General features: G+C 36.4%; 4 protein-coding genes and 1 long non-coding RNA gene across 9 annotated transcripts; 3 read left to right on the forward strand and 2 right to left on the reverse strand.

Moving 5' to 3' along the window:
* Positions 1 to 31,883: 31,883 nt before the first annotated feature.
* On the forward strand, positions 31,884 to 36,715 carry mmp9 (matrix metallopeptidase 9). The gene is made up of 13 exons (XM_052563442.1): positions 31,884 to 32,203; positions 32,330 to 32,568; positions 32,666 to 32,814; positions 32,900 to 33,028; positions 33,806 to 33,979; positions 34,121 to 34,294; positions 34,372 to 34,545; positions 34,625 to 34,780; positions 34,913 to 35,117; positions 35,217 to 35,350; positions 35,448 to 35,598; positions 35,708 to 35,811; positions 35,921 to 36,715. The coding sequence occupies exons 1-13, from the start codon at positions 32,069 to 32,071 to the stop codon at positions 36,019 to 36,021; spliced, it is 2,025 nt and encodes a 674-aa protein (XP_052419402.1). The 5' UTR covers positions 31,884 to 32,068; the 3' UTR covers positions 36,022 to 36,715.
* A 359-nt stretch (positions 36,716 to 37,074) lies between these two features.
* Positions 37,075 to 51,432, forward strand: LOC127963501 (zinc finger protein 335). 4 transcript variants are annotated; one of them, XM_052563438.1, is made up of 28 exons: positions 37,075 to 37,794; positions 39,428 to 39,626; positions 39,725 to 39,995; positions 40,125 to 40,190; positions 41,275 to 42,201; positions 43,295 to 43,429; positions 43,502 to 43,660; positions 43,783 to 44,041; positions 44,190 to 44,367; positions 44,525 to 44,637; positions 44,823 to 44,841; positions 44,945 to 45,061; positions 45,228 to 45,304; positions 45,396 to 45,556; positions 45,644 to 45,861; positions 45,940 to 46,039; positions 46,159 to 46,232; positions 47,064 to 47,347; positions 47,430 to 47,571; positions 47,663 to 47,869; positions 47,946 to 48,088; positions 48,251 to 48,390; positions 48,521 to 48,621; positions 48,757 to 48,843; positions 49,187 to 49,270; positions 49,452 to 49,517; positions 50,290 to 50,380; positions 50,518 to 51,432. In XM_052563438.1, the coding sequence occupies exons 2-28, from the start codon at positions 39,435 to 39,437 to the stop codon at positions 50,637 to 50,639; spliced, it is 4,533 nt and encodes a 1,510-aa protein (XP_052419398.1). In that variant the 5' UTR covers positions 37,075 to 37,794; positions 39,428 to 39,434; the 3' UTR covers positions 50,640 to 51,432. The 4 variants fall into 4 exon arrangements, with proteins under 4 accessions (XP_052419398.1, XP_052419400.1, XP_052419401.1 ...); XM_052563440.1 differs by having other exon boundaries at positions 37,649 to 37,794; positions 47,433 to 47,571; XM_052563441.1 differs by having other exon boundaries at positions 37,649 to 37,794; positions 43,783 to 44,026.
* On the reverse strand, positions 42,725 to 43,908 carry LOC127963503 (uncharacterized). The gene is made up of 2 exons (XR_008154850.1): positions 43,768 to 43,908; positions 42,725 to 43,686 (listed from the first exon to the last, which is right to left on the reverse strand). It is a non-coding gene; the product is annotated as an uncharacterized LOC127963503 (long non-coding RNA).
* A 3,021-nt stretch (positions 51,433 to 54,453) lies between the features above and the next one.
* LOC127962994 (uncharacterized) lies at positions 54,454 to 57,208 on the forward strand. Of its 2 annotated transcripts, none has more exons than XM_052562634.1 (6): positions 54,454 to 54,796; positions 55,095 to 55,403; positions 55,584 to 55,713; positions 55,796 to 55,911; positions 55,989 to 56,026; positions 56,394 to 57,208. In XM_052562634.1, the coding sequence occupies exons 1-6, from the start codon at positions 54,757 to 54,759 to the stop codon at positions 56,565 to 56,567; spliced, it is 807 nt and encodes a 268-aa protein (XP_052418594.1). In that variant the 5' UTR covers positions 54,454 to 54,756; the 3' UTR covers positions 56,568 to 57,208. The 2 variants fall into 2 exon arrangements, with proteins under 2 accessions (XP_052418594.1, XP_052418593.1); XM_052562633.1 differs by having other exon boundaries at positions 54,458 to 54,796; positions 55,793 to 55,911.
* Positions 57,209 to 57,861: 653 nt separating this feature from the next.
* On the reverse strand, positions 57,862 to 60,700 carry prok1 (prokineticin 1). The gene is made up of 3 exons (XM_052562818.1): positions 60,360 to 60,700; positions 59,235 to 59,360; positions 57,862 to 58,338 (listed from the first exon to the last, which is right to left on the reverse strand). Exons 1-3 carry the CDS (start codon positions 60,429 to 60,431, stop codon positions 58,219 to 58,221), a joined length of 318 nt encoding a protein of 105 aa, XP_052418778.1. The 5' UTR covers positions 60,432 to 60,700; the 3' UTR covers positions 57,862 to 58,218.
* Between the last annotated feature and the right edge of the window lie 984 nt (positions 60,701 to 61,684).

Below are 61,684 nucleotides of genomic sequence, written 5' to 3' on the forward strand. Positions count from 1 at the left end.
CTTGAGAACCAACGTTGATATAAAAAAGGCAGTGCAGAGGTCTGTGAGCTTTAAAGTTCTCTTTCTCTGACTTGATAGATTCCTGCAGCAAGCTAACAAATATGTGAAAGCTTGTGAAAAAAATTTTTTTTGGCTTAATTGAATAAAGTGTTGAAGTCCTTTTGGAAACCCTGCACTATTTTTTATTGCCATATTAAAAAGAATCTTAACATTGACAAAGCATAAGTAACATTAAATATTCATGCTCATTTACACAATTTATTGTGCATTGGATGGTGCCGTCCCATTGCTTAAAATGTGTTGAGATACTCAGTTAAGCAACAAGATCTCAGCAGATCTCAGGTTCTGTGTCCTCATGTCCTTCCCAGTGTGTTCTTTCAATGTGGCAAGTCTGTTCTTTGCATTCTAGGAAACTGAGGAACAGCCCATGACTCTTTGACATTAAAATGAGCAACATTCTGTAGGCCAACTACGGGATCACCTCATGCTGAGAAACGTTCATCATGTGTGGTATTCCACCCAATCAGTTGCTATTTATTTAGCAGTGAGTTGGATCATGTGTGTACTGTAAAAAACATAAAGGTATTCTGTGGGAAGCTGCAGTTTAGGATTAGCCATTCAATATCACATGTTAATTTGAGTCCACTTCACACAGGAGATTGTACAGTATGCATGTATGCTATTAATGTTAAGGATTAATTAAAGGTCATCTGGTTTATCTAAACAAATGCAACAATTCAATTATGCTGCCCTAATTAACCTATTTATGTTAGTTCTCACAGAAAGGATATCAGTCTCACGTCACCTGTAATTAGATTGGAGCAATGGTTTTCGATAAACTGTCTATGTTCAGCCTCCCGTGAGGTTTATCTAATGTTCTGACATTATTTACTGATGGTGCAAGCCAACACACACACAGCAGTTAACGATTTCTACTCGATAAGTGAATTACTACAATTACATGTTGAGCACCAGAGAACAGACACTATTAAACTGTCAAGTCGTGTAAGTAAGAAGTAACAACACTTGTTTTTTTCAGCCGGGGAAGGCAAAATATTGAACTCATCCAATCACTGTCATCTAAAGATGACTGCTGATCACTAACAGTAAAAGAACTTTCCAACTGGCATTGTAGAAATGAAGTGAAATAGATCTTGAAATGTTGATGTTGTAAACAGTGAAGGTTTTCCTCCACATGAATGCCACAAGAATATTTAATCATTTAAATAAGTCATTTGTTTTATTATTTCTAAAGTATGGTGTTTTTTTGTGTGTGTTTTTTTATTTTATTTTGCTCAAATATTTCAAGGGCTCTTCCGATGGAACAGATAAATTCAGTGTCCTCCATTTACAAAGCTCAGACGTTCTGTATTACATCTTTTGCTGTGGGGTCAAAGGTCACAGATTAGCTGTAATATTGATTGCACATCCTTCAGTCTACACTAAAGTGTGTGTTGAGCACTGAATTGAGGAGCTGTGAGTTAGTACACACAGCAAAGAGCCCTAGGATACTGGTGCAGAAAGATATCCGCTGGAGCGGAGTGGCCTCCAGGTTGACAGGCAGAGTCTTCCTCTGTATTTATATCAGCGTGAGGGCTTGAGTGTCACGGTAAATGCCATTCTGATGTTCCATTTATCTTCACATGCTCGCTTTATAAAAGGAACATGACATACTCTCCCATTTCATTGAATTAACCGAGCTGATCTAATAACAAATGAGGTTACAGAGAGATTATAGCCAACAATAAAGACCATTACACTCTCAGGGAGACATTCATTAATGATTTATGTATTAATTTTTTAATATTGTACTCTTTTTTTTTTTTTTTTTAAGGACGGAAGCGATAAAATACATTTAGTTAGAAAGAGATATAATTATCTTCATTTTAAAGGGATAGTCAACCCAAAAATGAAAATGAATATTTACTCATTTTCATTTCATTTCAAATCTGTATGACTTTCTTTCTCCTCTGGAACATATTATTCTTCAAAATAAAAATAAAAAACATTCCCTGTGTGTGTGTGTGAGAGAGAGAGAGAGAGAGAGAGAGAGAGTGAGAGAATTTATTTATTTATTTATTTATTGCTAACATACAGGTTTGGAACAACATGAAGGTGAAAAAATTATTTCAAGATTTTCATTGAGTGAACTGTTCCCTTATTATGAGAAATATATCACATTTTGGCTTATTTGTCATATATTATTTCACATTTTCGAAAATAAAAGATTTTTTATAGTAGGATACAATAAGTGTACAAACAAAAGTGCAAACAAATCTAGTGCTCACTTATATTAATATTAATAACTTATATTAATTTCAAATATTCATTTTGGCCAGGTCTCCATGTAGTCCTGCCTCCATCTCTTTGGATGAGGTCCCGTCATGTTGAGGCAGTATGATCAACGGGAGTTTAATCACAGGGTTTTTAGTGAACGATACTTCCAAAATAACCTGCAACAGAAACAAACAATACTGTAGATGATTTCACGAAAGAAACTTTGAACAGTAAAAAAAAAAAGCATAATTTTTTGAGCATAGTTTTTTTTTTTGAGTGACATTATCTTTTATTTCCAGTCCTTTGTTTCATGAAAACACAAAAGCAGACTATAATATAAACAAAATGGTAGCATTCATGAATACGAAGTACATTAAACCATTTTTGCTGCTGAAAAGAAATCAAACTCTTTTGGAGACCTGTCTTGTTTTCTGGTGCCTACCTTCAGTCTGTATTCGACCTTGAGGATTCTGCAGTTCTGGATGGTGGTGCTGATTTCTGTGGGAAGGACTAATACTTTCGACAGATTCTGTCTGGTGGAGGACACTAAAGGCTCACCTTTATCCTTCAGTATTTGGGTGGTATGAACAGCTCTCTGGCCTCCAGCAAAGAAGCTTTGCTTCTGGTAGATAATGTACTTTGGCACAATTTTTCGAGTTGAGCTGTTTACAATCTCACCGTTGACAACTAGCCTTTCACCTGTTTGAGATATAAGTATTGTTTTACAGCTTGTCAAATTAATCAAAGCAGTTATCTATGTTGTATGATGTTTTTTTTATTTTTTATTTATGAATCCATTAATTAATCAAAATGCTGGGTATATTGCTTGGGTTACCTTGCTGGTAGCCTGTCTTTGGCAGGAAAATATTCATCGAAATATTTCCAGAGGCAAAAAATATGACATCTTTGTCTTTACTGCCATGTTGAGATGCCTGCAGAGTATGAAAGTTTTAGGATTACTTAATTAACATTTATAAAGTTATAGTTACACCTGTTATTTTAAATTTGTTTCAACAACAGGAAAATTTAATCTTTTGGGCCTTTTAAGGTAGGGCGATATACCAGTAGACATGATTAAGTGGTAGAAATTTGTCAACTGGTAGAGATTTTGGACTATTATCTCTATCATGGACATGGTTACATGCTAAAATGACATTGCTGTGCTATGTGGCCATGAAAACGTATTACTCATTTCGCTATATAAGCTCACTGTCTGAGAGACTGTTTCTGAGTGCTGTCTGAGAGGATTGCGCACATGAAAATGGTTCTGATAGAGCAGGTATTGAACTTGAGTTATTTTTGCCGCTATATATGTATCCTTGCAGTAATTTAAGTCTTATGTGAAAGCAAACAGCTAAGAAAGAAAACACATTATATTGGATCCAGGAAGCTCTTAAAGTGACAGAAGTCTAATATTCCTGCTGTCTATCATTTTTTTATTATTATTCAGGCTAGTATTAGATTTTGTGATGTTGACACTGGTATGTATGGTATGGTATGTCAACTTTTGATATCATAAAGGCCTTTTTTAAAGATATATCGCCCACCCCTATTTTTTGATAAAGTTGTCATATTGATATTATTATTGGTCCATATATGTCTGTTTTGTATTTCATGCACTAAAATGAGGCTTTGAATATTTTCTCTGGTCTAACTGATAAAAGCTGTCATCATACCATAAGTGTTGACTGGTCATAATCAGCTCTGGCAACGAAGGTAAACTTGGCTTCAGCTTTACTTGCTGCACGCATAGACCTGCTCAACTTGGCTGAAATCTGGTAATGAATTTTACCATGAGCACCTTTAAAAGATGAAGGCAGGCCCCTGAAAGAGAGAGGTTTGGCATCGATGACTAACAGTCTTCAGAAAGAATCTAGCATCATATGATATGATCAATATTTCAGCATACAGGATATAGCACATTGAAGTATTTGCTACATTGCAAAAAGTAACTGAGATTGTTTCAAAGGAAGATTGATTTTCTCTCAGGAATCAATAAAGTATATACTGTCTATCTATAAGTCACATCTATCAAGCAGACTGAATTCCTGCAGGGCAAGAAGGTGATGACTTACTGGTAGGGAAGCTGAAAGGCAAAAGGTAAGGCATGTCTGCCAGCCACAAGAGTTATAGAGCCTAGCAAAAAGATTCAGACACATTACATAATGTTGTCCTTACATATAGGTATTTAATAATACACTACCATTCAAAAGTGTGTAGTTGGTAAGATTTCTTTTTTTTACATTATTTGAAAGAAGTCTCTTAAAAATAATAATGAAATATTACTATATTTGAAAATAATAGTTTTCTATTTTAATATATTTTAAAATGTAATTTATTCCTATCATGACAAAGCTGAAATTTTCAAGGCCAATACTCACATGATCTTTCAAAAACATTCTATAATGCTGATTTGTGCTCAAATAAATATTTATTATTATCAATGTTGAAAATACAAAAAAGTTGAAAACAACATAAATGACATATCAAAAGTTTAAACTGAGAAAATTGCATAATTTTAAGGGAAAAATAAGTTGATTTAAAATTTCATGGCATCAACACATCTCAAAAAAGTTGGGACAAGGCCATGTTTAGCACTGTATGGTATCCCCTCTCCTTTTTATAACAGTCTGCAAACGTCTGGGGACTGAGGAGACAAGTTTAACACTAGGAATGTTGTCCCATTCTTGTCTAATACAGGCTTCTAGTTGCTCAACTGTCTTAGTTCTTCTTTGTCGCATCATCCTCTTTATGATGCACCAAATGTTTTCTGTGGGTGAAAGATCTGGACTGCAGGCTGGTCATTTCAGTACCCAGATCCTTCTTCTACACAGCCATGATGTTGTAACTGATGGAGTATGTGGTCTGGCATTGTCATGTTGGATAATGCAAGGTCTTCCCTGAAAGAGACGACATCTGGATGTAAGCTACCCATGCCACAAGCACTCATGCAACCCCATACCATCAGAGATGCAGGTTTCTGAACTGAGCGCTGATAACAACTTGGGTTGTCCTTGTCCTCTTTAGTTCAGATGACATGGCGTCCCAGTTTTCCAAAAAGAACTTCAAATTTTGATTCGTCTGACCACAGAACAGTTTTCCACTTTGCCACAGTCCATTTTAAATATGCCTTGGCCCAGAGAAAACGTCTGCGCTTCTGGATGATATTTAGATATGGCTTATTGTTTGACCTATAGAGTTTTAGCCAGCATCGGCGAATGGCACGGTGGATTGTGTTCACCGACAATGTTTTCTGTAAGTATTCCTGTGCCCATGTTGTGATTTCCATTACAGTAGCATTCCTGTATGTGATGCAGTGCCGTCTAAGGGCCTTACGCACAGAGATTGTTCCAGATCCTCTGAATCTTTGGATGATATTATGCACTGTAGATGATGATAACTTCAAACTCTTTGCAATTTTTCTCTGAGAAACTCCTTTCTGATATTGCTCCGCTATTGTTCGCCGCAGCATTGAGGGAATTGGTGATCCTCTGCCCTTCTTGACTTCTGAGAGAAACTGCCACTCTGAGAGGCTTTTTTTTTATACCCAATCATGTCGCCGATATTTTGCATGCCATTTAAAATTTTCTCACTTTCAAGATTTGATATTTCATCTATATTCTATTGTGAATAAAATATAAATTTATGAGATTCATAAATTATTCAATTCCTTTTTTACTCAGAATTTGTACAGTGTCCCAACCTTTTTGGAATTGGGTTTGTAGTTGTGCTGCTTAAGTTTTGTGGAAACTATTTTTTTCAAGGTTTTTGATAAATAGAAAGTTTAAAAGAACAGCATTTAAACAAAATATTTTTTCTAATACTTTTGTAATATCATAAGTGTCTTTACTTTCACTTTTGATAAATTGCATGTGTTCCTGCTAAATAAAATTATTATTCTTGTAAAATGAGAAATCTTACAAACCCAAAACTTTGAAACAGTTTGCCTACAAATAACAGACACACACCACAGTACACAATCATAATGTTGTCCAGTATTTAATGTTTTTCCATTTCTTACTGTCTTTGTTTTGCACTATAGAATAAATGACATTAAATGCAAAGATTGTTTTGAACAGATGAACATTTATAACATCATCTGTCACATTAGATATTACCTTCGTTATCCTCCGGTAAAACAGACTGAGTTTGTGAGAAATACTTTTCTTTATCCCAGTGCGTCACATTGTCTTCCCCTTGCGTCTCAGTCCATGACACATCAGCCTTGCCTTTCACCTTGAAAGTCAGAGCCTTGATTTTGGTTTCCTTTGACACTTCCATGATAACTCTGCCCACCAAAGTATCCCCATTGCTGAAGGTGTTGCGATCATTTAAGGCGTCATACTCAATAGCAAAGTTACGGATCGCCATTTCCTGGGATAACAGGTCCAGTCTGAATTTGTATTGCTACTGTTAGTGTATTTGTACGACGCCCAGAGTTGTAATGATCCATTCTGTTTTCTATATTTGTCTTTAAAAAATACACCTTTCGGCATCTTTCTGACGGAGGGCTTACAAACTGGCTCAACAGGTTTCACCTTGAAAAGACACACCTCTTGTCAACAGGTCTAAACTGAAAGTCAACCACTATGGTTCTATGGTGTCAGACCAAGGAGTCTATTGGGAACAGGTGTTTTTAGAGCATGGCAACATAAACAGCTGTCTTGAGAGTCAGGAAACATGAAAAGCTGCGAACATGGTTCTTTAAAAAACAAAAACAAAGATCCCTCTGCTCTTGGTGCACCTGCTCTCCAAACCTGAGCTATAATCAGTGTAATCTTTTTTTTTTTTAAAGAGAATTGAACCGCAATCACTTTCTATTGTGTCATAATTGCCCTTTTTATTTAAACATTATGAACATTTGCTCACAGTATTGTTAAGATGACAGTGAGCAAGTGTTGTTTAAGTGTTCAGCGGAAATAGACAGGATTCCTAAATGGCAGCTTATGTTTGCCATAACTCATTTTTTTTCTTTCTGCAACCACATAATACTTATGTGGTGGTAATGAAATTGTTAATAATGAAGGGAGGACACTGAATAAATTAAAAGACAGTTAAAAGCTATCCTTGTTCACTAAATCCTGTTCTTTTTTAATAGTTTAAAATGTGATACATAATCTGGCCTCTTTCTTTGCCCATCAAAAAGTTCACTGTAAAAAATTTCTGTAAATTTACAGCATATTAACAGCGTAAATATACAGTACTGAACTGTTTTCTAAAATTACGGTGTCTTACCGTAAATGCACACGTGATCGGTGGGAGAGGGGGAACCAAACGCTAGCTGAGGCATGGAGGAGCATGGTTTCAGTCAAAGTTTTATGGATTTCATCTCAAGTTGAGGCTCATTTACAGGTAAGCAGATCAAAGTCTGAATAAATTTTTATCTTAAACTGCAGCGTTTTTTTAATGTGGGCACAATATTTTAATTTACCTTTGACAAATCTTGCCAAGACGGTGAACTAGCATGTATGCAATTTTTAAAAATTTCTCCTGAAAGTTAAGTGTGTATGTGTGTGTTTGTGAAGGATTTGCATCGTTTTTTTTCTTTCCTGGTGTAAACTCCTGTAAATGTTAAACTTGTAAATAGTTAAATATAAAATACTTGCGTTCGCTGATTATTTCATTGGATATGAATTGAACATATTGGGCAACGGTAGAAGATGAGCACGTGATCGGTGGGGGAGGGGAGCAACGGTTAGCGTGTGATACCAGAGAAAAGCATAATCAGTCTCAGTGAATAAAACGGATATTATCTCAAATATAATCTCGATTACAGATTGCAGATAACGAGGATATGAAGTAAGTGCGTTTTCCTGATTTTCTGAAACACTTACTTACACAATTATATTTACATTTTGCATTGGCGCCAACCCAGTGTAGTTTAAAATGGAGGATTTGTTTTATTTGCATTAATGTTGCTAAGTTAGGTGCGTATAAAGTTGGTAACTTATATACTATCCTTATATATTGGGAAATCGAAAATAGGCCTGTAAACTTAATTTTACTTAGGAAGCATAAACTCATCGCCTTTTGCATGAGCACTTGACTGGATAGATGGAAAGAGAAGCGTTATGGTGAGAAACGTTTTTTTTTTTCGGAGTGACACATTAGTCTTTCAATATAAGTCGTATCTAAAACTAGTTAGAGTGTAATCTAAATATATTCTAACTTATTGTTAATAAAGTGCGCTTTGTATGTGAGCACATTTAAAATTTAATTTTGCACTGGATTTATTGGCACAAATCTCTTTATCACAGAGGAAACGTTACTTCATTCACTTACATTCTAACTTGCTCCTCAGCCTCAAATACAGTTTTGTGTGTGTGTGAGAGTGTGTGTGAGAGAGAGAGAGAGAGAGAGAGAGAGTGTGTGTGTGTGTGTGAGAGAGAGAGAGAGAGAGAGTGTGTGTGTGTGTGTGAGAGCGAGAGAGAGTGTATGTGTGGTGTGTGTGTGTGTGTGTGAGAGAGAGAGAGAGAGTGTGTGTGTGAGAGAGAGAGAGAGAGAGAGTGTGTGTGTGTGTGTGTGTGTGTTGTGTGTGTGTGAGAGAGAGAGAGAGTTAGAGAGAGAGGAAGAGGAGAGAGCAGTAGACAGAATATTTTTAAGTGTTTTTAATGAAAAGTTGAAGGATGTCCTAGGTTGAGAACATAGATATGGTACACCTGCTTGTCAAGATTCTAACGTTAATGTCCCACTTCCAGGAACACGAAGATGGACTGGATTCGCATGCAGATGTAGGTATTTAATTTTCTTCTTTCCACTTCACCACATTATATTATGTAATATTATTATTTGTGTATTGTGTGTTCTCTACAGGTTGCAGCATCTGCATCTGAGGTTGAGAAGACACTCAATCTACCTGCCAATCCTCATCTGATTTTGCTGGGTTAGTGTGTCATTGCGCATGATGAAGAAGAAACATTTACTGATGGCTGAGATATAAAATTGTTAACATTGCTGTTGTGCACAATTGTTAAAATTGCTTCTTTTTTTCTGTTTTTTTTTGTGAGTGTCCAGTCAACATTTTTGACTGCAGTTGCAACAGTGTTTGCTGTGTACTACATCTTCAACCTGCAGTATCAAGAGGCAGCTTGTTGCACATTAGAGTTTTTTCAAAGGTAAGTGTTTTCCTTTTTGCGTATGTTTTTATCACTCTCTTAGAATCTGTGGTAACACTTTATAATAAGTATACAGTAGTAAAGTAATAAATTATTTGCAAACTAGTTAGCTCAACCTTTCTCCTGTGTTCTACTTGTGTTCTTCCATTTCAGTTTTTTCAGTTCATCATCTGAAACACTGTCAAATGTGGTTTTATTCGCATGCCAGACACAGAGAAAATAGGAGAAAGGCATGTAGATCCACATTAAATCCAAACGAGTCAGAATATATATATATAGATCGTTTGCAAATGATTTATAAGTGCTTTATTACTTTATACTTATTATAAAGTTTTACAAAATTAATCTAAATTCTAAACCAAATTAATTAATCAGAATTTTGAAAAATGGTTATTATACACTTCGGTAATGTGTAATGCAACTTTCCTTAGATGATTCTATGGAATAAACCCAGAAAGAGGCTCAAAGACCTGCCGAGGCAAGGTAGTCTCCAAGAAGACGGGGAAGGTGGTGAATAACAAGTCCACTACAGTCAATCCAAAGGTTGCCACTGTACAAAAAAATCGAATGGACTTCAAATGGGACTTCATCTAGGCAAGTGAAGTTACACATACATTTTCATTAAATACAGTTCAGTTAAATACAGTTAAATACACTTAATACAACTTATTTTACAGTTTACACACATAGAATATTTCTCACATTTAAACTTTTATTCTCAAATTCCATTTTTATTCCTGTTACAATTAAAACATGGAATAACAATTGTGTAATTATTCCTTAAAACATCATTTTTAATGATTATTATTATTTTTATTACTATAATTCTTATTTGTATTATTATATTACTTTGAAAATGACATATTCTACTGTACAAAAGTGATATATTTCCGTCACAATCACATCACATTAGACCAAACCTTTATTTTGAAGGATTGATTTGAAGACGCTTGATTTTTTTTTTTTTTTTGTTTGTGTATGTGGGATAGAGCTGCAACTATTGATTATCTTTTCTGTAAACTAATGTGACGTGTGGGCGGAGCTAAAGAATCACAAGCGCCAGTAGGCTTTTGCATTGAGAGCGTTTGGAAGTTGTGACATTAGTGTGAGGAAAAAAAACCATCATCCAAAACAAACCATGGCTAACAGTCAGATTCAGCCGTTTATTTATGATCCAGAATCAGATCCCGAGGCTGAAACTGAACGAGAGCAGCAGCAGCAACGACTCGCTCGGAGCGGGGCTCGAACCCGGGTCTCCGATGGGAGGCGGACACACTAACAAGGAGGCAGAGATATTTTTAGCAGTTTTACTCACCGCCTGCGGTTCCAACACACGATCGTGACCCTTTTTCGTTGGGATTGCATCATCCTTAAGAAATAAACGATACGCAAATCCGTCGTCAGACTGGGCCTTGTTTGTAAAACAAGCATCTTCGAAATGCAGGGAACAAACAAAAACACTTGCACAACTCCGTTGATGCTCTGTAAAAATAAACTCCATCCACTGGTCCCTTAATGCTGTTTCTCTTTTGGTAATCTGTGCAGGGTTGTCTTGCCCTGGCAACCAAAAACACACTTCTTTTGTGACATTTCGCGACGCTCTCGCTCTGATCAGTGAATGCCTCTGCTCTCAGTGCTCTGCTATACGGGAGCGAGCGCTCTTCCGGGAGAAGTGCCCTCAGGACCCATATAAGGAAATTCCACTCCATCTAACGTCACACAGAGCCATACTTGAAAAAAACTTTCCGAAACTTGTGACAAACCGGAAGGAGTATATTTGGAAAAAAAAAACTCCTTCAAACATACAACTTAATTTTTGAAACCCCCCCCCCCCCCCCCCCCTTTAATCTGGTGTTCCTTTTTTTGATTAGCTAATTAATCCTTTGGATAACTTTACAAAAATTATAAGTACAACTTCTAACATAATATTGCAACTTTTATTAATTAATACACTAATCCACATCGCAATTTCAGTTAGTGTACAACACTATTTTATTGTATTCATCACAAATGTGACAAATTCTGTGACAATCCACATTATTTGCCTAATTCCGTTTTCATGATTGGATTCCTTGATTGCCTCCATGTTTTTCACATCGTGGAAATCGTAGGGTCCTAAGTTTCTGAAATGTTTTATATTATTATACAGTATACATGTTTTTGTTACGTTCTATTAAAATTCTGCTGATGTTATTTTAACTTAAAAAGGTTTTTTCTCAATGTTTATGTTTCAGACTACACCCCTCCCTGGCTACACTTGCATCAGAGTTGGTGACAGTTTTATGCTTCTGAAACGTTCTTGGACTGTTCTACAAATCCTTGCCAGGTTTTGACTTATTACACCAAAATAAGATTCTTGTTCAGAAGTTGTTTGCCATTTCTTAAAGGCTGTTTTTAGGTGAACGTACACTCCAAGCCCATGCCCATGCATTGTCATACTCATAGCACAAAGCTAGACCTAAAATGGCTGCTTGTTTTGTGTTTTATATGGTCAACTTAAATTAGTTAAAATATGTCCACAGACTTCTGCAGGGTTCATTTTGCACATTGTCTTTTGTCTGTTTTGTAAATTGGTTAATTTTCTTCTCTCTTCATCTCATCTTTCTCTAACACATACAAAGACTGATTCTTCCATTTTGATTGCTTATTTATTTTTATTTTTTTGAGAAAGCATTTGAATTATTGGTTGGGCACTTAAATAAATAGTGTTCTATAAGAAATACCCCCTTGGTCTTCTCTTTTCTGTCTATTTGCTGCCACTTTTTAGTATAAATGAAATGCCAGTTTGTGAATTTGTTAAAATACAGATATTTTTAATAAAGTTAATGATTTGCAAAATTGCCATTTCTACGGTTTAGAAAAAAAAAAAAAAAACTAGAATACAGTAATGATCCTGAAAAATTACGGTACACCGCTGGAAACCCTGCTGCCAGTATATTACTGTTAATTTACAAAAAAAGCTGTAATTCAGAAAACTGTAAAATAACGGTACACAGCTGGAAACCCTGCTGCCAGTATATTACCGTTAATTTACAGAAAAGCTGTAATTCTGGAAACTGTAAAATTACAGTACACTGCTGGAAACCCTGCTGCCAGTATATTACCGTTAATTTACAAAAAAGCCGTAATTCAGAAAACGGTAATAAAACTGTAAAATTACGGTACACTGCTGGAAACCCTGCTGCCAGTATACTACCGTTAATTTACAGGACAATTTTTTACAGTGTTTCTCATTTGTTGGCAAGTAAGCTTGATTTTAATGACATCATCAAAATCTAAATTAATTTTCTTTTTGTTGTTGAACAATTCCATTGCCTTTGGACATTGCAATATCTGTAGGCCAGGTTGATGAAATAAATATTGCAGCTCACATATTTATTTGTTTATTTATTGAAGAATCTATCATTTTAGTATTTTTTTTTTAATTGTAGTATTATATTTCACCATGAAGTAATTAGTTAATATTATCAAAATCTAAATTAATTTAATCTAATCTAATTTTTTTTTTTTTTTTTTTGCAATTTTCCATTACCATTGACAGGTTAATTGCTTTCATAAATGTGTTTAATGTTGGATTAACAAAAGTGTGGGCATCAGTCTCAAGGCCCATGGCAACAGTGTAATGTATGGAAAGGAAGTTGTCTTATGTTATACCTGTGAAGCTATATGGAAGAAGGGTGATATTTGAGTCTATAGATTTAAAAAAATAAATAGCCAAACACACTAACTCACTTATGTAACATGATTCTAAGATCACATATTCATGGATTTTTAAGGGCAAGGTCATTAGTCATGATGAATATAAATTTCACATTCAGCTCGTCATTAAATACAGATTAGAATGAACAGTTAACCTGTTAACCTGTTTATTATTATTTTTTTTTTAATTGTATCATATTTAATGTGAATGATTGAAGCAGGATAACTTGTCGAAAATATGTAAGGTTGAAGCAAAATGATTGGATGTTTATAGCTTCTGGGCATTGCAATGAGTTAATAAAAGAAGATTCATGATTTCATGTCATAATGTCAACATAGCTATCAGGCAGGAATTTTTAAGTGCTTTAAGATAATACAGCATTGCTATTGCTTATAATCCATTACATATTTAGTCTTTATTTACTCGTACTCACATGTGACTGATGCAGTGCTTACTGTTCTCATCACCAGAACAGACAAAAGGTTTTCAGTCCATCTTCCCTGTGTTTTCTAATTAAGGTCTACAGTCTAATCTTAAATGGCCTTCAGTTGGGCATAACAGAAACTGCACTAACACATGAATGCCAGCTTATCCAACTCAGTTAGGTCAGCAGGCATGAATGAGGTAAAAGGGTTTCTAGTTCAAGCTCCAATAATTTATTCAGGCTTAAGCTTAAATAAACATTACATAAGAGCAGATTAAATGATGCTGAAAACTAAATGTTCCGCACTGGAACTTTTGGCTGCTTTGGAAGCATGAGAAAGATAAATATCTATCCTCTTGGATTTGAGTAAGCCCCCAAAGTTTACTGACCAACACAACATGAACAAAATATTCTTAGTTGTAGATGTTTTCATGTGGCAGATTTTTTTTAAGCATAGAGTTTTTAAGGTATTACAGCTTCAGGACTTCACCAGGCTTTGTCCTGAATATCTGGATAAAAAGCGCTCTGAGTCCTAGATTCTCTTTAATATGGATGAATGTTGGCCTACAGTTTTTCAAGATAATATCTGACAAAAAAGAGGCCCTTTTGGCCCTTATATCTCAAAGATTGTTTAAACAAGCACCATGTAAAATGATGAGCTTACAGAGATGTTATGGGCCAGGTTTTCAACAGAGCAGATCAGTAGTACAGTGCAAAATTTATGGAGCAGACGTCAGGCTTAAAAAAGGCCAGAGCAGACAGAAACAGTGGAGCAGAGAGACCTGCAATCAAGCCGATCTATAAACTGCTATGAGGTATCATGTAGAAAAGGAGAACATTAAATTATTATTTTTAATTGCAAGGACACCGTTTTACCAAAAGTAATTCTTCATACACATTCATTTGATACAAAGGAATGATAACAAGCAATACATAAACAAAGAAGAGCTTCTGCTATCAGTGTAGCACACATTGAGGGCAGTGCGGTCACAGCTGTTGGTTTAATGAAGCACTTCCTCCAGGAATTCCAGCACCTCAGCATCCATTGGCACCCTCACACTCTCACACTCCTGTGTACACACACACACACACACACACCCACACACACCCACACACACGTAAACATGTATGTTAATGTAGCAATCCAATTGTATTTAGAAGAATGAATTCATGTGTTATACATTTCACAACCATTATGACTGGCTATGTGTCTCTATCTGTTGTGTGAGCAGTAAGTGATTTGACATCTGAAAGATGTTTTTCTTTGTATTTCTAGAAACAGAGATTGACAGATTCATTTACTTGGTAAACAGTACAAATTTGCTTTTTGAAAACACAAGTTGCATTTGTTCTTTTGATAGTTTACTTTGAAAAGGGATTATTACAATACATGTCAAAATTTTGCCTTGTTCATAGTCATTTAGCCATTAGTCATTTTGCAGATTCTTTTATCCAAAGCGATTTACAAATGAGGACAATAGAAGCAATCAAAATCAATAAAGAGCAATGATATGCAAGTGCTATATAACAGTTAGCTCAATGCAGTATAAGTATGGCAAGTTTTTTTTTAACCATATAATGAATAAAAAAAGAAAATGAAAAAAGATAGAATAGGAAATAAATATAGCAAGCTAGTGTTAGAGGCATTTTTATTTTATTTTGTTAATTGTATAATAAATAAAAAGAAAACAAATAGATATAATACAAAACGATTAGAAGAGCTAGTGTTAGTTTCTTTTTCTTTCTTTTTTTTTAAAGAAAACAAGCTTTTAGTAAAGAAATAGAGTGCATGTCTAAAAAGGGCATTTTTTAAAAATAAAATTAGAATATTACTAGAGTTAGAGGGTCAAATAAAGATGGAAGATATTCTTGATTCTCCGATTCTTGAAGATGGCTAATGACTTAGCTGCTCGGATTGAGTTGGGGAGGTCATTCCACCAGGAGGGAACATTTCATTTAGAAGTCTGTGAAAGTGGTTTTGTGCCTCTTTGGAATGGCACAATAAAGCGACCTTCACTTGCAGAACACAAGCTTCTAGAGGGCACATACTGTAAGTATGTAAGTATGAAGTAATGAATTTAGGTAAATGGGTGCAGAGCCAGTGGTAGTTTAGTAGGCAAACATCAATGCCTTGGATTTTATGCAAGCAGCTATTGGAAGCCAGTGCAAATTGTTAAACAGAGGTGTGGCATGCATTCTTTTCGGCTCATTAAAATGTATCTTGTTGCCGCTTTCTGGATTAATTGTAAAGGTTTGATAGGACTGGCTGGAAGACCAGCCAAGAGAGCATCGCAATAGTCCAGCTTGGACAGAACAAGAGCTTGAACAAGAGTTGTGAAGCATGTTCCGAAAGACAGGGCTTGATCTTCTTAAAGTTGAATAAATCAAATCTGTTAGATAAGCTGAGATGCAAGCAACTATAGTAGGATACACACACACATACACACACACACACACACGCACACACACACACACACACACACACACACAAAGGTTTGTGTGTTAATGATTTGTCCACAAAGTTATACAGAGATACACAGTGCCCTCTACAGGTATATTCATGAATACCTGTTAAAAAAAGTTAACAAATGAAATGAATGGAGAAATAACATTTAATAGGCCAATTAATGCAAACAGACAATTAGACAGAGAAGCTGGTAACCACCTTTGCATCCTGACACACCTGAGCGTGTTTGGATTAATTCAGGTGTGCTTGTTGTGGATTTTTCCTTGTTCAAAATAAACTGCTAAGAGAGGATTTGAAGCCAAGATAGTAGACTTTACTGACCACAACAAAGCCGAGTTGCATTTGCCGAAGAAAACTCCAGAACATCCTTTCCACACATTCCATATATATATATGTGTGTGTGTGTGTGTGTGTGTGTTAGGAGCTCTTTATATATTCAATGTTGTATTTGTTGTAGTCCTGAACAGATTCTTTCCATATATGCAGGGTCTTCGAGTTTTAAAATAGTTCACTTTACTGCAGCTTTTAACACAGTTACTCACAGTCTCTATAAATAATAATAGATAATAGTAGACTAGTTTCTTCCTACAAATAGGCATACTTCTATGTATTATACTGAATTAAGATCACTGAAAATCTTCTACATTCTCCCCCCTCTGAGGCTTAATTAAGCCTCACTCACCTAACTTTTCCCTGAGCGTTACTTCATAAGTTAGGCTTTTGTAACATAGTGACTAAATGAAGTCACACATATTCATTACCAATGTCCCAATTATGCAATCGCGCTCTGGAGGATATCAGAACCAAACATCTCCCCTAACCATTCTTAATTGGATTTGTTGGGAAAGGGAGTAAAAGATTCTGATTCCTTACCTTTAAAAAAAAAAAAAATAAATAAATAATATATATATATATATATATATATATATATATATATATATATATATATATATATATATATATATATATATATATATATATATATATATATATTGGGGGTATGATCAATAGTTCACATTCTTTAACATATATAATATATAACACAAACTCAAAAATCAGAGCATGCATACAGTAAGTTTTCTTCAACCCAGATACAATGCGCATCGTAAAGGGTCACTCTTGGGGAGAGGTTAGGCTAGCACATACACCCAGAGTATGGTTCATCTCATCATTTTCATCCTCACTTGTGGTACTGGAGCTCTCATTCAATATTTGCAAATTTACTTTGTCCAGCCATTTTTGATAATATTAATTTAAATTGTCTCTTGTAATCATTTGCTTATTATTTGGATATGCTATCATTTCCATTTGTTTGACAGTCGCATTAACAATTAATGTCCTTAATATAGGTAATACACAACAAAATAATAATCCTCCTATTAATATGGCAATTCCTAAAAACATTCCTAGTTTAGCAAACCAGGCTCCCCACACTCATTCTACTTGTTGCATGCACTTGGTCTCCCAACAATGTTAATGCATCATCAGTATAATTAATGAATCTTTGTTGATTATAATAAATATAATTAATCCATTCTGTGTTTTTGTTTTGTGAAATCCAAATAAATATTGATTCAAAACCTTCTTACTTCTAACTTCATCTCTTGCCTTAAATTCGCGTTGAATTCCTCTAGGTTGTCCAATTGAATATATATGTATATTAGGGTCTGGTATATAAGCTCTTCTAATTCTGTTGTTTTCTGGATTTGCATTTTGTTCTGTTCCCCATTGTGCCATGGTAGTTTCTTAATTACCCAATAGGTAAAGAAGGCAATAATTGTTAATTTCCACAAATCCAAAAGAAATCTGCTATTATTAATGATTGATCTTCATATATTTCTATAGAAGCTAGGGCAATAATTTTGTTTTCACATTCCTTGAGTGCTATTTTAATTCCCTTGGTTATTCCATTTATTCATTTACATTTATTTATTCATTTAGCAGACGCTTTTATCCAAAGCGACTTACAAATGAGGACAGTGGAAACAATCAAAAACAACAAAAAAGAGCAATGATATATAAGTGCTATAACAAGTCTCAGTTAGGTTAACACAGTTAAGCATGGGCTTTTAAAGAAAAGAATAGAACAATCTAGTGTTAGAGGTCTTTACACACACAAACACACACACACACACTCACACACACACAATTGCATAATAAATGAAAAGAAAATAGAATACAAAAAGATTAGAAAGGTAGTTCGATTTTTTTTTTTTAGAATAGTGAGTGTTAAAGTTAGAGGGTCAAATAAAGATGGAAGAGATGGGTTTTAAGCCGATTCTTGAAGACGGCTAAGGACTCAGCTGCTCGGATTGAGTTGGGGAGGTCATTCTACCAGGAGGGAACATTTAATTTAAAAGTACATTTAATTTCACTTGCAGAACGCAAGCTTCTAAAGGGCAAATAAATCTGAAGTAACAAATTTTGGTAAATGGGTGTAGAGCCAGTGGTAGTTTTGTAGGCAAACATCAATGCCTTGAATTTTATGCGAGCAGCTATTGGAAACCAGTGCAAATTGATAAACAGAGGTGTGACGTGTATTCTTTTTGGCTCATTAAAAATTTATCTTGCTGCCGAGTTCTGGATTAATTGTAAAGGTTTGATAGAACTGTCTGGGAGACCTTATACTATTCTAAATCCCTCCAATGGATTAATTTTCCATATTGTTTCTTTGGGATAATGATAGACTTCTTTAGATATAAGGTAATGTTTGGGCATGTGTTATTAAATGTATTACAGTATATATATATATATCATTATATAAATGTAGACATTGTATATCATTATTTTTCTATTTAGCTATTTATTCATTTATATAATCATTCATTTCTTTCAAGTGTACCAGTCAATGGGCCCTATTTCAACGATCTAAACGCAAAGTGTAAAGTGCACAGCGCAGGTGCACTCAGGGCGTGTCCAAATCGACTTATGCTATTTTAACGACGGGAAAAAAGGTTGGCGTGCCTGGGCGCATGGTCTAAATGGGTTGTCCCTATTCTCTTACTGAGTAATGGGTCTTTTTTGAGTGTAACTTGCAATAAACCAACCAGAGTCTCATCTTCCATTCCCTTTAAGAGCCAGTTGTGCCAAAAACATTGCACAGACTTTAGACCAGGTTTGAGTAAGTCTATGGCGCAGTCTATTTTCAGCTCCTTAAAAAAGCAACGAGCCAGCAATGCGCCTCTTTTTCAGACCAGCACGCACATGGGCGCACAAATGGGCGCAAATGCATTTGCAAATTAAACGACATGGCACTGGACAGGAAAATGCAAACAGCGCTGGACTAAAACTAGCAAACACACTTGCGTTGCGCATTGCGTCAGATTGAGCCGGGTGTATGATAGGGCCCATAGTGTCCTTCTTATGAAGATATATCTATACAAAGAGTCAGACGACAACACAAAAATAATTTTACAATCTCAAGTTGTCTTTGCTTACACAAGTGTGCACACACAAACAACATATCTTTCTCTAGTCTCACTCCCTGGTGTGAAATGTCAACACCTTTCAACCTTCCACTTAAGCATGTTGACTTCTTTCCCTATCTTATAAAAACGAACACCTTTCTAGTCCTTATAGTGTCTGTTTGAAATATCGACACCTACCAGACCTTCCGCGTAAGTCAGCGACTTTTTACAACACAAACGCAAAACAGTCTTTCAGGATTTTACTAAAAACTACCAAACCATCTTTCAGGTTTTAAGATCATCTTTCAGATCTTTTAATAAAATCTACCTAAGATCACTATCAGATCTCTACTAAAAACTAGACCACTGTCTTTCAGGACTTTTACTTAAAAACTATAATATCACCGTCTTTCAGTAGTTTTTCTAAAAACTATAATATAACCATCTTTCAGGACTTTTTCTAATAACTACAAACCCGATTCCAGGTTGGGACACTGTACAAATTGTGAATGAAAACTTCAAATTTCAATATTTTATTCAGAATACAACATAGATGGTGTACCGGTTTTCCAAAAAGAACTTCAAATTTTGATTCGTCTGACCACAGAACAGTTTTCCACTTTGCCACAGTTCCTTTTAAATGAATCTTGGCCCAGAGAAAACTCCTGCGCTTCTGGATCATTTTTAGATATAGCTTCTTTTTTTGACCTATAGAGTTTTAGCCTGCAACGGCAATTTACACGGTGGATTGTGTTCACCGACAAAGTTTTCTAGAAGTATTCCTAAACCCATGTTGTGATTTCCATTACAGTACTTGCTCTGTCCAATTTATTAAGACTGTGTCTGTTCCCCGAATAGTGAGGCCAAAATATACATTTAATGTAAGGATCTAGAAAACATCTTATCGTGATTAAACCAGAAAAATGTCAAATAAATTAAAAAACAATTTTTAAAGTTTGGGCTCATAAATATTAGATCACTCACACCCAAAGCAGTTATTGTAAATGAAATGATCACAGATAATGGTTTTGATAAACTCTGCTTGACTGAAACCTGGCTAAAACCAAATTATTATATTGGTCTAAATGAGTCTACTCCACCAAACTACTGTTATAAGCATGAGCCCCGTCAGACTGGTCGTGGCGGAGGTGTTGCAACAATAGTGATATTCTCAATGTTACCCAGAAAACAGGATACAGGTTTAACTCATTTCAAATACTTCTGCTTAATGTTACACTGTCAGAGATGCAAAATGTATAAACCACCAGGGCCGTTTACAGAATTCCTAAGAATAAAGTGGTTTAAGAATTTGCAGATTTCCTCCCAGACCTTCTGGTTACAGTTGATAAAGCACTAATCATGGGCTGTCCTGCATCTTCAATAAACAAGCTACAGGTAGTCCAAGATGCAGCAGCTATACAAGAAAATGTGATCATATTACCCCAATTCTCGTTACAATCCAACACGCTCCCTAAGGTCACAAAACGCTGGACTTTTGGTAGCTCCTAGGATAGCAAAGTCCACTAAAGGAGGAAGAGCTTTTTCACATTTGGCTCCCAAACTCTGGAATAGCCTTCTTGATAATGTTCGGGGTTCAGACACACTCTCTCTGTTTACATCTAGATTAAAAACACATCTTTTTCGCCAAGCATTCGAATAATGCATCTCATAAATTGTGACTGCAGTTGCATCTAATCAAATGCCCTGTAACACTTTTACAAACTTCATAATCGCAGGAAGAAGGAGGTGGGAACCGGTGGACACTTGACACAAATGAAACTTTAATAAAAAAATAAACACATAACAGCGCCACAGCCCCTCGTGGATGACTGTCACGCACAAACAAAAACAAAACACAACATAAAGCCCAGACCTGGTCCTCTCTCATCCTTCACTGTCGTCGCTCCTCTTTTGTCTCCTTCCAATCTCCTCCGTGGGACTCGAGACCAGTGAGTGTCGCAGGTGAAATAAAAAAAATTGCCGCTCGGCCCTCCACCAGCTGGGTGAACTCCTCCGTGGTGCCTGCCGGTGGCACTGGATGGCCCTCGGCGGACGGTACGACACTCCTCCCGCCCGGTGGATGCAGATGGCTCTTCCGGTTTTGGGCAGCCGGCAGGAGTCCCCCATTTACTGCTCCTCCCGATTCCATCTCGGATGGCAGCAGGCTTCGGCTCCCTGGCAAACGAGGGCAACTCTTCCGTTCCCTCGCGGCCGGCAGCGAGTTTGTCCGTCCCCGGCAACTCAGTCCAGCCCACCGCCTCGAGAGTCCCCAGTGCCAGACTGCTACGCCTGCTCAATGGCACCGCGGATTCACCCCAGCAGCGAGCAGCGAAAATAAAACACATAAATGCGCCACAGCCCCTCGCGGACGACTGTCGCACACAAACAAAAACAGAACGCAAAATAAAGCCCAGACCTTGTCCTCTCTCATCCTTCACTGTCGTCGCTCCTCTTTTGTCTCCTTATAATCTCCTCCGTGGGACTCGAGACCGGTGAGTGGAGCAGGTGTCGCTCATTTCCAATCACTCCACCGGCCTCGCTCCGTTCCCACGGCTCTCGGCCCCGTCCCACTCGTCACATGCACATTCTTACTCTTTATCTTTGGTGAAACTAATTTATTTTACTTTGTTGGAACAGTAGCTACGTTATGTCTCTATTTGTTTCTCTGTTTTGCCAAGGGTGGTAACTAGGATATACTCAAGCTCCAGTCTGGATCCAGAACACCTGAGAAGAGATGATGCTAACCCTTCAGAGGACCCCAGATGATGCTAACCCTGAAACAACATACGGAACTAACAAATATTGTGATTGCATCATATGATAATAATTTTCATTGTCTGGTTGACTACGTCTTTTTGAAAATTCCTGTCATATGCGTGTGTCATATAAACTGACAGTCACCTTTTATAAGCTATACTAAATATTGTAGAAATGTAATTTTCTGTAAAGTTGCTTTGTAATGATTTGTACTGTAAAAAGCGCTATACAAATAAACTTGAATTGAATTGAAGTAGCATTACTGTATATGATGCAGTGCCATCTAAGGGCCCGAAGATCACAGGTATCCAGTATGGTTTTCCAGCCTTGACCCTTACGCACAGAGATTGTTCCAGATTCTCTGAGTCTTTGGATGATATTATGCACTGTAGATGATGATAACTTCAAACTCTTTGCAGTTTTTCTCTGATATTTTCTGATATTGCTCCACTATTTTTCGCTGCAGCATCAGGGAAATTGGTGATCCTCTGCCCATCTTGACTTCTGAGAGACACTGAGAGGCTCTTTTTATACCCAATCATGTTGCCAATTGAAAAGGTTGCAAATTGGTCCTCCAGCTGTTCCTTATATGTACATTTAATTTGTCCGGCCTCTTAGTGCTACCTGTCCCAACTTTTTTGGAATATGTAGCTCTCATGAAATCCATAATGAGCCAATATTTGGCATGACATTTCAAAACATGTTATCTATATTCTACTGTGAATAAAATATAAGTTTATAAGATTTGTAAATTATTCCATTCCTTTTTTACTCACAATTTGTACAGTGTCCCAACTTTTTTGGAATCAGGTTTGTAGATTATTAAAATGATTATTCCGTTTTGTGGATTACATGGTTCTGGAGTTTTCTTTAAGATGATTATCACTTACGGTAAGGGGACTCCTACATATGTGCCTGCCAGGATGTGGGAGGTTTATTATCATCTGTTGCATGTGGAAAACCAGGAATTTACCAGGATTTTTATGACTATTATCCTACTCAGCACTTAATAGTTGTCAAATACTAAAACACATTTTATGATATTTGGGCCTAGATGAATTTCTGAAAATGTGTACAATTTTTTCTTATTTTTATTCTTCTTAGTATTTTTCCTGCCAAAAAGTAATATTTATTTATTTGGTCAATAATATATAACATAGAAATAATTTCACCTTACTCTAAAATTAATAGTTATTATTATTATTCATTAAAATAATTTAAATGATTATTATTATAAATTGATGTAATTATTAAATGATTATCAATATTATTTATTACAAAATATGTTTTTATGTTGATTTATTTTTCGTATTAAACTCCCTATTTGCATTTAAAAAGCTCAATGCAATTATCTCTGTAAATGGAATAGCTATATAAAATACAGAAAAACAAAGCTGTTTTGACTTATAACTGTTACAGTATTTGTAGGTTATATTTCTTCTTTATAGCCACTTCCTGCTTTTCTCCTGCCACACTTTGTTGTGTTTGTCTTATGTCAGCACACATATGTGTTTTTGTTGGTGTACAGTCATACAGTATTCCTGCAGATTGAGTGTTACAAATTAGTGGTTCAGAAAATATGCTCACCTTAGGGTGACCACTTATCTAACCTCACATAACCTCACATAAACACACACAGAATCTACCTCAGTTTGTCTTGTCAGGGCCTGTATTGTGTAGGTCATGCTAACAGCTGCTCCTGACTCAAGCACAGGAGGAAATTCCCCAACCTGCCCCAATGAGAGGAAACGTTGTTTTAAACATGAAGTTGAAACTTGGCGGCGATGAGGATGATGGTGGTGTTGTTGTTTGTGGATACCTGTGGAGTCCAGTTGCTACTAAAAAGGTCAAAAAGACTCTTGAAAGTTGTGGATGTTTAGTTTCCCGTAACCTCTGAAAATCAATTTTTAAGTTATAAATACCTGATATTGTCTGCCAGAAGACATTTCTGACTACTGTGCCTCTCAGACATTGCTTACAGAGAAAAAATAAACACATTTAACTGTTATAAAGGCGTAGTCCTGTGTATTCCAACATGTTAAATAAGCTGTAATTATATGGGTTAATCAAGCTTTGTGGTCCATCCCTCTCACTACGGCAGTGTGTGATCAACCACAGCTTTACAACTGCTTTTCTTTGCCAACTAAAAGAATCCTTTCCGCTAAAACCGCACTTCGCTCGCTCCGCAGCACTGACTGCCATTGGAAAAATCCATCTTTTTTTAGATTTAGCCCCCATCCCATTTTGTTTTTCTTGTTTCTTTTCTTCTCATTTGGATGTGACCTAATTGCCTTTTAAACTGATTTTCTGAAGTCTGTTTATGCATTGCAAAAAGTTCTCTCTCTTTTCCTTTGCGTGTGGTTTTACTGGAAATGGAAATGTTTAACCACCGCTTGCTACAGGTCTTGCTGAGTTCAGCTTGTGGCTGCTTTGGAGTGACAGTGAATTCTCGCTTTTGTGCAAAGTTTACAACGTTTATCGGTTAATGCTGAGCAAAAACATCTGCTGTCTCCTGTTTTTGTGCACACCACTTTATTTTATCTTCACGTGTGTTCCTGTGAACTTTGGCCTCAATTATATTAGCGTTTTTTTATCTAATGATTTTGCTGACAGACTCATTTGTTTTTATTATTTACAACAAATTTAGAATATGCGGTTTAGACTGATAAGTAATACTCCTTTCACAGTTCAGTTGGGAAACAACAGTCATCAGTCTGAGAAGTGAAGACCTATTGATTCTGGATCTCAATGCTTTAAATGAATCATTGCAGTGAGGCCTGCGCTATGAAAAGTTTTGCAGAAGTTCACTCCAGCCAGACGGAAGAGTCATCATGGGATTTTATTTTAACACCAGCACTTTGACTCACTGATCTCGTGGATCACAGACTTTACCTTTTTTGATGTTGTTTTTTGTTTCCATCCTAGTTTTACATGACACCTAAGGCTCTAAATAATAATGCTTTGCATATGTATTACACAGCACTTTTTGCAGTGACTATTTACTTAGTGGTGACCTTTTTCAGTTTTGCGGGACAGGTGAACATCATCTCCACTGCATGGTATTATAAATAATATCATAATATCCTGATTTTGTGTGTTTCTCTGTGTATTGTTTGTTTGGTGGATTTCATTGGTTCGGATACTAATCGGAATGCATTATTTTATACACTAGATGTCAAAAGTATGAAATATGTAATGTTTTTCTTCTTATGCTCAAGGCTGCATTTATTTTATCAAAAAAATAAATAAATAAAATATTTAACTCTTTTTATTTATTTCTTTTTTATAGATTTTAAAATGTCATTTTTACCTATGATGTCAAAGCTGAATTTTCAGCAACCATTGCTCAAGTCATCATCAAGTGTATCATAATGATCATTTAGGAAAAATTTAAATATGCTGAATTGACACGCAGTTATTATCAATTATTATTATTATATAAAAATATGATTTCTCTGCAGATCAGTGCTAGAGAGAGTGTGTGTTATCAGCACAACATTACATATGGTGACAAAGGACCCGCTGCAGGGTATATCTAGGTAGGGATGGAAGAGAAAGTAGAATGACTTGTCAGTATGACTGCTCTCTCGAGGAAAGATTGAAGTTGACAGGTGATGGGACAGAGTCGATGTCAATCCATGTCATTCTGAAACTGCAAGGGACTTTGATGGACGGTGACTGTTCCAGTTTCCTAAGGGCGGAGAAGTTGAGAAATCTTCAGGATACTTCTTGCTCAACCTGAGGGAGTAGATGTTATCATGTTGTTCCATATTTAGCCTTGGCAACTGTTGACTTAAGCTTTCTATGAAGTGCCAGTGTTGGTATCTTACTGGTAAGGTGGCTCATATCCTACCCTTTCTGTTTAAAAAAAAAATAAAAATCCCACTTACCTCCTATAATGTCATCACATACTGTATGTAGCCACACAGGAAATGATTCAACCTCTTTTGCAACCATCTAGTCCGCATCTGCTGCGCTAGTAGCAAAGCATAAAACAAGTGCCTTTGATGATAAAAGCCTAAAAATGCTACTTTTTGCTTATTACCTGCAGAGTAGCTTTATTTTACATTGGCATTTTTCATCTTTGTTTTTTTTTTGCCGCTGGAAAAGCATGTCAACACAGCAGCAGATGATGTGTCTAAAATGATTCAGTTGATTCACAGAGGCCATGTTCACACACTAGCACAGTACGGTTGTTAATGCATTTACGTTGACACAGTTTGGTTATTTGCATGAGCGCTCAAATGCTCTACTTTGGTACTAAAATGCTGTTTAGTTAAGATTTCACTAATGAGCTTGTGTTATTGGACTCTTATAGTGTCAGTTGTGATAAAACCCTACAGTGTTATGAATGTCGTCATCGCTTGCCAATCAAAAACCTCAATGTTTTTGTGCCAACAAAAATAAAACACTGTTTATATTATGAATTAAATAATTTGACATTTTAAATGTATGCATTTTCCCCTTTTAATGTAACTTATATTAAGTTAAATATGTTTTTTATTTGTATTTCTCAAATGACTAGATTGACTAGTGTAATTATGATTGTCCTGTAGTTTGGCAAGCTATTGTTTTAAAGTTGCAATGCAATGCAATGGAGTTTTTCTTCCATATTGTGACTTACATCTGAGTATAATCAGTTCTCTAAAAAATAAATAAAATGTAGGTTCTATGCATGGATTTTAAATTTGGTTAAAAAATAGGGGCAGATAAATGAATGAATCAAAATGCTGGAGAAGTCCTGAGACAGGAGTAATTTTCACAGGAAAAAAAAAAACTTTTTCTGGTGTACCAGTTCACTCCAGAGGGAGTACAATGACACTTCAGACCATTTCTCAAGAATTAAGTAATAGAAATTCTGTCGTATACATGATTTGGTCTGCTGGATGATGTATTCCCATTCAGTTATCTGAATGATATAAGCATATTTTTATAGAATACATAGCTGGGGTGCAGCCCTCCATTTTACTAGTGTTCATTGGTGTAAAACACGATACAGAATTACTCTCAATTATTTATGAACAGTTTATTCAGTTGTTCAGCCATTTTGTAACACAAACCCACGTCTGAGGGCTCAGTGTCTGTGTAGGCTTTGGCTGGAGGACCAGGGCAGGGCAGACTATGTATGTGGTTGTTTTATTGCTAGCAATCTCTGCCTGTGACATTTAAAGCATAATTATTTTCATGCTTCACCCTGAGAGTTAAGAAGAGGCGGACTTGTCGTGGACACTCCTTGACTCGTCCATCATCGACTGAACATCATCGGGTGAACAGTAGCATGCTGTTTTCACAAAGGATGTTTTCAGACTGACGTCACACACACATCCTCATCGTATGTCTGCTGTGGTCGCCTCTTTTAACATATGGCATGAGAATTGTTTTCTCAAATTAAGGGTAATTTCACTGTTGCCAAACAAGGCAGGTTGATATATTTTATTCCCAGCAGAAAATGCTGGGGTTGTGTGCTAGGCGTGTTTTTTTTTTTTTTTTTTTTAGTAAAATAACAAAAACACTGCGGCATTCTATACAACCCTGGAGCTGTTTTTTTATTGCTCACTTGACGCCGTACTTAAACAGATACAGATGTTTCCGCGTAAGTAATCTGGATGAACTCATGTGACAGATGGAAATAATAGTGCCTGTATGATTGTGCATAAATTATTGTAAATATATGTCCAATAAATTAACCCAGCTTATAAATAGATATAGCAACAGGACTTGATTTACCATAAAAATAAACAGTGTGCCAGCAAGTCAGAATATAGGAATACTATACGAAGTGAGAAACCCTTTGACAAGATCTTTTTTATAGTAATACCAACAGTGCAATAAACAAATGTGACCACATCAGCAAATTAGGTTATGCTTTTGTTGATTTTAGTTGCTTCCTAAATGTAGCTTGTCTGCATGTGTGTGTGTGTGTGCATGATGTTGTTGTTATGCTAATTCATATTGAAATTATTTTCTTGTGTTGTGTCAAAGTTTGACATCCGTCATTGTTGCACTAAAGCTTGTCCACAAAAGGGTTTTAAATGAACAACAGAGCTCTCCACATCAAATGCCAGCCTTATGTCTCAAAAACATAAACACCAATATATTTCCCTTGTTTTGTCTTTAAATTTAAAGAGTCACTCCCTTGTTGTCTACAGAGAAAATTGTGTCTTCAGTCTTCATGTGGACTTACTCTACCTCAGCATGATCAAACATTTTTTTGTAGAAAATACAGTATTGTTCTATTATTTCCAATTGCATTATATATATATATATATATATATATATATATATATATATATATATATATATATATATATATATATATGTTTAGTTATATAGCTATTATTATTTAAATGTGATGCAGGACTAAGCTTCTATTTGAATTTAAATGATCTGATAAAGATCTCATTCAGCATATATATAGATATATAGAGAAGAGAAGATATATAGAGAAGATTTACTAATAATTTATTACTCACAATTTTGAGTGTCACACCCTAAATTTAAACACACACATCAATGTCCACACACACACACAAACACAAACTGGTTTAAAAGTGGCCTCATTATATTGTAATTTTTATTATCCTTTTAAAAAAACAAATTCATTTCCCAATCAAACTCCACCAAAATAATACAGACGTTACAGTGGACCATAAAAACTATTTCTGATAAAATGCTCTCAGTATTTTTGATATTTTGCTATATAAGTCATGCTTTCTATATCAGTTCACTCTAAATTCAGGTAAAGCAGAAGAATAGTAGTCCTACATATACATACAGATTACAGTTCCAAAGCACTTTTTAGTTGTTTATAAAAACATTCTGGGGGTAAAACATGCAAGCGACAAAACGTCAGCTTGGTATCCACTTGTCCTGAAATGTTTTATGTCATGTCACAAACAACTCAAACATGTGTCCCTTGCCTTTGGTGTCCACTAAATCTGAAAATGACCAAAAAAACAATTTCAGAAAATAACATATGAATCCTATGAAAGCTGACATGGGGCTCATTTATGCATGTGAAAACACTGGCATGGATGTGAGAATGGAGGACGGATATAAAAAAGCTTTTATATTTGAATTCTGAATGCTGCTGGTTCCTGTTGTCTAATTATGGGCAATTAAGCATCTGCGTTATTATGTTTTTGAAAGGGATTAAAGTTTGTATTTCAATCTTGATTAAATAATTAAAAAGGATATTGCATTTGCGTTGGAAGTCTTTCAATACATTTCGGCTTTATGCAGTATTTTCCCATCACTGTGTCAGAATCAATTAATATATGTTCAGATTTGTCCACTTTGGCATTACAGCCTTAGATTGTTCTGTTTAAAAACCATATCACTTTTACCTACCTTATTCTGTATTACTAATTTAATTGATATCCTCAAAAGAGCTAACGTACAGGCAGTCACCACCCTCACTATACAGTAGCTGCTGATTCATTATCAAGTGTACACTGAGAGAGGAAATTTATTTTAATGTCCAAAACAGAGACATGCAAGATAATTTTAGTAACATGCGAGGCGAGAAGACTTTCCTGTTTCAGTGTGTGTCACAGTTTATTAATGTACTGATGCATTTGTTTATGTTCATGACTAGAAAAGGCAATGATATCAAATATTTCGTCAGTGTTTTACATTATGTGAGGCGTGTGTAACAGAATTTCCCCAAAAACGGACACAGACACACGTCAGAGACTGAAATTAGGAATAAGCATATGATTGCATCACTTAACAATACTCTTATACCCTCATTTGTAATAAGGCAACAGTTTTTTTTTTTGCCAAAACTGGTTTAATTTATGGCCATTTATGGTTTAGGACAGTGGTTTTCAACCTGTGGTCCGCGGCCCCCTAGTGGGCCGCGGTGGTATTGCAGGTGGGCCGCCAATTATTTTCTGTTCATTTCCAGTCCATTCTAGGGCTGTGCGATTAAAAGAAAACGTCCTAAAATCACGATTTGAGCGTGCGCATATGCCTAACACTGTCTGTGATGCGCCTTTTTTCTGAGCCAATGTTGACGGATCAGAGCGTTCTCACTGCGGTAAAAGGCTAGAAATAAAAACGTGCAAAAATAATTCATGTCTAACACATGAGCATAGAGTGAATTTGTTAGTGAACAGGATGCAGTTTAAGTGAGAGGAGACACGTTTTAAGTGTGCACACTCTCTCCTCGCAAAGCAGCGTGTATCTGAGCAAGCACGACCGGTTTTGTGACAGAGCAAAGGAAATCTGCTGCGAACAGAGAGATTCGCACTCGTGCATTATTTTAATGTGCTTTCGCGTTATATTTATGCGCTCTCACTGCTGACCGCATACACATACTGTATACACACTGCAAACACCTGAGGCACCGCTACAATTAATGAGCTCTATGAACAATGCATGGCAAAAAAGAAAAAAAAGTCCCTGTATACAGGATTTTTTTTTAATTTATTTATTTTGCCACAAGTCTATACATTTTTTTACATCTTCACTATAGTGATAATTTTGACTTATGTCTGTTCTAGAGATGTTACAACTTTTTGATAAAGCTCTGATTGGTTTTCTTTTGGAAATATGTTTCAAATTAATCCTGAATACATTTCTGACTGTAAAAGCACAATTGCAAAAATTTATCAAAAAAATAATTTTTTTTTTTTTTTTTGTCCATATCGCACAGCCCTAGTTTATTCAATAAGTATAGTTTAAAATCTAGCTTCTGAGTACTAAGTTATTAACCCAACAATAGCGGGGTCAGTTAATTTTTTAGAAGTGGGCCGCGCAAACATATGTGTTTGGTTGTGTGGGCCGCGAGTTGAAAAAGGTTGGGAACCACTGGTTTAGGATTTCCTTTGCCTCTGGGCACAAAACGAGTCAGAACCTGCATGTCAACACAGCGCACATGAATACACTTGCACAATACTGTAAGTTAATAGGGCTGTGTTGGCAAGACACCTGTAAATATTAGTTACTCAGCTTTATCAATGCTGCTCAAAAATATAAGGAGATTGTGCAATGAGGCTGCTTACCCCCACTCTTTCAGTTTATGGGTTTCCCAATGTTTTCCAATACAGAATGACTGTATGCCCATTCATTGTTCTTGACAGGAAATGATCCAAAATTAACATTCTCTGGTGCTCATTACCTCCATTACCGTCCCAAACTGTGAAAAAAACAAAACAAAACAATTATTTATATTTATGTACACTCATATAGCCAATTGCAAAAATGCATATATTTGTTTGTTTGTTTTCCATAAATACATTTACACTCATAAAGCAATTTACTAAAATGATATACTGTTTATCTATCCTTATTTTCCATTAATACATTTATGCATTTATAGACCATTGCTAAATATATATATATACTATTTATTTATTTATATTTCTTGTTCTTAAGTGCTTTTATGTTCATACAACCAATTGCTGAAAAAAATCCAGTTGCTAAAATATGTACTATTTATTTATTTATTATTTTACATAAAAACAGTTATATTCACATTGCTAATTTCTTACAATTATTAAAGACGTTATATTTATTGCAAAAGATGCTTTAATTAATACTTATGTTTATATTTATGCGTCACAATTTATTTTAAGAAACTTGAATTTAGACAAGACAGTCTTTGTTTGTTATTTTTTGTGTCCTCAAGCTTAATGTGAGGTTGCTGGAAAGCCCCTTCTTTTTTGAATGGATGCAAAAAAAAAAAAAAAAAAAAAAAACTCCTTCTCAGTGGCCAAGTGCTAGTAAGTGGGAGTGCTGAAATGGTGGGTGGCTGCTCAATGACTAAGCCCTGGGGATCACATAAATACTGCCTTCAGGACACCAGAGAAGACAGACCGAGCAGGAGAAGAGAGAACAACAGCATCGCTTGTACTTCATCTCCTTCAAACACTGCTCTTATCGTTTCAGCGTGATCTGTGACTTGAAGTGCTAACCATGAGACTTGGAGTCTTGGCATTTCTGGTTCTGGGAACTTGTTCTTTAAGAACCTGGTGTGTGCCGCTCAAATCTGTGTATGTGACGTTCCCAGGAGATGTGATCAAGAACATGACAGACACACAGCTGGCAGATGTGAGTATATCAAGTTTTAGTTCATGGGTTCTCTGGATATTCATTCATCTGCTTTTAAAATAGTACAATGCAATTGATTTGAACTATTCTAATGTATTCCTCTTCTATCTAAATATATAACTCCAGGAGTACCTGGAGCGTTATGGCTACAAAGATGTTCTCAAGAAGAGCGGACTGCAGGCAGTCATGTCCACTTCTAAAGCACTGCAGAAGCTCCAGAACCAGCTCGGGCTGGAGGAGACGGGCTCTCTTGACCAGGCCACGATTGATGCCATGAAGCAGCCTCGCTGTGGGGTCCCAGACATCCGCAACTATCAGACTTTCAGAGGAGACCTGAAGTGGGATCAGAATGACGTTACATACAGGTGGGATATTATCTAAACCATCTGCACCTTGAATACAGCACATGTCATAGATTTGTAATGAACACACTGTAATCCATTGCATTGTTTTGATAAATAGGATTTTGAACTACTCACCTGACCTGGACGCCTCTTTGACTGATGACGCCTTTGCCAGAGCTTTCAAAGTCTGGAGTGACGTTACCCCTCTGACGTTCACGCGCCTCTATGACGGCACTGCTGACATCATGATCTCCTTTGGCAAAGCTGGTGTGTTGAGTTTTTGTAATATATTAAAGTATTACGATTTAACAATGTTTGAACGAGTTTGATTGAGCTGCTGTTTTTGTTTCAGATCATGGCGATCTTTATCCCTTTGATGGGAAAGATGGGCTGTTGGCTCATGCTTACCCTCCAGGTCAGGGAATACAGGGAGATGCCCATTTCGATGATGATGAATACTGGACCCTTGGCTCTGGACCAGGTGAGAGTGATTCTTGATAGGGAGTATTGAATATTCCAATACTCCCTATTTTCACTGCATGTATTTAATATATAAGTACTTTAAACACCGTGTAGCATCATACTCTCTAAAAGCTGCACGGGATGCACAGTATAACAATAGCTCCCTCTGCAGTTTTGAGTGTGACAGTTGGAGTCTGTCCTAAAATAGGGTTTGTCAAACTGATAATATATTAATCTGGGGTAATATTTGAAATGTTAACTTTAAGTTCCACCCAATATCAATAAATAAGCCATTTCATTAATTTTGTATATTATTTTTCCTGTGTAGTACAAATGAGTACTTATACATTAAAATCTATAGCTAATGGTAATATTGTAAATGCTAACTTTGGGTTCCATGCAACAGAAATTAAAAAAATCCAATTACTTATTATTATAATTATAATTATTTTATTTTTTGGAAACATACTGTCTTAATACTATCCCTCTCCTTCATTTCTTTCATATACTGTAAACTGTATTTTCTAATTTTGTAGCCCTGTTTTTAAACCAGGGTCTGGGCAATATTTTAAATGTTTGCTTTAGGTTTCATTCAATAAAAATAAAATTGCCAATTAATTACATTTGGAAACACACTGTCTTTATAATATCACATTTAATCATTTTCATAAATAATGTAAGGTGTCCTTACATACAGTATTAAAAATGTCACTCAGGTCAGGTCAGCATGTTTACTTGTGTATACCCTGTTGTCTTAAAATGAGTGGAGAAGACAATGACATTGTGGTTCTTTCAGCGATTCAAACCCACTATGGTAATGCAGAGGGTGCGATGTGTCACTTCCCCTTCCTGTTTGAGGGAACGTCCTACACCTCCTGCACCACGGAGGGGCGCACAGATGGTCTCCCCTGGTGCGCAACCACCGCAGACTATGACAAAGACCAGAAATATGGCTTCTGTCCCAGTGAGCGTAAGTGTTCCAGTCAAGATTTTATGAGGCTTTAATTCCAAAACAGACATTTAAACAGACTACTTTGGCCTTAATATGTGGAATTAATGTCACAAGATTTCAAAAACCATGCCTTACATTCTTTTCTCCATTTTCCCACAGTTCTCTTCACGTTTGATGGGAACGGCAATGGAGCACCATGTGTTTTTCCCTTCGTGTTTGGTGGTAAAAAATATGACTCGTGTACCACAGAAGGACGAGATGACGGGTATCGCTGGTGTGCCACTACAGCTAACTATGACAGTGATAAGGAGTATGGATTCTGTCCTAACAGAGGTAAGCAGTACTTTCAGACTGGACCCTGAAACTTTAATGAAGTAAGATATTTTATAACACAATATTTCCCCTCACAGACACAGCTGTGATTGGTGGAAATTCCGAAGGGGAGCCATGCCAGTTTCCTTTCACCTTCCTTGGAGACAAATACTCTTCTTGCACCAGTGAAGGCCGTAGCGATGGAAAACTCTGGTGTGCGACTACCAGCAACTATGACACAGATAAAAAATGGGGATTTTGCCCTGATAAGGGTAAGTGATAATCATCCCCTTCAGACATTATGACAAATATGAAAGGGAGACATTGGCTAACATGTCTTTTCTCTCACAGGATACAGTCTGTTTCTGGTGGCTGCTCATGAGTTTGGACATGCGCTTGGTTTGGAGCACTCCAACGTCAAAGACGCACTGATGTATCCCATGTACAGATACGTAGAGGATTTCTCTCTGCATCGCGATGATATTAAGGGCATTCAGTATCTCTATGGTATTTATCCAATTAAACAATCCATCACATTTTTAGGAATACTGTAAATTTTCTTATTCAAAAACGTTAAAACCCAATAGTCTTTTACTATCCTGGTCTTAATATCTATATTATTTGATTATTTCTTTTCAGGACCTAATCCTGGCCCTAATCCCACTCCTCCAGAACCAGAGTTCACCACTTACTCTCCGTTTCTGCCAACTAAGCCTACCCCCAGTGAGAAAACAACCACCGTTTCTACCACAGTACACGTCGACCCTTCAAAGGATGCTTGCGAAATCAAGGAATTTGATTCCATCACTGAAATCCAGAAAGAGCTTCATTTCTTCAAGAATGGGTATGAGCTATAACTCTACGTATATAGGGTTATGAACTTACAAAACCAACTTCATTATGCCTGATTTTCAATTACATGTTTCTAAATTCTCTCTCAAAGGCACTACTGGAAGGTCTCAAACAAAGGAGAACGCGAAGGTCCTTTCTTGATATCTGAGAAGTGGCCTGCCTTGCCAGCTGTCATTAACACAGCCTTTGAGGACCAGCTAACACAGAAGATCTACTTCTTTGCAGGTACTTATTAACCTGGTTGAGATGTTTTGCCAATATTGTCAAACATGTTGAAGTTGATATATAATAGCGCTTTTTCAACTTTATCTCATGCACACAGAAAAACAGTTCTGGGTTTATACTGGAAATGAGGTATTTGGACCACGTAAAATCGAGAAGCTTGGCCTGCCAAACAACTTGGACAGGGTAGATGGAGCTGTGCAGAGAAAAGAAGGCAAGGTGCTCCTGTTTAACAGGGAGAGCTACTGGAGGTATGAGACCTATGCTTCAGGACCGTAATGTGCAAAAGCTGATTGAGAGTGTAAAGCTCTTTCATTGTAGTTTTTCCACAGTATTCTCATCTCTTATTTATTTTCACAGACTTGATGTGAAGGCTCAGCTGATAGACAGTGGATTCCCACGATTCACCGAATCTTTCTTTACTGGAGTGCCCTTGGATTCACATGACGTATTCCTCTACAAGGGTAACTAAAAGTTAATAGTCTAAAAACGTTAATAAAGTCAGATTAACTACTATGATTTATCTGATCAAGCAAATGACATTTGTTTCTGCTATTTGTCAATATTTTCCAGGATTCATTTACTTCTGCCGGGAGAATTTCTACTGGAGAAGGAATGCCAAGAGGCAGGTTGACAAAGTGGGTTATGTGAAGTACGACCTCCTAAAATGCTAAGATGTGCAGTCGCTGTGCATAGTGACAACATCCTAACTTGATGACAGAGCCCTTTTCAATAGAGAAACCATTTCTCTTCAGTGTAAAATGTAGTGAGGAAGACACAGACAGAATGTATTAAGTTTAAAGTCTCTGTTATGGGGACTTTGACTTTAACTGTTATAGGAAATGAACTGTTTTAACACTGAAATGATCTTAGGCACATGAAACGGGATGTTAGGCATATTTGTCCGTCAGCTTTAGCATGGTCTTATAATTTATTTCAGCTTACTATATAACTGCTTTGTCCACGATGAGTTTCTTAATGACACTTTAAGAGAAACTGTAATCTTGTTCTATCAAACTACAATGAGGCACTGCCAGGCTAATTCTAGGAATTAACTTTGTTTGTAAATGTATGAGTGGAGTCACCTCAGGAACATTGTAGCCTTAATGCATTTGTTGTCAACAAAGCATCCATTCTCTGTGTACTGACCCCACTCACATGTTTTTCTAAGCAATGATTTATTTTTAGCCTTAGAGCTAATATTGAGATGTTATTTAGCCCAGATTTTGGCATATTGTGAAATCATTTGCCTGGTGTAAATGATATTAATATTATTAATTTAATTTTCCACATTCCACTTATTTATATTTGTATTTGTTTGTTGCATTGTTTACGATTACTCAATAAATTTTTAAACAAGACCATTCAGTCCTTGTGCAACTGCTCTATCATTATATCTAGACAAATAACCGTTTTTTTATGCAGTTTGGAACGTTAAGTTTAGTTCTTTAATATTCAAAACATATTTACGGCAGAAAATGTTAAACTGTTGCCACACTTGTGTTTGACATCTAGCAGCTGATCAATATCGAAAGAAAGTTTCATATTTTTATGCAGTAGAAATTAATGTAAACATTTACACAACCACACACGAAAGCATGCCCATTTGATATAAAAGTTATCATTTTACAGATAGTCACTTATAATACAAAAAGCATATATTATAATGATTTAAAATAAGAACTACTAAATATATTGTAGAAATTTTATTCCCCGTAAAGCTGCTTTGCATTGATTTGTATCGCTATACGAATACACCTGAATTTAATATTTTAACGTTGCTCTAAATGTTTTACCGATTCACCGTAAGAGAAAATGCTAAAACAAGTGAAAGCGCTAGACTAATTTTACAAATAAAACCTAGATTATAAGTAAAAATATGAATCGAAGTTCACGCGGAATGACTGAATGTGCAGTAGTGTACACGTCTCATTAACATCAACAGAACAGGTTTAACAGACACGTAAACTGTTTTAACATGTAACCTGACTCGTGTATAACCCCTCACATTAAATATGTGAAATAAAAGATGTTTATTTTGGCGTAATCAAAAATTATAAACGATGCTCTTAAGATAAACAACTTGTGTCATATTAATCCGCGAGACATTTGGCGGTTTCGTCCTCTGAGAGCAATTAGTCCTCCGTGTTCACGACATTATTTGACAAACCACTTAAAGGATGAAGTGAGATGTTCTGCATCCATGTTCTTTAAATAGTACAACTCTTTTAAAACAAATCGCGATACATTATAAAACAGATTAAAGGTCTGTCCCTCTCGTATTTTCCCTGTGACGGATAAATGAGATCCGGCCATCTTTGAGGACAGGAAGCGAGGAGACGCTGATGGCGCCCGACTAGAAACCATTACCGACTATTCGCTTTCAAAGGTCTATTTTATTTCGCCTCATTCGCGAGCGTGAAGAGCAAAATACTCGTCAATTCAAGGTAAGAAAAAATCGTAGCTCAAAATAATGGTGTAGAATTGTGTACAAATACAGTTTCTTCCATGATGAGCAAGAGAAAAACATTCGGGCGAACTGGCTCTCCCTTCTCGCGCAGGCCCTCGAGGTCCCCGAGCGGTTCTTCATATCGCCTGAGCGGAAAAAATAAACTCGCAGCGGCGGGAGGGAAAATGGCGCTGCGCGAGCAGGCAGGATGAAGGGCAGCACATACACGCGCTTAGAGACAGAAACGCCACAGTCCCTGAGAGGACTCAAGTGTTATTAGCGTCTAATGTAGTGACATTTTCTTCATAAAATTGTCGGAGTGCTTAGCACAAGAACGTGACATGTTGGGCAAGGACAAAAACCGTTTGGCCTTGATAGGTTTGAGTGAAGGGAAATATTTTATGTCCTAATCACGGCTAGATGGGTGTTGATGCGACCTGATAAATTCAGTGATTTAGATGATGTTTTCTGTTACTTAAATGAATTTAACGGGGACAACGCTGGCTTGTGGTTTTGCTGGGAAGCTTGTAATGTGCTTGAGTGACCTAGAAAGGGTTCATCACAAGGCAACTGTATTCATGAGCAGGAAACCACAAGTACAATGCAACACAAAATATGATTAAAAAGAAAGACCTTGTGGTGCAATACATATTTTGGACATTGTAGTTTATTTAGAAAAATCTAGTTGTGCAACCTTACTGCAAAAAAAGCTTTTCTGCAAAGTGAATCTGTCCAGTTAAAACTGGATGAAAGAAAATAAGCTATTGAGCGGTTTTACATGGGATTTTATTTGCATAGCTCACTGATTACTGCAAAACACTTTACACAATTATGTAAACAATTATGTATTATATAATTCTAGAAAAAAATTATATAAACCCACTGTATCTCCTATATAATGATTTTAACAAATCTTTTTTTTTTTGGATATAGAGTATGAATTATTTTAATAGTGGGAGACAATATAAATGATTTAATATGTGTACGTTTCCGTTCAAAATTGTTGTTCATATTCATACTTTTTTGTTGTTTTTTAATTCTCTTGCTCACCAAGGCTGCATTTATTAAATCAAAAATACAGTTGAAAAACATGATATTGTGAAATATTATTTGTTTAAATGAATTGTTTCATATTATAATATATTTTAATAAGTATGCCTACATTGTTTCTGTGCATTTTCAATAGGCAGTACTCCAGTTTTCATTGCGTCACATGATCCTTTTGAAATTATTCTAATATGCTGATTTGCTGTTCAAGAAACATTTATTTTTGTTATCATGAACTAACAGCTGCTTAATATTTTTGTGGAATCCATAATCATTTTTGAACAGCAGTTATTCAAAATAGTATTTGTTGATAAATGTATTGTATCCTTGCTGAATGAAGGTCCTATTTCTATTTAGAATTCTTTTTGGCTTCAAACTTTGTTAAAATCTCTTTAATATAAATATTAAAATACTGAACTTCCACAAAATCATGTTTATACATCAAAGTACATAAAAAAATAAATAAATAAAAGATTACCGTACCTCATTATATTTCATGCACTTGTCATCACCAAAGCATGTATCATTCAGAATGCAATGTCCATCTAAGTTCTGTATTACTGAGTGACAGACACTTCCCACAGAGCAGAGATGGACTCTGAGGAGATGGAGGTGGAGAGCAGCAGTGATGTGGGGCATTCTGGGATGGAGGAGCCATCAGAGAGCGGCATGGGCATGGAGTCTTCAGAAGCCATGTCTGCTGATAGCAGCGATGCAGCGGCTCCTCCTGTCCCGGCCCCAGAGTCAGACTGTCACGTAGGACAGAGCTCTGAGGGACTTGTGGTAAGACAAACAACCCACACATTTATATCACTACATGTTACTGCGTAATTCATATCAAGGTTATCATTATTATGTTTATTTTTTGGGTTGCGCTTTAGGTTTTTATCCCAGAAACCAGCTCCAGTACAGATGTGCGAAGAGTTCATCTCCCAGACTCCTCATCTGTCGCGCAGTCGACCAGTGTGTCCAGCGTCTCCACAGTGACACAGTCGGTCCTGGTGTCAGAGTCTGTCCAGGTCCTGGTCCACTCCAGCGCTGTTTCTGAAGGAGGAATGATGGTTTCTGATTCCACTGCTTCCACCTCCTCAGATCTGGGCTCAGCTATCGACAAGATCATCGAATCCACCATTGGACCTGACATTATGAATGGTAGAAAAACCTCTTACCTCTTCTTTTTTATTGCAGCCAAGGTATTTAATATGGTAGACATTGTCATCCTTATGTTTATGTCAATGTCAATACTGTGTTTCTGGGTCCATTTTACTGGATGTGTTGCAGTTACGAGTGCAGAGGATGGCAGTGCAGAGACCACACAATATCTGATCCTTCAAGGACCTGATGATGGTGAGAAAGATCCCTAGAGTTCAAAGTCAAGGGCTGTATGTAGAATCAAATACTCTATAAGTAGGTGCTTCTTTTAGTATGTTCTATATGAATGTGTCATAAGATTGTAATCCGGACATGACCTACAATGTCAGTTGCATCACTCTACTGACACTCACAAATCCTCTCCCATAGCCTCATGGGATAGTAAATTGTCCATCAGATGTGCACTTCAGAATTTCATCCATGAAGTAGTAGGGTGTCTGGGCACTTTTCACCTACTGTTTTATAAACACTGTGAATTCGGACATACTGTTCTTTTCACATACTTGTTTTCACCTACACTCTGTGGTTGTTGGGAAACAAAACAAGCTTTGAAATAAGATGAAAAAAATAAAATAAAAATAATATGTTTATTATATTAATTCACCTCCAAACGTCTGGAATTCTTTTTTTTCTTCATTTTTTTAACTATAATCATATATGTGGACATTGGTGGTTTTGGAGTCAGCAAGGTTGACAATCAGTGTGCTGATTGTTCTGTTCCACAAAAAAATGCAAATCATATGAGTTTTTAACAACAATAGATTATAGATAGATATATTATACAATAGAGCATTAATAGATTATGACTGATCTTTCATTTTTGACTAAACTATCCCTACATCCTACATATGGTGCTGTCAGTATTTATATTGTAGTAAAATTCCTTTTTGTCTTGTTCTTATCTATGTGACTAATCTAGATTTTGAATGCATAAGTTGTCCGTTATTATATTATTTGACCAAAATGTTCAAGTACTACTACCATTCTCAATGCAGAAAGTAACTTTTCAAATTACCTTAACGGGATAGTCTTAAAAGGAATATTTTCTCCTCATCCTGCCGTTCTAAACCTGTATGAAAAAAAAACATGTTGGTAACTAAACTGTTCAGTTCCCCATTGACTTCATATTGAATATACATAAATGCAATAGAAGTCAATGAGAACTGAAACTTTAGTTACTAGCGTTCTTCAAAAATCTTCTTTTTTTTGTTCCATAATGATGAACCAGGGCTAGTTTATGGATGTTTAATTAGCCATTTCCTTTGTTCACTGTGCGTAGGAGCTCCTATGGTGGCTCAGATGTCTTCCTCCGCTCTGTCAAGCCGCGTTGCCATTGAAGCCCTTGCCGATGGACCTACCTCCACTTGCCTGGACCAGGCAGACCCGTCAGAAAACCCACAGGGCAGCATGGAACCCGACCAGCCTGGACACTCCGGATACCGTGAGCATGACGATAGCAGCAGCAGCTGCAGCCGCCCAGACCAGACGCAGCACTCCCAGTACATAGAGTGCAGCGGAGGAGACGACCCGGACCAGACCAGAGAGGCTCGCTACATCGAGTGCTCAGGAGCCGAACCAGACCAGACCCCACGTCATTCAGGGATCACCAACTACAACATGGCAGACTCAGAAGAACCTCTAGGGCGTTACGCAGCAGAGTGCAGCGGTATGAACAGTAGCCCTCAGAGATGCTCGTTTCGCTCCTCTCGGTACATCGTAGAGTGCAGTGATGACTACTTGGATTACGGGGCTGAAGGTGGGGAGCGACCGCAGCATTCACGTTATATAGACAGCAGCATGGATGACAGGGAGCACGTCTCGGCATCAGAGCAAGAGGAAAGTGTGGTAGAAGAGGCCCAGAACTCCTACTTACCACAGGGCTCGCTATATGCTGACGAGGGTACGGTTCAGCACTCACTGGCTGACACTGTGGGATCCCAGCTCACTGACCAAATGGACTGCAATGATAACTTGCCTGGCTCATACATAAGTAGCAGTGGGACCTATTCCACCCACCCAGAGCCTGAAGCGGTGGAGTCTGGGGTTGTGGAGGAGCCTGGGCACAGAACCCCAGATATGGCTGAGCTAGAGGAAATGATGGAGGTGGTGATCGTACAGCAGTTTAAGTGTAAGATGTGCCCATATAAAAGTGTCTCCAAGGATACGCTCATCAACCACATGAAAGACAAACACTTTAAACCACCAGGTAAAGTAGAAGGTGCTACTTTGGTCATTTTTAAATGTATTCTTTGTTAATGGCCCAGTCCAAAATGGCACTCTTAAACTAGGGCTGAGTGGTGTATTGAGGTTGTATGATATATCAATATGTTGTTTATAAGCACTGGTACTGGTGGATTTAGGCTTGGACGACATAGGCAACCGCCCAGGGCGGCATCTTGCTGGGGGGCAACACAGAACGCCCGCAGAAGAAGAAAAATAGGGTGCGCGATCAGGTTTTTTACTGCTCGTATGCACTACATGCACTTCAAGACTCGTGCGTATCCAGAGAAACATTGCTTTTTATGAATTTGTGAGAGTGCTGAATTCAGAGACCGATCAAATTTAGGAAAAAGAAGAGGGGAAAATGTGCAAAAGATAAATATTATGCAGGCAGCTATCACTGACCTCACTAAAATAGACTAATATATCACTTACGTTATGGTATGCTATGCTATTGCACATAGGGAAACATTCATTTTTCTGTCCAACTATAACCATACAGTAAAATGTGATTTTGTAATGTACTTTATTTTTAAACATATGTAACATCACTTATTTTATTAATTTTTTTACTGTACAGTTGTGCAGTTTTGGGAAGATTTATTGTACTTTTTCTTTTATTTTCCTGAATGATTTAAATATATACATTTATATAAAATAGATAAATATGTAAATTTAATTTCATGTAGACGTGGCAGAAGGGGTGGTTGGCCCAGGGCGCCATAAAAGTTGTGATATTGGTATGAGGCATATAGTTTATGGATATACAGTTATTTGATACGACCACATCTGAATAATATTTTATAATATATGCTTTAAATGAAGGGCTTTATAGTTGAAATGTAAAGTTTAAGCAGCTTTCCCCGTCAGATGCTCCTACAGAGAGGATATTTGGGCTATTTAATGCATTTGATTTTTTTTTTTACTATGTGGCCCAGCCCTATTTTAAATATCTTAAAGCAGATCAGAGTCTGTTAAACCCAATCTAAGCAAGTCAGAGATGACAGAAGGTGAAAAAAAAAATCTTGTGAGAATCCAAGCTCAGTTGTAGAATGTGCTATCTCACGTATGTGTTCCAGGCCAAAAGAAACGTGGACGGGGACGTCCTCGAAAGTCCGAGAGCATGGCACGAGCGGTCACTGAGGTCAAGAAGGAGGAGGCAGCAGAAGAGGAAGAAGATGACATCATTGATGCAGGAGCTCTTGATGATCAAGGTCAGTGGAGAGCAGTTTGTGTACTCTATATTTAATTTCCGTTTTTTTAGTTTATCTCCATTTTGCATTCAGGTGACCGTGATTATAAGCCAGCGGATGGAGAGGCCAGGTCCAGATTGGCTTCCAGTCACAGCACTCCTCCTCCTTCCTGTTCTTCATCATCTTCCTCTACCTCACGGAAACGGCCCCGTAGGACGGTGGGGCCACCCCGCAAATTCCTTCTTGACTCAGGTCAGTGTTAATTCAGCATCTCAGGTCTAAGAAGTATAATAAGATTTTTAAATATTAAACTCAACCTACTTCATAATCTGCATATGTCTGAGATAATTATTTTTTACCTGTGTATAAAACAGAGTCACCAGCAGCAACTCAAACAAGAAATGCAGAGGACCCTCAAGATCCGGAAGAAGCAAGTTCGTCAGGATTGGAGAATGGATCTACCTCTCTATCCAACGGGTCAGCAGTGGAACCAGCCGTCAGCCAGTCAGATTCAGAAAACAAAGATCCCTCGTCAAACACAGGCCCTGATGACCTGGAGTTTCTGCCCAAAAAAAGAGGAAGACCATCTAAACGGTTCCTTCAAAAGAAGTACAAAAAGTACATGAATCGCAAGTTAGTAGTACCTGTACTCATCCACAACATTTGATTAATTTCTCCTGTTCGTCTGACACAAAATTATATCTTAGAAAGCCTTATAATCCATTTAAAACACATTCTGTAGTCTGGAGTCAAAGTTTTATTTATCTTCTTTTTTTTAAAGCAAGTACTACAGATCCCTTAAGCCTCTACTAAGACCTCATAATTGCTGGATCTGTGGCTCTCGCTTTCTTTCACAAGAGGATCTCAGATTCCATGTGGATTCTCATGAGGGAAATGACCCTGAATGCTTTAAGTGCCTGCAGTGCAGCTACCGCTGCAAACGCTGGTCCTCACTGAAGGTAAGAAGTAGTGTCCTTCATCTGACAATCCATAAATAATAATTAGTTAAAGAAACGTTTAAAGAATGATTTTTTCTGTAATATAAATGTTTGTATAATATGTGCTAATGTCAGAATAAATGTATATAACTATAAAAGTGATGTATGTGTCCTATAGGAGCACATGTTCAATCACGAAGGTACAAAACCATACAAATGTGAGATGTGTGATTACTCCAGTGTTTATAAGAAAGACGTGATCCGACACTCAGCTGTCCACAACAAAACCAAGTAAGAATTGAGCACGTCTCCTTTTCACCAGTCACTCGTCATGAATTTTATTTTGTCAAACCTTTGAGGTCATCTATTAGATTTTTGTCTGTCCCCTTGAAATTGTGAAATATTGAAATGTAAAACTCACATATGAAATAAGCCGATTACAGAATAAATGTATGTTCTTGTCTCTTCTCTTTTAGGAGTCGAAAGACCGATATGGTAAGATTCAAGATGTGACATGACGTATCCGTTTAAGTTAGCTTTGAGTGGTTTGATAAGGAAAGGTTTTCAGTGACAGCAGTCTTGCATCAATCCTTCACAGGTTCCTAAAGTGTCCGAGTTTCCATGTCCCATCTGCGGTCGCGTATATCCCATGCAGAAACGCCTGACGCAACACTTGAAGACACACAGCACAGAGAAACCTCACATGTGTGACAAGGTAAAGTTCTTGTGTGTAGCTAGGTGTGTGAATTTTATTAATCTAGTTTTGATAAATACGATAAGCAGATTGCAGTAAGCACTGCTATAAACAGTCTGTACAATCTACATTGGTTAAGCCCTGGATAAATGCTGTTCACACTAACATAAATGTGTTTGCTTTTCAGTGTGGGAAATCCTTCAAGAAGCGCTACACCTTCAAAATGCATCTTCTCACACACATTCAGAACTGTGGGAACAGCAAGTAAGTGAGATGTCAGGATGTCTTCTTTAAAACTGAACTCCTCTGGTTAACATAATGGAAAGGCAGCTATTTTTCTCCTCTCCTGTGTCAGCTTTCAGTGCGAGTTCTGTGAGTACACCTGCAATGACAAGAAGCACCTGCTTAATCACCAGCTGTCCCACACTAACGACAAACCGTTCAAATGCGAAGAGTGCAAATACTCCACGAGTAAAGAGGATTTCCTGTTGTCCCATATTGCCATTAAACACACTGGTGAGTTATATAATGGATTAGAATGTTTAAAAGTTGATGCTAGGAAGGTTTACTGATCATATATGTCCATCTTCACCCACTGACCAGGTGAAAAGCCCTTCTCATGTGACATGTGCCACTTCACGACCAGACACAGGAAGAACCTGCGGCTGCATGTGCAGTGTCGGCACCCCGAGGCCTTCGATGAGTGGAGCCGATCCCACCCAGAGGAGCCAATTCGCCGGCGCCAGACGTCTGTTTTCACCATGCAGCAGATTGAGGAATTGAGATTACAGCATGAACCCCAGGAATTTCAAGGGACCATTGTACGTACATAGATATGCATATCTGAATAAAATAAAATCCCAGGATCCATATATATAATATTTGTTTTACACCTAAAGGTAACAGTGGACCCCATTACTCTCCAAACAATGGAGTCCATAGGGAAAACATCTGTATCTCAAGATGCACTGGGAAACACTACCATCATTTATGAGCAAGGTTCGTAGAAAAGCTATCAGTGATTGGAACACACCTAAAATATATGGTGTGCTTTACATATTTCATCACTCACCTTATTAGTATACAGTGTTACATTTGATCTTTACACTCCCTCACAGCCCAGACATCAGACCTCGCAGCCCAAAATGCTCTAGATCTGCTGCTGAACATGAGTAACGCTAGAGAACTGCAGGTACACACTCACATCATTCTGCTGGAATATAAAATAATTTTAGAAATGCATAATGCGTATGACATTTATTGGATGAAGTGAGTACCAGTAAGTGAATTAATGTCATAATCAATAAAAGTAAAATTTTTGAATGATACAAATTTTAACAACGACACAACTATACGCCAATACTGGTGTGTATGCAATCATATCACTGTTTTGCCTTTGAATTGTGCTTTAACACTCCTACAAATGGCAGAAAAAGAGCCATTTTAATGTTACATCCATAATATAATAACAATATGAAGTACTTTCATATCTGAATTGGATCTGTAAGTTTAAAGTTTAACAGGCCTAGAAAAGCTCAATGAAAGAAAAGTAATAAAGTATGGTTATATAAGTTTGTTATATTTGTACTGTAACAATAAGCAACAAAAATGTTATAGAAAACAATAAAAAGTTTTGTGATATTGTTACAAAGTATAAATTATTAAAAAATCATTATTTAAATTTTGCTGAAGCAAGTTTTCTTTACAATTCATGTATTAATGCATGTATTGTGTACATAGACTTCATGTGTACAAAACATCAGACATGCTTTACACACAGGACTTTTGTTTTAGATTAAGGAATTCTCTTTTAGATCATGCACAATGCAATAAATACTTAGTAATACTTAGTAAGATATAATAATAATAATAATAATAATACCAGCCTTTTTATGAATTCAGCTGATTATATTTGTTCATCTGTATCTCTGAAATCATAACCCTGTTAAACTGAAATGATATGACTATATATTTATCTATCGATATTTTTCTTTATTTGTGCTAAACTGATCACTCTTCTCAGGTGGCAGTGTTGAAACCAGATGGTAAGACCCTGGAGACGGGGTCATGGACGGGAGCTGACTCTGGGACTGAGGGCTCATTCTTGCAGCCTCAAAAGATCGTCACATTCCATGTGTCAGAGAACGGGGACACTCTGGTGCAGGAGGCGTTTGAGACGGCTACGGAGACCGTGGAGCAAGAGGAGACAACGGATGTGTCGCAAGAGGTGACACAGATTGGCATGGGTACATACGAGGGAGCAGATTTCAGTGTGGTGGAGCAGGCCTCCGAAGAGACAGCACACAGGTACCACTGAATGTCAGAAACAGCTGGTGTAATGTCTTATGATGTCATATAAATCCTTTAAGATGATGCATGTGTTTGGCAGCAGTTTAGAGGAACCCTCAGCTGAGCCTCAGCTCATGGAAGTGAGCACCGAGCCCTTGTCCATCTCTACACCTCTCAAAGAGAATAAAGAGAAGTTTTATTTGAGTTCAGACTTCACGGATGGAGTTCTGCAGCAGGTAGAGGTGAGACTCGGTTTGGTTACTTCACAGCTAGAATAACCAATTGTGTTCATTCCCGATGGAAAGATTAAGTGACAGAATTCTGCTCCTGCAGCTAAGCAGTGAAGCTCCAGGTTCCCCTCCTCTGTGTCCATCACCCCCTTCTAAACAGCTGAACGGCAAGCGCTTCTCCTGCCACATCTGCATGGAGTCTTTCCACTGCCGCTCGGACATGGAGAACCACAAGAGGGCGCACATAGGCCCCAAAACATTCAAATGCCCCGACTGTGACTTTACAGCACCTTCTTGGCCAGAAGTCAAGGTGTGTTGATCATATGGTTTGAGTTTTAATTCAGTATCTATGACTTTGTCTGACCTATCTATTTTTATATTCATAGTCTCACATGGCCATGCACGCATATTTGAGGCCTCATAAATGCAACAGCTGCAGTTTTGCCTCTAAAAACAAGAAGGACCTGAGACGCCACATGATGACACACACCAACGAAAAGCCTTACGCCTGTCAAATCTGTGGCCAAAGGTGAGGGAGCAATTCAAAAATATATATTATTAAAATGATTATGGACTGTACTGGTTATGGACTGGCTGTTACTGGTTATACAACACTTCCACTACTTGATGTAAGCAACACACATACACTCAGACCTCCACAGCCTCTCAGTGCTCTGAGTTTCTCTTTAAGGTTTAACCGTAACGGCCATCTGAAGTTCCACATGGAGAGGCTTCACACTCAGGAACCCTCGCCCCAAAAAACCCGCTCTGTCCCCTCCAAACAGACCATCATCGTTAACAGTGATGAAGAAGCTTTAGCCACACTGCAGAGTAAGTGCTGACTCTCAGAATAAGATAGTATTTTGTTTATATAGAAATAATGGATTCACACAGCCCTATTCAGAATGATTATTTGACATACTTATGCATTAATAATATTTATTTTTCCTGTGTTGTTCAGATCTGCAGACGGGTCAGACAGTTATCAGTCCGGAGAGGTTGCAGCAGGCTTTGGGTCAGGAACACATCATTGTGGCTCAGGATCAGACTCTTTCTGACCAGGTTTTGCACTTTTGCTCAATGCACGCAGTCACATTTTGGCAAACAGAGCAGCCTTTTAATATTGAATGTATGTGTAATACAGAAGATTTCATATCAGGTTTTCACATCTTGCATGTTTTCATTTACATTTCTCAGGAGGAGGCAACATATATTCAGCAGATCACAACAGTAGATGGACAGACAGTGCAGCACTTAATGACTGGAGACAATCAGGTCACTGAGGTACAACTCTTTTCCTAAGGCTTTATTCAGAAAAGCAGCAAAATTATATACATACATCCAGTTAAATCTTTTTAAGTTTTTAAAAGAGAAACCTGAACAAATCCACAAAAATATTTTCAACATTGCTGATAATAGGAGATGTTTCTCAAGCACCAGATCAGCATATTACAATGATTTTTGAAGAATCGTGTGATGCTGAAGACTGGAGTAATGGCTGCTGAAAATATAATTAAAAATAAAAACATTTGAACTGTTGTGTGTGTGTGTGTGTGTCTGATCCTCAAACACATTCAAGAGCTTCCGTTGTATGCTGAATGACCTCTTCTGCCCTGTATTTCCTTAGGTCCAGTATATCATCTCTCAGGATGGAGTTCAGCATCTGCTCCCGCGGGAATATGTGGTGCTATCTGAAGGAAACCACTTTCAGGTAAGAATGTGCTCTTTCCATCATTCATAACCCAAGGGTCCAGAATTCCTCATGGTTGTTGATGAACAGTTCTCTGATGGAAGTTACTGCAGCCTGAAAAGCATTTTCATTATAATTTGTGTTCTGGAGGACGCTATATTTCATCATTATGACAATAAATAATTCTGATTGTGAATTGCAGATGGAGGATGGGCGGATCGCTCACATTCAGTATGAGCATGACGGGACGTTTCTGCAGGAGCAACAGGTTGAACCCAGAGCTGATTACACATGTTTTTTTATATTAAAGCTTATATTACGCTGCATTAAAGTTGTGTTTGAATTATAGAAATTACAGCATGGTAACTCTGATACTTTGTGCTGTTCATGTCTTCCTACTTGAAACTATTTGATTCTAAGGGAAATAATAATTGTAAATGGCTCAATATACAACTTTGTTGTCAATGACAGCATATGAAACCTGAAATGCTGTCATATAAAATGCTGTTTTAATAAAGTGACATCAATCAGGATCATAAAACCATAGAAAAGTTTAGTGTTGGTAGAAATTTGTTTTTATGCTCCGTACAGCTGCTTTTATTTAATCATAAATAGACAGTAAAACCTATTTGATTAAATATTACCAAAAAAAATTTAAAGTCTTTTTTTAAATGATTTTCAAAAATCATTCTAATATGCTGATTTACTGCTCAAGAAATGTATATTAATAATACTATCTCATTATCCGTATTAAAAACAGTGCTTAATATTATTTTTTAGAAAACATGCACAAAAATTCCAGTATTTTTTGATAAATAGAAAGTTGAAAGGTTAATCTTTTTTTTTAACAATGTAATAATCTCAACTGTCACATTTGATGAGTTTAATGTACCATTCATTTAGTACATTTACATTTCTTTAAAAGACCTCAAACTTTTTTCAACATTATCTAACTGGCTTTAACAGTGAAATTGAATGTGATGCATAATGTGTTTGTTTACTCTGATTCAAGAGTAAATCTATTCTGTGTGGTGTGCCAGATTGCTCTGTCTCAGGATGGACAGATCCAGTACGTCCCCATCACTGCCGAGCCTGAGGACCTGGGGGCAGCCGCCCATTCAGCGGTCACAGGTATGACATTACACCTTCACACTTAACTAGGTTTTATTCACTCAAAACCCAAGAACAGAAAGTTTTAATACTACAACCTTCTGGTGACGTTTAAGAGAGTCAGAGGTGATGTAAGTGATGTGTGTTTGTGTGTGAAGCTGTTGCAGATGCAGCCATGGCTCAGGCTCAGACGGTTTACACCGAGGCCACACCTGAACAGCTGGAGCAGCTGCAGCAGCAGGGCATCCAGTATGACGTCATCACCTTTACTGAGGAGTAGAAACAAGACACACACACACACACACACACAGAGAGAGAGATCCTCAGATGACTGCAGTGGACACTCCAAACTCTGACAATCACAAGTAACAGTTGTTTTCTTCCAGAATTATTCAGTAAGAGGGTAAATGTACAGACAGATCCTCTCTGAAAATTATACGACTCATGACTTTGTAAATATTTAAAGCAATTTATCTTTGCCTACTGTGTTTTGCCTTGTCAAGAGAGCGAAAGAAACACAAAAGCCAAGAGCAGCCTGTATAGAAAATCCCTGTATTTAATTCTACATGTCGCTGTGATGTACTACGATTGATGCTCCTTCAGGGCCAGTGTGAAGACAGGAGACTGGAGGATTGAAGTCACATTGTTATGAACAGTTCCTAGCCGTAGCTGATAAAGGAGGGTTGATTATTTGTTTTCATTTTACATGAAATGCACCGTTTGATCGCTTGCGTCTTAAGTTTGAGAGATTTGTTTTTCTTTCAGATGGCTACAGAAAGGAACTTAAAATGCATAGCAAATAAATCACAACCTCTTTATCTGAACTGATTGTTGGTTTTCTTGAAGTCATCTTGCTACAGTTCAGGTTTGACAAACCTGTTGGACATGATAACAGGGAATGGAATGGAATAGAATATGAAAATGTAAAATGAATTGCACTTGTGTACATTATTAAGACATCTTGCTGATTTTTCAAGAGCTTTTTCAAGAAGAAATGAATATCAAACTGTCAGGTTAGAAGAAATTCAGCTGAACATGTGATCAAATGTGATCAAATAAAAGTGTTAATGTTGTCTTCGTCTCTTCTGCATTTGCATTTGCTTTTATGCTTAGTACCAAAGATCAGGTCCATCCCAATTAAAAGGTGCTTTAGATAAACTGTAAAAATGTTTATGAATCATAATAATCATAATAGTTTTACTTTTACTTAAGTAGCTATACTAAATGTACCTTCATGTAGATTATATGAAGCCCTTAAAACTGCAACTCTTCAAGGGAAAGGGTGACCCAAAAATTCTCAACCTTATGTTGTTCCACGACTCACTTTCTTCTGCAGAACACAAAAAGAAGATATTTTGAAGATTTTTTTGGGACTAAACAGTAAGAAATGAAATAATAAAAAAGAATTCATTCTAAATTATGCTAAGTTTCCTTTGAGTTTCACAGAGGAAAGACAGTCAAACAGATGTAGAATGACATTAGGTAGAGTAAATTAAAGTTTTGGATGAATTTCCTCTTAATATTCATTAACTTCTTTAACATGTTAATCAATGACAGCTGGAGAGCATCCTACAAGCTAAATGCTGTTCTCAGTAGTGTGGTACTCAGCCAATTTGAATATAATGTGACCGATTCTTAAATCTAATGCAGTGGTTTTCAACCTCTGGGCTGCTGATTGGTTTAAGAATAAACCGCCAATTTATCTTAGATATTTTTGCTGCATATGCTACAGAACAACAACAGATGTGCCAAGTGGTGCCAGCCCGAGTTATTTTCTGCCAGTTCATTCAATAAAGACAGTTAAAGGTGCTGTAGGGAACTTTTGTAAAACATTTTTTTTACATATTTATTAAACCTGTCATTATGTCCTGACAGTAGAATATGAGACAGATAATCTGTGAAAAAAATCAAGCTCCTCTGGCTCCTCCCAGTGGTCCTATTGCCATTTGCAGAAACTCCATCGCTCCCGGTAAGAAACAACCAATCAGAGCTGCGGTCCGTAACTTTGTTTATGTTCAAAATGTAGAAAAATGTATATAATAAGCGAGTACACCATGAATCCATTTTCCAAACCGTGTTTTTAGCTTGTCCTGAATCACTAGGGTGCACCTATAATAAGTGTTTATATTCGGACTATGTTAGATTGCTTCAGGGGTACCGTGGCGGAGTAACCCAGTACCTTTGTGATTCTTCATAGACATGAACAGAGAGAAGTCGCTCCGGCTACAATGTTCTTCCTCAAGACGCAAGCAGTTCTGTTTATTAACCGCTAGAGCGTCAAAAGTTCCCTACCGCAGCTTTAACAATCTAGCTTCTAGTAATAAGTTATTATCCCAGCAATAGCGAGTTCAGTTACTTTTTATTTTTTTATTTGCGGTGGGCCATGCAAACATATGTGTTTGGTTGTGTGGGCCGCGAGTTGAAAAAGGTTGGGAACCACTGACCTAATGAATTTAAATAATATATCATTTTCACACTCGGGTAAATATGAAACTTGCAGTTACCATGGTGCTAAACAATTTATGCATCTGACATATGACCACATGGATGACATATTAAACCTCTTAAAACTCATGTCCTATATCTGATTCACTTTACTTAACAGGAGGTGATGTGTATTCTGCAGAACAACACTGCAGATGGACAGACACAGTGAAATCACTGAGGTAGGCCTACAACTTCTGCTGCAGTTTTACAAGAATCAATATAAACCGGTTCAAAACCCTCAGTCAGATGGACGTATGATCAAATCCCAGTCTGATAAAATGTTTTTGTCTCCATCTCTTCTTCTGTCTTCTATTGCCCATGTCATGTATGTGAGCTCTCAGAATGGAGCTTTTGATGCACTCTCAAGGCAACCGAGTTCAGGTTACACTGTAAAAAAATGTTGCTGCAATTTTTTAACAACTTAAAATTTGTTGAGGTAACTTTCCAGCTTAATTTAAGTTAAATCTTTTAATTTCAAGCATGAACACTTATTTTTAATTTTGTAAATTTTTAATTAAAATGATAGGATAATTAAACTTTTTTGGCATGTGCTATTTGACACAGTTTATCCGTGATTTCTCCAGAATGTTTTCCTTCATAATTCTGCAGGAACTCTAGATGTTAATTGTGTAGATTAATAGGATAGTGCTATTTTGTATTTTTCTTTCATTAAAAACACTATAGGTGACTTACTGAATATTCAACTCTAAAACATTCTCAAATGCTTGAACGATAACTGAGGGATGAAAACAACAGACACGTAGAGACCAGAGGTGATGTAAATCAAAAACAGGGACAAAAAAACATGTGAATGAATGAATGAATTAATATGTTTGACATTTAACAGACAGATTTGACACATGATTGTGATTTTAAAGACATCAGTAAGTTTCCATACTATATTTGGTGAATAAATATAATTACATTTAATATAATTTTACAGTAAAATACTATTAAAATTACAGTTTTTGGAAGTGAAAATAAAAAGTAATTTAATAATTTACAGTGAAAACAAAAAATGTTAATTGACAGTCCCAGAATTCCCGGCATGACACTTTTTTGTTTTTGTTGTTGTTGAAATAACTGTGTTTCTAGTTTTTTCTTATCAGTTGTGTATGTTTGGGTTTTATCTAATATTGTTAAATTAATGTTTATGTCCCAGAATCTTTTTTTTTTTTTTACAATGTACAAAAAAAGTTATTGTCAGCTTTATATAAAATAAGTATTTGACACAGTTTATTTATATTTTCCACTGTATAAATGAGACATTATTGATTAAAATATATAGCTGAAGGCTATATATAAATATATAGCTTAAAGAATGGCAACTTGAGATGCTGATTATGTGTTTATCTGACATGAATTAGCAAGACCTTAGAGGTCACTGCTTTGCTACTTTAAGCAGTACAACCGAAACACACCAGTTGTGAGAATGTATTTAATAATCTTGTGACAATCTGCTCTGTAGCTAAATTGTTAATTATAATTTGTCATTTGTTCTCATGTATTGTAATTTGGTGTTGTGAATGATGAGAACTTGAACTCAACTGTAATTCTATGTTAAGACATACACTGCTTATGATGAACAAATGTTTTTCAAACTATATTCAAGCACAACAGAAAATTTTAAAGTAACATTTCTACTTGTCATGACAATAGAAAACTTAGAGAAATACAACTTTAATGTGGTTGTTATGTTTAAGTGGTATTTCATATTCTTCTTAAGAAGCAGTCAAAAATACTTCTCTAATGTGTAAAAAAGGCCGTACTTCCTTTTTTGTCAGTTGTTCGTCATGGTCTTATGTTTAGATCGGTCGTTCCTCAATTTGACTGGAAAAGAACGTAGAGTTCACAATTTGACCAGAGTGAGTTCAGCTTTTTAAAGAATATTAGAAATATTAGAGAGGAAAATGAAGCTGATTTTATTTCTTCTTGTCCTCTTGGAGAACGGTGAGAATGGTTCTTACTTTTTCTGTTTTTTTTTTTTTTATATAATATTAGAATATGGATCATTACACTGAAACCATATGCTAGCTTGTAGTGCTCTATTTAAATTTAAAAGCAGACGTTTGATAAATTTTAGCTACATAGATGTATTTTTAACATTTCAATAATAATATTTTGTGTAATTTTCATAATAACACTATAAATAAATACAATATTTCAAGCAACAGTAAACAATGGTATTATGTTTATCATCCCTATTTTTGAGAGACATTGATGTTTTTTGTTTCTTTGATTTTTTTAGGAGTGAATTCAACAGCAGGGCTCCGTGTGTTTTATTTTTCACAGGAAATTATCTTACAATATTTCTTTAACTCAAATTATAATAATTATGAAAAATCTTGTTGTAAGTTTTATCAGTCGGAGTGCATCATCTTTGTTAATAGCAGAGGATATGAGGCCAACCTGTACAGAGGAAGAATATTCTTCACTAATTATTATGGAAGATTTGAAGTAAGAATGACAAAGCTGAGCATGATGGATGCTGGCAGATACAGATGTGGTTTCAGTAGCTTCCCTGCCACATATCAATATGTTCAAGTTACAGTTTCTGGTATGATGTTTCTAAATTCAAGTTTTTGCATTCATTGATTAAAGGTTGAGAAATATGTGATATTTGTACTCATTTGCAGGTTGTATTCTATAGTTTTTAGTTAATAGTTTTCTAATAATAATAATAATATTAATTAATAATATGCAATATATGCTAAAAAGATGTACTTTCTACAAACAGAATTAACACGCATCGGAGTAAACACAGTTCCTCTCTTGCCAAAATTCTCCATCAAACCATCAGTCTGGCCCTCTACTTCTCCCTCTCCCTCTATGCCAACTGTTTCTGAGGACGACAAAGATAAACAAAGGTAAATTTTGTCACAATCATGAACCCTTTACAGTTCCAACTCTTAAGAGTTATTAATCTGTGTGACACAATACATTAAGCAGTGACAGCTGGAGAGCATCCTACACATTAGCTGCAGTTTTAAGTGTTCTGCTGTTTGCTGTCATCTCTGCGACACTGCTCGTGTACCGTCTAAACACCAGGAAGAAGAAATCCACAGGTCGGTGAATGGACAGTAATTATTTTTGTTTATCTAAGGAATTTTTCGCTGAACACTTTTTCTTTCTCTGCCTACAGGTAAGAGTGAAATTTGTGGTTCTCCTAACATCTCCGAGGTAAGAAGTACCGTATGTTATTAACTTATTTATCCACATGGATTCAGTCCCTTAGAAAAGACTTACAAATGCAGATGTAAGACATTTAAGTGTAGAGACTATACAGATTACTGTTCATTTGATGTTGTTTTTGACATCTACTTCTAATAATAAGTTTGGTAGCCATGTGCTATAAAAAGTTTTAATCTGAGGTAAAATCAACATTTGGTGAATCTTTAGTTCATCCACAACGAGTTGACTGCTTATTCTGTAATCACCGTCATCATCCTGAACAGGGAAAATTAGATTCTACATTTGCAATGGATAGATGGACGGATGAATGGATAAAATGATTGAGTCTGAAATGTCATCAAACATCTCTCCACAGGAGCAGAATGCCATCATCTACTCTATGGTGGAGTTTAAGCCCCACCAGGATCCATCTGAACTTTATGCCAATTTACAGATGCACAACCCAAAAGACACTGATTTTTCTTCAAACTGTAACGTCACAGTAGAGGAAAGTGTAGAATATTCCACTATTATGAGAGCACCACCATAAACATTTGCAATAATTGTGTTCTATGTTTTCATTGCTTTGATTTGTTTTTTGTTGTGGTTGCTTTTGTTTTCTTGAGATATTTTTATATTTTTTTCTTATTAGATATTTTTTTGATTTTTTTTAGATTTAAACAATATTATTAATTCAACACTGTACTGATACAGCAGAAGTATTTTATTCTTGAAAATGTAATTATGATGATAAATGCCGGAAAATGTCTATAGAAGTAAAATGTATTATCTAAAAAATATATTACTTTCTGGGTACTTGACTCACGTGGGTGATTGACCTTTAAGGGCATAGAAACACATAGGATGACAACTTGTGATGAAAAAATTATAATTGCAATAATTTTATTTTGGATGAACAGAGAAAGTTTCAGTTATGAAACATGTAACTAGATGTTGAAAGTCAGTGGAAACCAGATTTTGCAATTCTTTATTTCTTTATCTAGCAGCAGTTAACCGTCAAAATCTAAAGAGTGAGGCAACATAAAGATGAGGTGAAGCATGTCATGTGTAATACATTATGTTAGTATTGAATAGGATTTAAGGGACACTGGGTTAATCGAGGTCACTCAAATGAATCAACACTAGGCCTACCACCTTCCACAAACAGTACCAATAAATTCTGCAATGATATTTTATGGCACCCTTGTTTTTCTTCATCCAGCACTTCGGCAGTTTGTTGACCTGTCCATGGCAGTCTCCGAGGTGAAGACAATCCATTGCACTCTTTCGTGCTATTTTTGCTAATTCTCTGAACTGAAACTCTGATTGAACCGGTCATACAGAAGTGTTAGGGACTGTTAAACAGAAGTGAAATTAAAAAAAGGGCAGTCATCTTTTCTTTATAAATCTTTAAATAGAAAATGACTGTGACTGTTGTTTTCATCAAGTAAAATATGTTTTAGATAGCCTGCTAATTGAATATTGATCACCATTCTCAAAATCAAACTGGTGATTATTAAAGCTTGTTTGAACAGTTGTGTTGACACCCTAATGCATGGTAAACCATGATCATTAATTTTATCATTTTATTTTATTTGAATGTTTTGTATAGAAATTAGCAAAATCAATTTGGATTTTTACAATATTACAACATTTTATGCCATTTCTACAAGTATTTTGCTGTCTTTACTGGTTAAATATAGTATCAATGACATAATAAAATTATATATATAAATTTATATATATTATATATATATTTATCCATCAAATATGAAATGTGTTTGTTTCACATGCACACACACCCAGCACATACTACTCACACAGTGAGAAAAAAACAAAGACCATTCAGACTGATAATATTTTAATTACCATAATAAAGCTTTCAACAAATTCAAAGCATATTGAAGAAAATTCACACCTAAGCACATTCCTTACAAGATGTCTGTCTGCATGTGTTCTCACGTAAAGGTGATGAAACTTTTTTACTATCAAGTGTGGTGGATGCCAAGGTAAACCAGAGATTCTGAGGCAGACCTTGTGCCATGATGGATAATGTATTATTTTTGTAGTGCAAAAGTGCATGAGAGTGAAAAATGAAGCTGACCAGAAAGGTGTTATGGCACTTGTTATGAATCTTCTTCTGCTGTTCCTTTTCAAGTATTCCGCACCTTCATCTGTTTCTTTCTCACATGTTTCCAGTGTTAAAAGTCTATGTTTTTGAAGTCACTGGTACAGCGATATCTGTTGTCGCTGTACCTGGTGCAGACCAGATGTGGAAGGCAGGGGCAAGTGTGATGTTGTCTTTTGCCAGGGAAAGGAACCTGCGGTCAAAAAATGCAGATAACTTCATTAGTTACTGGATAATATATTATATTATAATTTCATATAGTTAATTGACTTTTGAATCAGCAATGCATTGATTATGAAAACATAAATTGTGAATCATTTGTATTTGGTGTGTAAATCTGACCGCTGTAATGATATAATTTTAACTAAATCTTTACAGCTGTTAGGTTAGCTAATCAAGATACATTACAAAACTCTATAGGCTTAGGTTTCTGTTTAAGGATCTTGTCAGTTTTACTAGTCATCAGTGAGTCACAAACACCCTCCAAATCCGTTTCTCTTTGCCTTGTAACCTCAGCTGAATGGCAAAGCTTCTGTATCCCCATATCAGTCTGCGACTGTCTGAACGAGTGATGAACAGCCCTGATCTGTGAGACATTCGATCAATATCAGTTACTCTTATCAGCAGATTCTTTAAAAACCTTTCTTAGTCATCTCTGGCCGTCACCCATGTTTACTCCATGATCCGATCAGCTGTTTAAAATGAGACTGAAAACTTGTTTCCAATGTGTTTCTTTTTACTTCAAAGCGAACAGCTCCCAATGATTTCCACAGTGTGGCAAATAAATTCTATGGAAGTTTTAATATTCAACAGAAGAACAAAAGTTGGCTACAGCTTGAGGGTGAGTAAATGATTTTATTTTATGGTTAACTATCCCTTTAAGAGTTCTTTGACCATTTGTATAAGCTGTACTGTCCGCTCTGACTAGTCTAAGATAAGATTGTCGTTCTCTTTTGAGCTTTCCTCTGTGTATCTCCTGGCTTCTATTTTTTTCTTGCAGTTCTTATAACAGTAAGGCATTGGTTGCCTCAGGTCAGCCAGTCAAATCCCTGCTTTCATGCTCCAGAGGGGCTGTGTGTATCTATATACCTTGTGGCTGTACGGGTGGCATTCGTCTCCTTCCAGGCCCTGTGGTGTGCACATCCGGAGACCCCTGAGCCACAGACTCACAGCACAGCACAGACCAACTCCACACTGCACATCCCTGTCACATGCCTGACACACAAACACAACACAACATCAGTCACATACGGCATGACCTTCATTCCCAGTGCATAGAAGATCTTGCTCTGCATGGCTTTGTTAAAAGTCTTTGTTAATTTGTACAAAGTGAAAGATGATGAGTATTTGCTTTTTTAATGTATCTATGTTACCCCATGCCAAGAGTGCAAATTAAATGTTTTATTAAACATTCTGTCTGGATTTGATTTATAAATAAATTTAAATTATGCTTATTTTTCGGGGTTTTATTTTTATTTTTTTTATTTTTTTGAGAACAGGGATTATTCTGATGATTTTCCCCAGAACTATGAAAACTTGTGAGAGTCAGAAACGCTCAGGCGTCTTATTAAAGAGAGAGGAAGCTACTTTCTTGGTAAGTCTCTTTTCACACATCCCTGTAAAAATATGACATTACAAAAGAAAAAAAAAGTACAAAAACATAATTTAAGTGAATCAGTGCAATAGTAATATTAAATTTTCTGCATGAAATGACAATGCTAAACGATATTCAGTTAAATATGAGTTAAATAGAGGATGTTAACTGAGGATGTTGGCTCAGTAAAAGTATAGAACAAAAAAGGTCAAGAAAAAAATGATAAAATATGTGATAGAAATGATAAATTAATTCGGCATTATGTTTGAAAAATTAGGAAAACATTCAACAATTTTATTATAAATAAATATTTATATGATTAATTTGGATTATATAAAATATTTTTTTGTAATACAGTTTGCATTTGATTTGACATATATTGGTTTACGAGCAAACTTGCTTTTTAAAAAATTAGTCTGAACAAGCTAAATTAAGGCAAATCACAAACTCTGGGATATAACCAAACCTCTTGAAGTCTTGAGATTTATTTTCAAAACCAACTAAACGCAACTGATTATGTTTAATTGCATAAATAAATGATCAATTAAATGAAAACTTCATTAAATAATACAGTTAAGTTGAATTAAAGTCAATGCTGTGAGAAGATTGATCAGACTTACCCCTGTGATGACGGCGCATCTGCACCAGCTCAGGGACAGCAGGAGCACCGACAGAATCAACACCCTGCTCATAGCAGCAGCGGGACAAAACACACACCACTGAACGCTAAGAGCTTGAACGTCTTTCTAATTCTCCCTACTGATCTCTGTTCTGTCCTGTGGAGCTTCTGGAGGATTTCGTATGGCCCTGAGATGATTTCACGTCTCTGCTGTTCTTGTCCTCCGGTCTCAGAGTCTGGAGTCTTTGGTAACTTCTGAAATCAGGTCTGAGGTCTGGCTCTGTCGCTCTCTTTCTTTCTCCATCTCTCTTTCTCTTTATCTCCCCTCGCCCCTCTCGTCCCCCCACCCACACCTCCGCAGGGACTTCGTCATCTCTTTCTGTATGACGCTGGACCGGATGATGGAGACCTCAGAGAAACCTCACTGGACGTTTCAATTCAAGCGCATCCTTTCTAATGTCACCAGAGTAGCACATATTTCATTGGATTTGTGTGGTTTTAAATCAGCTGAGTTATATTTAGAACAGTATTATTTGCCCGTCTTATATGCCCCCAAAGCCCACTCAAGCACCCTTCACTGAATTCTGAAATGTGCTCATATTGTCAACTCATTTCATACTGAATATAATTTAAAACAAGAAGTTATTTGACAGTTTAAAAAAATTACATTTATTCTGGTAAGTGTTGCCCACACTAATTCATAGAGCACAAAAAAAACTATATTTTGCTGATTCACTTTTTATTTTATTTCCTTAAAATAACTTTTTTTTCTTCCTTTTTTTAACAAATCAAAATCTTTCCAAGTACACCTGGGAATCACTGGAACTCAAATCATTATAAAATATTTCAGTAAATCCTCCAGTTAATGTTTAAAGTGTTTTATTTATTTATTATTCAGATTATTAAATGTATTTTTTCTATGTATGCTATGTTGTAAAAAGTGAAGCTATATGAAATATATATATTTTTTATTATAAAATATATTTGTTTTCAACCTTCATATAATAAAATATGCATTTATGTATTTTAGGGGCAAGAAAATACATTTCTAGTCTTCCAGTGGCCTAAATTTAGGCTAAAGATAAAAACTTTGGGCTATACCAAAGTGGTTTGATTATTTTTATATATTTTTTTATATTGTAACACTTTATGTTCCTTGCTTATTTTTATTCAAAAATGATACACACACTGCGCAGAATACAAATAAAGGTGACGTGAGTGTATTTTGTTGAATTTTAATGAAAGTAAAAAGTATATATTTTTTTATTATTTTATATATTGATATGTGATTTTATTTTTGGTCATTTTTCTATATTTCGAATTTTT

The sequence above is a fragment of the Carassius gibelio genome, chromosome B8, assembly GCF_023724105.1.
Source record: "Carassius gibelio isolate Cgi1373 ecotype wild population from Czech Republic chromosome B8, carGib1.2-hapl.c, whole genome shotgun sequence".
Lineage (NCBI taxonomy): Eukaryota > Metazoa > Chordata > Actinopteri > Cypriniformes > Cyprinidae > Carassius > Carassius gibelio.

What these genes read in the sequence shown, in the direction of transcription:
- mmp9 (XM_052563442.1), top strand. Translation starts at nt 32,069, where the DNA reads ATGAGACTTGGAGTCTTGGCATTTCTGGTTCTGGGAACTTGTTCTTTA. An exon ending in AACAGGGAGAGCTACTGGAG is followed by an intron (nt 35,599 to 35,707) that starts GTATGAGACCTA and finishes TTATTTTCACAG; the next exon opens with ACTTGATGTGAAGGCTCAGC. An exon ending in TGACGTATTCCTCTACAAGG is followed by an intron (nt 35,812 to 35,920) that starts GTAACTAAAAGT and finishes AATATTTTCCAG; the next exon opens with GATTCATTTACTTCTGCCGG.
- LOC127962994 (XM_052562633.1), top strand. Translation starts at nt 54,757, where the DNA reads ATGAAGCTGATTTTATTTCTTCTTGTCCTCTTGGAGAACG. An exon ending in CAGGAAGAAGAAATCCACAG is followed by an intron (nt 55,912 to 55,988) that starts GTCGGTGAATGG and finishes CTCTGCCTACAG; the next exon opens with GTAAGAGTGAAATTTGTGGT. An exon ending in GTTCTCCTAACATCTCCGAG is followed by an intron (nt 56,027 to 56,393) that starts GTAAGAAGTACC and finishes ATCTCTCCACAG; the next exon opens with GAGCAGAATGCCATCATCTA.
- prok1 (XM_052562818.1), bottom strand. Translation starts at nt 60,431, where the DNA reads ATGAGCAGGGTGTTGATTCTGTCGGTGCTCCTGCTGTCCCTGAGCTGG. An exon ending in GATGCGCCGTCATCACAGGG is followed by an intron (nt 59,361 to 60,359) that starts GTAAGTCTGATC and finishes TTTGTGTGTCAG; the next exon opens with GCATGTGACAGGGATGTGCA. An exon ending in GCCACCCGTACAGCCACAAG is followed by an intron (nt 58,339 to 59,234) that starts GTATATAGATAC and finishes TTTTGACCGCAG; the next exon opens with GTTCCTTTCCCTGGCAAAAG.
- LOC127963501 (XM_052563438.1), top strand. Translation starts at nt 39,435, where the DNA reads ATGGACTCTGAGGAGATGGAGGTGGAGAGCAGCAGTGATGTGGGGCAT. An exon ending in GTAACGCTAGAGAACTGCAG is followed by an intron (nt 46,233 to 47,063) that starts GTACACACTCAC and finishes CACTCTTCTCAG; the next exon opens with GTGGCAGTGTTGAAACCAGA. An exon ending in ATCAGACTCTTTCTGACCAG is followed by an intron (nt 48,622 to 48,756) that starts GTTTTGCACTTT and finishes TACATTTCTCAG; the next exon opens with GAGGAGGCAACATATATTCA.